Here is a 71,333-nt window from a genome sequence, read left to right as displayed (position 1 = left end):
CAGGTATGGGATACAACTAGGTTCGGGTCACCTACACCTAACCCGATCATTTATCCAGTGCCATTTAAGTCCCGTGTGATCTGTACACCTTCCAGGTAAGCATACATGAACAAGTCATGTATTGCCCCGCTTACCCTTGGCTCGGCTCTCCCGCGATGGCACTACCTGTCAATTCAGGTGCGGCTATCTAACTACATCTATTACTAGCTAATTGATGAGGGGCTGTTAGACAGCATTTGGGACACTAAACTTAGTTATACTATTACTACTAGTCAAGAGCTACAGTGCAAGTAAAACTAGATCAGCTGACACTGAACCCCATGCTGTGGTCCACAGCAGTGAAGTCACCAGTGTGCCCTGGTTGTGTAATGACGTTCACTCTATTAAACAAAACCTTCCTTAACATATTTAAATTGAGCTCTGACAGAAATGGTGGCCATCTTGAAAATGCTCACCATCTTGAATTTTTGTGTGGCACACACCTTTTTCCATGATAATGTTCCTTGAAGAATATTTGTACCAAATTTCATGATAGCATCACCATTTGAAAAAAAAAGATATAAGGATTCAAGAGAAATGGTGGCCATCTTAAAAAATGGTTGCCATCTTGAATTTGAGGGACAAGCACCGTTTTCCAAAAAAAACATTCTGAAGAGAGTATTTTCACAAAATGTTATGCCTACATCACTGTTTGAACGATTGACATAATGAGCATTTGACAGAAATAGCGGCCATCTAGAAAAAATGGCCGCCATGTTGAATTTTGGGTGGCCAACGCCTTTTTCCCAAAAAGTGACACTTAGAGAGTATCTGTGCCAAATTTCATGCTTGTATACCAATTTGAACGATTCTCTTGAAATATGCCATTAATCTGCTGCACTACTTCTGTTGAATGATGTTTTTGGCCTTTTTTTTAGTTTTTTTTGTTACCGGTGCATTTTCCTGAAAATAGAAATCACACAATAAAAAAGTATCCCAGAAAAATTAAACTATTAAACATAAATGCTTGTCTACAGTGCATTTAGTACATGTATGAAATATACAGGACTTTAGGCCTACATGTAACTGGATTTCTTGATCTCATTTAAATACTATCTAAAATCAGGTTGACATTTGAGGTAGAATGTGAATGAGATTTTATCCATTTACCAGGTCCAGAAATGAAGTCTCGCCAATATCTGTTGAGGACCTTTTTACTTTCTCTCTTCTACCCTTTCCTAACGCTTCCTCTGTTGCAAAGAGAGGTATACTGTCAAAGTCACAGCTATTTTCAAAAAAAAAATTTCTCAAGTCAATTAGGGCCTGACGCTCTCCTAAAAACAAACAAACAAAGACACATTCAGTGCAGTTTTGTTTATTCCATTGTTATAAATGTTTTTTTTTTTCATAAGTTTATACTTATATTTTAATTGTTGAGCTTCAATGATAGCATAATACATTTGTCTATTCATAAAAGATTGTAACGTTAACTGGTTGGAGTGAGATTTTAATGATTAATCAGTCTCACTTTATCACCATATAGGAGGATCTTTGTTGACATCTTTGTACGCATGCGCGAGTGGTTGTGTGGCAACAAAACAAACAGTATTGCGGGCAGTAAAGACGCGACGAGCATTTTCAAGAGAGTTAGCGGGCGAAATCCACAATATATAAGCACTTTAACATCTGAAGACCGGAGGAGGTTTGGAGAGAAGCTCAAAATTTGTATTGGTGACAAAATCGAAGTTATTCAAAGCCCATATGAGATCTGGGATGACAAAAAACGTTGGTCCGACTTGCCCGTGTCTTGGCCACCAATCTGCTGGGGAGACATTTATTCTTATTTAATAGAAACCCCTGGACCCTTCACTAATGAAAGATTAAAGGCTTTCAAAAGTCTGGAGGCCTATGATTATTTTGTTTTTTCGAAAAGTTGGGCCGATCTTTTCTGCCAAACAGAAAGCAGTGATCGTGCTAAAAGCAGAGGTTAGAACAGCCTTTTCTTTTTCTTTTAAGTTTTGCGATCCAGAATAGCCCATTTTGATGTGAGGAACATAGTCTGGGTGCTGTGGATCGAGGTTTGGGACACCTGAATCAGAACGCGAAAACATATGACTCGGTTGATTTGACTCAGTTTTATTATTTTTTTTATTCAATCTTCTATAAATACATAGTCACTAAGACTTAGGCCTACCATGAACAAAATGAGCCTCACAAACTCGATCAGTAACGTTAGCTGCAGGAATCCAGGCTTTCTTCGGAGCGTCCAGGTTCAATCGCCTAATTGCACGCAACCATTTCTTTCGTTTTTCGCGATCCTTTTCGGAGGGAATTCGAAAAAACGTTTTATCAGGCCCCCAACGAGCCGTACTCGACCACACAGCAAGAGTGAACCATCCTCTTCTCTAAATCCTCCTCCAAACGTGCAAAACAATCAAATTACAGGTATCTAGCGGTGTTTCCTGCCACACGATTCCCATGATGCAACGCGACAAACATAAACAATGACGTCACAAAAGATCCGCCTATTGAAATTAATATCTTTCTTTACAAAGCAATAAAATGGATCCCATAAATGGTCAGTTTACTTCTGGTAATTGTATTACTAAAACATGACAGTGAATGTATCACCTCTAAAAAACAACATTGTTTTGTCTTTCTATCAGACTTGAGTTCTGTGTTGATCAGTCCCAATAGCAAGGCTCTGTGCTCGTCATAGAGGTGCTCGTGCCTTAATTGCGCACCTGCGCGTGCGCTACAAATCAGTAACTTACGTAAGCAGCGTTTCCCCCTATTTTCTCAACTGTGTTTGAATAAAAGATAAATACAAGTATTTGTACAGCTCTCTAAATTAAATAACCAAAGATATGAGGGCATTAGACGTTATAGCCTACTCACCACTAAAAACTGAATGACTCGACAAGGCCAACGCTGCAGCTCGTCTGACGAAGTTTTCTTCCAGTAAACATAACGTTATGCTTCCTCTTCTTTGTTCCACTTGTGAATGGCCTCGGGGTGTAGTTTTGACATATTTTTGTGTTTTATTTGTGAAAGTTCACATATATGAACGGTGTTGTCTGTGAAAAAATCTACCAAAACGTATTTTATGTCAATCCTGAACTAACGAAGACGCTGACTGACAGTTCGCTCATCAAGGATCAGCTGCTCTCGAGTCGAGACTCGTTGTCAGGGCAACGATCGCGCGAAGAAGATCTAGTCACGCGCGTGCTAATTATCTATGAGGCTGAACTCCATATAAACGTACACAAACCATTTTCATCTTTTATGCATTGGCTATATCTTAATTTTTGTGTTGTGGCTGATTTATTGATTTTATTTGAAAAATTGAATTGTTAGCAAGTGTCCACAAAGTCACCAAGTCTCATGCCATTTAGATTAAGACAACTTTTATTAGTATTATTATTATTATTATTATTTAAGATAGCTTAAGGGTTAATGTTGCATAACAGTGGCTTTTTCTTGCTGTACAGTAGTACATGTACTGTAGTTTTACTGCTGTCGTAGGCTACTTCAATGTACTGCAGTTGTACTGTCATTATACTGCAAATCTATGGCTGTGCTTAATTATACTGCAGCTATACTGCTTTGTACTGCAGTTTTACTGCAGTTGTACTTCAATATACTGTAGTTGTTTTTTGTAAGGGTGTCTCTGGAAAATCTAAAACCCGATATGCATAGGCTATGTCTGACCCTGGACGACAAAACCAGTCACATGGGTCAATTTTTCTGAATAAATAAGCTTTCCATTGATGTATGGTTTGGACAATATTTGGCAGAGATATTTGAAAATCTGGAATCTGAGGGAGCAAAAAAATCTAAACATTGAGAAAATCGCCTTTAAAGTTCTACATTTATGTTCGCGATTGTGCTGCATTCACTCACTAAAATGTTTTACATATTAACAGTTGGAAATTTACAAAATATCTTCGTGGAACATGATCTTTACTTAATATCCTAATGATTGGCATTGGATTTTGGCATAAAAGATACAATACAATACAATACAATGTATTGTTGGCTATTGCCACAAATATACACATGCGACTTGTGACTGGTTTTGAGATTCAGGGTCACGTATGGGGAGGCTGCAGACCTGGGGTGCATTTCTTATTTGTGCATCCTCGTTTCAATTCCCTTCCTCGCGTCTCAGCTCCCCACCCCCTCTAGGATTCGAGGGAAGGCTGCAAGGAAAGAAAATGAGGACGGATGAATCGAATGAAAGCTTTTTTTATACTTTGGAATTTGGAACACTCGACGCGTCATCATCAGCAGCGCTCAAAGGATCTGCCCTTATGTTGTTGAAGTTTGGTTATTTAAGAAATTCATAATAAATAATAATAAAGCAAGATACCCTGTTGCTAAATTATAATAAAATTAAAATAAAATTAAAATAAAATTAAAATAAAATTAAAATTAAATTAAAATTAAATTAAAATTAAAATTAAAATTAAAATTAAAATTAAATTAAAATTAAAATTAAAATTAAAATTAAAATTAAATTAAATTTAAATTAAATTAAATTAAATTTAAATAATACAATTATTGTGACCGATGTGAAGGGAGAGAATTAATACGTGAATTAATACGTATTTTAGTCAATTAATACGTTTAGTCGATAAAACAATAGGTTACTGTTCGTAACCCCGGTTCTCTGAAACAATGAGTAGAGAGATCCACCTACGGGAAGGACATCCGCACCTGACCTCTGCAGAAGCATCCAATTGCACCAAGTCTGGCCAGACAGACAGAAGCGCATGTCCAATGCCCGGTAAGGGACCCGCCCCTTACCAAGTGTATAAAACACTAGCACGCGCTATCTTACCTCAGTGAGCATATTCGCTTCTCGTGCAGCAAGCGGGGCAAGCTTGGTGGATCTCTCCACTCGATGTTTCAGAGAACCGGGGTTACGAACAGTAACCTATTGTTCTCTTTCATCATCTCGTGTTCGAGATCCACCTATGGGAGATATGGACAGCTCCCCGATTGCCCAATACACTACAATGAGGCCCTTAAAGCCAGAGGAACCCACCACACAAAGTGAGGAAGACACATAGCAAAAAAAATACCCTGAGTACGGGGGGCCCCAAGAGATGAAAAGCTGGTCGCTTTTTCTAAACGAGCTGGTCCTGTCTAAGTACACCCGCAGGGCATGAACAGGACACAAAGCATTCAACCTCTGATTCTCTGTGGAGGAGAAAGGAGCTGGGTGAAACGCGGAAAGCTCAATCACCTCACACATGAATGCCGGGAAGCATTTTGGCATAAAGGCCGGTTTGGGCCTGAGAAAAACCTTATCTCCACTGAGAGAGAATTTAGTGCACGAGGGATGAACAGAAAGAGCATGGAGATCACTGACACGCTTGGCAGATGCCAAGGCCAGGAGCAGAGCTGTCTTGAAAGACAAATTCTTCAGGGAAATACTTCCCAGGTTCTCAAACGGCTGTTGAGACATTGCCTCTACCACCATGGAGAGGTCCCACTCAGGAACTACTCTCCTGGGGACTGGAAGAGAGCGGCGCGCGCCCTTCATAAATCTAAGAATAAGGCGAAATTGCTCTTGCTCACGTTCACTTTGAAGCCGAGTGCCTTGATGTGAGCGATTACACGAGCAGTGTTTTGCATGATGGTCTCTCTCGAATCGGCTATAATCAACCAATCGTCTATGTAAGTCAGGATTTTGAGCCCCGCTAATCTCAGCGGCGCTAACCCTACCTCCCCACACAGACAGAACACTCTTGGGATAAATGCTTATGTGGAAAAAAGCATCTTTCAGATCGATCGATGTGATCCAATCGTTCTGTTTTACTGCACGAGAGAGAACATTGTGGGTCAACATTCTGAAATTGTATTCCTTAAATGTTTGTTCAACACTCTGAGATCCAGAATAGGACAAAGTGAACTGTCCTTCTTTGGAATCAGGAAATAACGGGAGTAAAAACCCTGGTGACATTGATGCGGAGGCACCACTTGCACCGCCCCCTTCTCGAGAAGAGAAGAGATCTCGTTTTTCAGAATGTGAGCGGAGCTTTCTTCTGTGTGAGAAAAGATAACTCAGCTGAAACGTGGAGGTTTTCTGGCAAATTGAAGTCTGTAGCCCTTCATTATGGTGCGAATCACCCATTCTGGAGCCAACACAGATTGCCAGGCTGTCACGTGTGCCGTGAGAGAAGCCACCCTCACCGGAGAGTTGCCTAGGGCTGGCAATACAACCGGATCGTTCATTTGTGATACAATGGCGCCATCTAGTGGACAACTTAGGGGCGACATGTAGGATTTCTGACAAACAACAGCACTCGGCAGAGCTTTCGCTCTCAGTGTTTGATATTTTTGTTGTTGTTTTTTTTGTTTTTTTTTTAAACACACACAGGGGTTTGAACCTTTATTGAATGTGTGAGAGGTGGTTTGTGCAAACTGTGAAATGACCGTGGTTGAGCACTTTTCAACAGTGGTAGGGCACTTTTTGACAGTGAATTTCCCCCCAGTTCGAAAACTGGAAGTTTTTTATGGACCACACCTGAACTTGTGACATGTCCATGTTGAACTGAGATTGGGCACCCGAACGAGGGAAAAGGGGCCCTCGAGTTGAGAACTTCCTCTTCTTGGGTGAGAGGGGGAAAAACTCAAACTTGTGTCCAATGGGCTGGTCGCCCGAAAACCTGGACCGAGAGGCCCCTGGAGCTGAACATCAGGTAGGCCGCTTCCTCTTCCCGTCCGACGGGGTAGAGTTGGTGGGCTTTTTGGCTGCGGCTGCAGCGAAAGACATCTTACCCCAGAGCTTAGGAGGATGGCTGGGCTGCTGGCTAGGCTGCTGGCTGGGTGGCCTGCTGCGAGCCTTGGGTCTGGCTGTGTTATGGTACGGCCGCCCCGTGGCCGGGGCCGTGAGGGGGGCTGATGTGGAGTGGCCTTTCTAGGCAGGCACAGTTTAAACGCCTCATCCTCCTTCTTCTTATCATCGCACCGCTGTTGCATAAGGGCAACAAAAGGCCAAAAAGAGCCTGGCCTGGTTCCACTGGGGCTCCTGGTCGGGCAGACCAGAGAGATTGAGCCAGAGGGCGCGTTCACCCACAACAGACAGGGCCATAGAACGTCCGCCGGCCTGAACAGCCTGGCGGGCGTTGCGAAGGACCAGGTCGTGCACGGTAACGATCTCCTTCCACAGCGTCGGCGATGACACGCCTTTCTCCAAATGTGAACTCATGTCCTCCAAAAGCTCAGCCTGGTAGGCCGAGAGGAGGGAGGAAACATTTAGAGCCCGTACCGCATGAGCTGAGGCCTTGTACGAGGCCTGGAAAACAGATGCTGAGAAGCGGTCCATCTTATTAGGAAGGACTGGCTTAGGAGGGGCCAGTAACCCTCCCTGCGAGGGGTTAAGGTGTCTGGCAATCGAGGGCTCGATGGTGGGAGGGTCACCCATGCCACACGCTGCCATATCCTTAACCTCCAGACCCGCCAAACCGTGCTTGAGATCTAGCAGGTCTCTCCAATAGTGACGCGTGTGCTTAGCGCACGCGGGGAGGACAGGCATGAGCTGCTTCCTAGGACCGGGAGGGGGGTCTAGGAGTTTGCCGTCATACACATCCCTCTCTTGGTCCGCGGCATTTTGGAGGGCCGGCCATTCAATGCCGAGACGAGTGGCCGCTCGCTCACACACCTCGAGAAGGACCGCGTGCGGCAGTGTAGCCGAGCTGCTAACCGGGGGAGCTTGGGCGGACGGGATGGTTTCCTTGTCGTCTGAGCCATCAAGTATAGCGGGGTCCTCGTCCTCGCCTGAGCCGGGCGGCTCATAGTCGAGCGAGGAAATACCGGGAAGGATTTCGAGTAAGCCCTTGTTAGACTGGTCAGCCCAACTGAGAGCAGGCATGCTCTGGGAGGTCCCCGGAGCTGCAACGCTTTCACCTACTCCAACATCCGAGTCGTATTGTTCATCCGTGTTTTCGGGTGGATGCAACCTTAAGTCTACGTCGAAGAAGCTTCCTAGGCAGAGCGAGGCAATGGCTGCAGTTCTCAGGAAGTGAAAGCGCTTCTTCCGCATGCTTCAATCCCATGCATACCACGCAAAAAGGATGGGTATCCCTCACGGCAATGAGTGAACCGCAGGCGGCAGGGCATGCACGCGACTGCGAGTCTGACGCGTTAGCGGGACCGGAGAGCTTGTGATCCATGGGAGAGGTGAAAGCTAAGAAAACAGGCGGGCAGCCTGAGCAAATCCAGGTAGCGAGCGTGGGTGGCTTGCAACCAGAAATAAATCGCAACTAACCGTATAACCGCCTGACAATCACGCCTGGCGGAGGCTGATCGAAAATAGATATTTCCTCCTGTTGACTATGGTGAAGTCAGCGAAAACCAGAGCTGCGAAGCAAAGAGGTCGCGAGAAGCGAATAACAACTGAGGTAAGATAGCACGTGCTAGTGTTTTATACACTTGGTAAGGGGCGGGTCCCCTTTGGACACGTGCTTCTGTCTGTCTGGCCAGACTTGGTGCAATTGGACGCTTCTGCAGAGGTCAGGTGCGGATGCCCTTCCCGTAGGTGGATCTCGAACACGAGATGATGAAAGAGAACTCTGATGATGAAAGATAAAACTCTTCCGCAAAGGATACACCTTCTCGCTTATGGCTCCTCAGGAAGCCTCCTCACTCCTCGACTCCTCGCGGTGCAATCAGAGAATTGAGATGTCCTTCAAGATGGCTGAGCTCGATTGGTTTCTGGGTCATAGGATGGAGGACGCAGGAGCGAGGAGACGAGGAGGGATATTAAGGAGTTAATATTGTGCCATAATTAATCAAACAAATCCAGCATTTTGCAAACAAACTCGATCTACTTTGCAAAGGAAAACTCGACTCGCAAACAAACAGAAAGTAATGTGCAAGTACAAAGGTCAATTTGAGCGAAAATGCAGTGGAGTAACAAATATGTATTGTGTTTTACAAGTATAAATAAATGAGCCTAGATAATATTTCACAAATAAATACAACCCATCCTACAAATTGCATGTAACCTTTGAACAAATACCAAATCTAGTGCAAATGCCTATCTGTTATGATTGTGAGACACTTGGCTTTTTATGAGATCTCTCTCAGATCGATTTTCTCAGAAATGTGTCCAGACAGATTTTCTCACAAATGCAGTTGAGCAACTTCCTCTTCTAAAACAGTAGAAGGCGCTAAAATAGGGGATTAATTTAGCTTTAGCGCTAGTCTCCCGAGAGAAGCACTGATTTGAAACTTGCCTTTGCCTACAGCTGAGGAAAAGGACAGGTGAAACAGGTGTGTTTCTGTCTTACTTTATCTATAATTAACCTTTTTAAGGTTTTCTTTTGCAAAATGTTTATTACATATCTAGACAGAAATCCACATTAGCACTTAGTAGCACTTCACTCTCAGGATAGGGGAATCTATAAGCTGAAAGCTCTGCCATTAAATGTTGCTTTTTTACATTTTTGTAAAAACTTTACATTTACTGAACGAGTCTATTTCAGTTTCTTCTCAGAGCTTATTTAGAGATATCAGCCGAATGGCTTAGTGCAGGCGCTAATGGATCCAAGGATGTATCCCGTAAATTACCCCACTAATAATGCCCAGAATGGCACCACACTTCTACAGTAGTACAAATAGGTTCTGTACTCGAGGCATTGGAAAGTTTGTAAGTACATCAGGAGTTTATTTAAATAACACTTGCCTGATGGCAAAAAGACTGAGCGGCAACATCTGTTTTCAGCATGAATGCCGCAAAAAACACACAAAACACATCTAAAACGGAAAAGAACTTTGCGATTGACTGTACAACTAGATTTGACAGGAAATCTGAGGTATATTTTTTACAGACCACCGAAAGCTACAGAACAGAGAAGCAAATGGATCGCTGCAATTCATAGAAAATTGCGCATGTCGGGAGCTAGACCACCACCGGAAAAATGTCATGTTGTGTACAAAGCGTGCAACCCTGGTAATCCAGAGTTCTTGCGAGAGCACAAGTTGAATTTGCTCAGCGAGTTACTCTGGTGTCGAGTAATGATGCTCATTAAATATGCCCCTCGATCTGAGCTGCACCAATCACATCGGGTTATCTGATATAGGCGGGCCAGAGGCGAGCTAAACAGATGACAACAGCGCTGTGACGTCGAAGTCATTAGTAAACATTGCAAGATGGCTATGGATGAACACCAGTTGTTTGAAACGGCTTTGGCCACTACAATGAACGAGCTAGACTTGGATTTTTATCTAAAACAGGAACAGAAGACGCCGCTCGAATTGTTCCTTTGCAAGAAGGACGTTTTTGCTGTTTTGCCGACCGGATACGGTAAGAGTCTAATCTACCAGTTATCTTAAAGATTTTTTTCTGTCATTTTAGGTTGTTTTTTTTACGCTGATGTAAATTAAAGTGTTCGTTTTTTAAAATAAGTTTGGACTTTAGTTAGTTAGACAGCAAAATCTGCAGTGTTAAATTAACACTCCTCAGTGTACATATGTGTCCACACTACAGAGTGTTAAAATTAACACTGAAGCAGTGTTGAAGTTAGTGAGATAATTAAATGATTAATTAAGTGATGATTGAGCATTACTGAAGATACCTGATGTTAATCAGCAGAATCATTGAAGGAAAGAGAAACAACCAGAACAGAAAAAAGAGAAACACAAGAACTACTGACTTCGAGCCATTACACATTATTGCACTTATTATTTTACCAGTTTGACTTTATTTCTGTCATACATCTACACATACATCTACACACAAATCTAAAAATCTTATTTAGATTTAACAAAAGTTTAGATGGTAATGTTTTATGGAATGTTTCGTTTCATGTCACCATTATGATGATCAGTGTTTGCTTTAGTTGGGCTCTTGATCCTTTCCTTTTTAACATTAGTTTTTCTCTGGCTGCTGTAACTTTGTGTTTATAAAGCACATTTGTTGTGGCAAGAGAAACTATGAGCTGGGCTGTGTTTCCCGAAAGCATTGTGAGCCTAATTTGATCGTACAGACAATTTGTTGCAGTTGGTCTGTGATCAATTTAGGCTTAAGATACTTTTGGGAAACACAGCCCTGGTTAGGTTTCGGTGATGAAATTACCAGTGCCCTGATTCACTGATCTCACCCAGCATTATAAACGGATTATACAAATGCTTAAAGGAACACTCCACCGTTTTTTTAAATAGGGCTTATTCACCTTCTTTCCTACATTTAGATAGGTGGGCAAATGCACTTTTTGTCTCAGTGCATGCATTGTTTTAGTTTGACAGGGTCGGCGCTAGCTTAGCTTAGCATAATGAATGGAATCCTTTGTTGCCAGCTAGCATGTCCTGAGTAAAAGTGATATAAAAAATGTAAAAAACCCACCTAATTACTTCTTGTGGTCTGCATATTCACAACAAGTACAAATAGCGATGCAGATTAACACTAGACGATTTCCTATGCAGATATTGACTTGGGACTATATTAGGGGGAAGCACAGGTGAAGCACTGCTACTTGGGCGCAGAGATATCACGCCCAAGTAGCAGTGCTTCGCCTGTGCTTCCCCCTAATATAGTCCTTAATATATAAGTCAATATCTGCCTAGGAAATCGCCTAGTGTTAATCTGCATCACTATTTGTACTTGTTGGGAATACGCAGGCCACAAGAAGTAATTAGGTGGGTTTTTATTTATTTTTTTATATCACTTTTACTCAGGACATGCTAGCTGGCAACAAAGGATTCCATTCATTGTGCTAAGCTAAGCTAGCGCCGACCCTGTCAAACTAAAACAATGCATGCACTGAGACAAAAATGCATTTGCCCACCTATCTAAATGTAGGAAAGAAAGTGAATAAGCCCTATTTAAAAAAACGGTGGAGTGTTCCTTTAATTAATGTTTCACTACAGTAGCTACTTCCAACAATGTTTTAATAATCTGAAGTTTTAAAATCACACACAGATATCAAGAATCTACATATGAATCTCAACAATGGTGACAATCACACAAATGCTTCATGTTACAGTGCATGATGGGAGCCACCAATCAAACGCATCCCTGGCTCACATCATGCATTGCAGCATGAATAAATTATGCAGCTGAATTGTCCTGTAATTTTCATTGGTTTTTCCTGTTTGCTTTTATTTTTCTATTGTTTTGTTATGACTTTAGTAGCTTGTTTTGTGATGTTCAGAGTTGATCTGTTTGTCACTAGTTTGTTTATTGTCACCATTGTTGAGATTCATATGCTGATTCTTGATGTCTGTGTGTCTAAAATCAATAACTTCTGTGGCCAAAGTATTTTCAAAATTGTTCATATTGCTGTTTGATCTCAAACTGTAGAATCTTAGGACTACAATCACCAATACTAAAATAAGACATCAAGCATACAGTCAAAGGTTTAGACTTTAAATGACATCAGGGAATGAGGTCACTACATCCTGATAATGTCATAATCATCAAAACATATTGTGAGCAGGTCATGTTTTCTCTTGCAGTAACAAATGTGCTTTATAAACACAACATTGGAACAGTCATAGAAAAACGAACATTAAAAAATGAAAAGGGTCAAGAGCCCAACTAAACCAAACACTGACCACCATAATGGTGACTTGAAAAGAAAAATTCCATAAAACATTACAGTCTAAACTTCTGTTGAATCTCAAGTAGATGTATGACAGAAATAAAGTCAAACTGGTAATATTAAGTGCAATAATGTGTAATGGCTCGAAGTCAGTTGTAGTTCTTGAGTTTCTAATTTTTCTGTTCTTGTTTTTTCTCTTTCCTTCAAATGACTCTGCTTATTAACATCAGGTGTCACCACTAATGGCCAATCAGCACTTAATTAATCACTTAATTATCTCATTAACTTCAACACTGCTTCAGTGTTAATTTTAACACCCTGTAATGTGGATACATATGTACACTGAGGAGTGTTAATTTAACACTGGGGATTTTGCTGCGTAGGCTATTTGATGCTATAAAAACGGGAATGTGACGTCATGATTGACAGCTGTGTTAGACAAGTTCTCTAAACAAAGTAGTCAATTTTCGGGAGGAGATTGGAGCTTTAGCTTTAATTTCTACATGTCCATAATTGTTTATTTCACACTGACATAATGAGTTGTTCTGCAGTAGCCTAAACTGTACTTTTTAAATATTTTTATTGAACAATATGTCATGTACAAACAACATGGACACAAAAATGTATAATTACACAATGACAGTAGAATCAGGTGCAAAAGTGTCTTACAGAAAAAAAAAGAAAATTGCATTTTTACTTTTCATCATTTTAAGGGCATTTTTATAAGAAACTAACTCATTGTGAAATACACAAAACTTAGGTTTCACTTTCAGATATATAGATTTGTGTATATAAAATTTAACTAGAATAAGGATGTTATTTACCAAAAAAAAAAGGAGTTGAAAGATATCCTTGGATTAAATATATGAAAGAATTGGGGATAGCTTTAATCATATAATTAAATGTGTTCTGACTACAGGTTATATCATATTTGAGACAGAAACTGTCATGTGATATAATAAAACCCCCTCTGCTTCGACTAAATGAAACACCGACCAGATACCTTTCTCCATCCAGTCCTTTTTATACAGTGATTTTTTTCTTATTGTGATAAATCTATTATTCCATATTGGGGTTTTGTGTGGTGTAAAATGATGGTTGTATAAGAGCTTCCAGTACAAGAAGACTGATGAAACTGGGATAGTTTGATAGGGAGAAGCTGGGGTGTGAAATCACATCTAAGTAAAAATGATATCCCTTCCATATTAAAAAATTATATGAAACCAAAAGTTATTGTTATTAAGGAAGGATTTCAACCAGTTAATTTTAAGTGTTCCATTTATGAAATCAAAATCAAAGGCTGTAGACCTCCATCTTTGAAGTCTTTAGTCAACTCCTTTAATTTAATGAGCTTTCTTTCTCCAAATATAATCAAAATGAACCTGATTATTGTTTTTAATCACTCAATTTGGCATCGATAATGAGTATGCAGGGTAGATACATCTTGATAAACTATCCATTTTGGTTAAAAAAAAAATCTTCCCAATAAACTAATATCTCTCAATAACCATAAATTAAGTTTGGATTGGCAATTATCAACTACTTTCCAGTTTCCACAGATTCATATTTTCACATTCAATTATATCTTTAGAAAGATATAATAAAAAATATATAATTCCTAAATATTTCACTGTGGATTTTATAGGGATGTTATAGGCCTCGGTCAACTGGCATTGATGAATTGGCATTAACTCTCACTTTTTCAAATAAAATTTTAAGCCAGAAGCTGTAGAAAAAATGTGGATATTTTGTAGAATTTTGGGGACTTCCGAAAAATGCTTCATAAAGATGGTAGTATCGTCAGCTAACTGGCTGATGATAACTGGATGCCTGAACACCTCTAACGGAGCTATATTTGAGTTTTTAAGAAAGATAGAAAGCAGCTCTGTGGTTATTATAAAGAGAAATGGGGAAAAGGGGCAACCCTGTTTAACTCCACGTTTGATAGAGAATCAGGATGATGCACCTCCTGATAAAGAAATTGAACTATTTGAATTTTCATAAAGAGATTCTATAATATTTCTATATTTCTCTCCAAAAACCAAATAACCTTAAACAATTCAAAATAAATGGGTGTTTAATTGAATCAAATGCCTTAAAAAAAATCAAGAAATAAAATAAAACCCTCATCATCAATAAGATGTCTATAATCTAAAATATCCAGTACTAAACAAATATTATTATGGATAGATCTTCCTTTCATAAAACCTGTTTGGAGTTGCTTATAATTTTATGTAGGATTTTTTTCAATCTGCTAGCATAAACAATGGTTACAATTTTGTGATCGGTGTTTAATAGAGTAATGGGCCCAAAATTATCAAAAATGTTGGAGTCCTTATTAGGTTTAGGGATTAAAGTTATTACACCTTGTTTCATTGTAAGGGGGAATGTCATTTTATCTGTCACTTCTTTTAACGTGAGAGAGAAAGGATCTTTTAATAAACACAGAAGTGTTTATAGAAATTGGCTGTAAAACCATTGCTACCAGGAGATTTATTTACAGACAAACTGTCTACAGCTTTATCCAACTCATCAGAGGTAATATCAGCATCACATAACAGTACTCATCATCTATAAAGGGAATCAAATCTTTAATATGGTTGAAAAAGGATTTGGCGTCATCCGATGAAAAGATTGAGGAATATATTTTTTTATAGAAAGAGACAGCTTCCTTAGCAATCAAAGTTTGGTCTGTGGACTACATTGCCATTAATCAATAATGCTTTAATTTAAAGTCTTTCCTGCCTTCTTTTTTCTAGACTACATAAGCAGTGCTTTTCCCCCCTTCTTATGAAGGCTCATTCAGCTTTTTGAAGACAGATATCATCCAGTTTAGTTAGTAGAGTTTGTAACTTCTGTTTATCATCAGTAAGTGATTTTCTGTTATAATATTCGTTTATTTTCTTAATTATGGTAATTTCTGTTAATTTGTTGTTTCTATTGAGTGATTTTCCAAAATCAATAGAAAATGATCTCATTTTAAATTTAAGGAATTCCCACTTAGCAATATAAGACGTTAGAGAATCATCGTTCATAACCTTAGAGATTATATTTTTGATTCCATCATGAAATGCTTGGCATTTTAATAGATTCGAATAAAAATTCCAATACCCTTTATTATTGCCGTTAACACCAGAAGGATTTAAAACTATACTTAATAACAGAATGATCTGTGAGAGGCGCTGCTGACATACAACAGTCAGAAACAATATTTATCATAGAGGAGATTAACCAGAAATCTATTCTTGACTTTGCTTAATCGCCTAGCGTCAAGTGAAATACCTGAAAAACAAATATTCATAATACACAAATAAACATGCAACTGTAAGTCGATAGCCTGCAAAACCAGACCATTCTCAGTAGTAACTGAGTTATGGTCTGGCAAAGCTTCATTAATAACTCATTTCCAAAGGGGCGTCACCAACGGACGTCGCTCAAACGCCTCTGGGAGCAATTGGATAGACCTAAAACCAATCAGAGCGATCGTCATCGTGTAAAGCCCGCCCCAACGTTTCTGATTGGTGCCGCGATTTTGACGGATTAGAAATGGGCTTGAATGAGCTCATTGCCAGACTACTTGCAGAGCAAATCTAAATTTGCCGGAAGTTGTCTGGGTTTTCCCAGTCCTAGTCCAACAGACTATATAAAATGAAGAAGCCAGAAAAGGCAACAATAGGAAAAAACCTTGGAAAAAGACACAGTCCCTTAAATTCCTATACATTAACCCTTGTATGGTGTTCGGATCTGTAGGACCAGTTTTCATTTTTTATCAAGAGAAAAATGATATGATTAATTATTTTTTTCAAACTCAGACTCACTGGCCTTGACTCATTTTCTGTGAAGAATATCTGAACACATTTTCAATGACCACACACTGTACACCCCCACCTTTTGGCACACCCATTGCTCCAACCCACACTTGCTTAAACTTGCACTGAAACTTGAAGCTTTAAAGACAAGTTACTAAAATGTCACTTTAGGTCAAGCTTTTTTCCTTCTCTGGTCCCAGACACACCCATACAAAATCTACCATTGTATCACCTGTTTCTAAGAAAAATACCATTTTTTTGCGGACGACGTCGGCCTCCTGTCCCACAAACAGCAGCATGCACAGTCAAAGCTAACACGGCTAGCAGAGGAGGCAGAGAAGACCGGCCTGAAAATCAACATCAAGAAAACAGTGGTGATGCGGATGAACAACCGACTACATCAGCCACTGCAGCTACAGGGAGAAGACCTGGTGGAGACCGACCGCTTTGTGTATTTAGGAAGCGTGGTCAACATTGATGGCGGCGCAGATGATGATGTTAAGAGCCGGATTAGCAAAGCAAGGGTAGCGTTCAACACCCTGCGGCCCATCTGGAACTCCAAGGCATTATCCCAGCGCAACAAAGTCCGCATCTTTAACACCAACGTGAAAGCAGTCCTCCTCTATGGGTCCGAAACATGGCGGGTTACCAACACCATCACCAACAAGATACAGACATTTGTCAATAAGTGCTTGCGCCACATTCTCAACATCAGGTGGCCTGAGAAGATTTCCAATACAGACCTATGGAGCAGAACCAACCAGAACCCAGTCGGCAAGGACATCAAGAAAAGAAAATGGGGGTGGATAGGTCACACACTTCGCAAACCAATCGACAATGTCACAAGGCAAGCACTAGACTGGAACCCACAAGGAAAAAGGAAAGTGGGACGGCCCAAACAGACGTGGAGAAGGTCAGTCGAGAGCGAAGTGAAGGATGCCGGAGTGACATGGACTCAGCTGAAGAAAACAGCCCAGAACAGAGTGCGTTGGCATGGTGTTGTTGCAGCCCTATGCTCCATAAGGAGCTTACAGGAATAATAAAATAATAAATTGCTCCAACCCACACTTGCTTAAACTTGCACTGAAACTTGAAGCTTTAAAGACAAGTTACTAAAATGTCACTTTAGGTCAAGCTTTTTTCCTTCTCTGGTCCCAGACACACCCATACAAAATCTACCATTGTATCACCTGTTTCTAAGAAAAATACCATTTGTTTTTACTAAAAGTTGTGGTAACACAATGGCACAATCACATATACACTATGCAGGTTTTATTTAGGTACAAATAACTGAGGGCACATTACAGTGTGGCAATCATGTGTTTTTTTTTTTAAGTACAGAGAGCAGATGGAACATTTGTTCATTTCTTTACATAATGCGGCTGGCAGGCATGATGTGAAGCATAAAGGCCATAGGTAAACAAATCTGAGATATATGTTTAATTGGCTTAAGCATTAATTGATTGTGACATTTCTCATTTAGAAATCAACAATGTATTACATTAAAAATACACGATTTAAAACAGAATGTCCAAGAGTCCACTTGATCAGCATTACCTTGTCTAAGTCCACACCAGAGTACAGTTCTTAAGCATGATGGAATGCTTTTTTAATTGTATAGCAAACATTTTCATCAATGCAAAATATCAGATCAGATGTTTTGATGTTCATATTAACATCAATCAAAGCAGCTATTCATGTTCCCTTGTTTTAAAATGTCTTAAGCAAATTTGTATAGAACACAACATACATGAGAAAGGCTTGTCTGAAATGCACTATTTTCCAGACACATCTGGACCACATTCGAGAAAAATGTGCAAAACAAAGAAAGAAGAGTTAAGTGCCAGAAAACAACAATTTCATAAATAAGTTCTTTATATATCACAGCCAACTAAAAGCCTTAAATGACAGAGCCTTTAGTTCAATTACATATAACGAATTTGCATATTACAGTCTTAAAAGCAATAAAATAAACACTGCCAAAAATAGCAAAACAGTAATTTTATCTATGATTTACGGGTATCTTGGTCAGGAAGTAGGGTTGAGGGTTAAAAAATAAAATAAAATCACTGACCATAGCATCAACTGGCTGACACCCGTATTTTATTGTCCATGAATTTTTCCCCTCTGAGTGAAGTGGACTTGGATCTCTAAGCTGACTCCTGTTCTACATGCTAAAGTGCCAGATAAAGTGTCTTTGAAGAATGAGGCACCATACCATACCTCAGGAGCACACCACTCAAAGCCTTTTGCAGTTCTGCATTGAGAGGTTGCAGCTATTGATGCTGACCCTTCTCCTGCTCTGGCTATCTGCTACAGGGGACAGTGTTTGAGTCAGGCTGACTTGTGCATTGCTAAAGGATGCTATCCTCCCACTTCCGGCAATCTGCAAGTTGACGGTGGTGGCATAACTCGTTTTTAATGTTGTTTTGGACCCCTGATTAATAACACTATCTTCTGTTTTGCCCTCATCTGGGCAATGAATGGGAGTCTCTCTCTCATTGGGGCTGACTGGAGCGACATAGGGACAGATCAGGGTGCTCCGACATGTAGATTCTGCAACCTCTATGTCATCTTGCTCTGTCTCGGTGTAGGGCAAAGCGTCGGTTTCAGTATTGGGCTCTGTATTGTATTTAATCAACAGATCATGTACATCCGGCCAGACAATGTTTGTGAAATGTTTTCCATTATGACTGGTCCTTTCGGCTGTTAGTCTGACAGGTGAAAGAGGACCAGGGCTGATGGAAGATGGGCTACCACTGTATGAACCCCCACGAGGATTTATTAACCCCAATTCTGAACCCACTGACCATCGTCCACTTTCTGCCCAAGACCTGCGTTCCTGTCTTTTTGGACTTGGTGGTCTATCCCCTAGAGCAACAAAGGGCAAACTGTTTCCTCGTAGCCTCCTCTGGCTCTGAGAGATGGTTGCTGAACATGGAGACATCCCCATTGGGGTAGGAGAGATTATTCTGGTGCCTTTTGGTGTAGAGTTTGTTTCCGCTTTTGTTGGAGAACATGCATTTGTTAATGAGGGATTCCTTGGCTGTGGATTAGCAAAGCCCCATACACTTGTAGGAATGCCAATAGGGGGAGGAGAGGTGATTCTGGGACTCTCACAGGGAGATAGTGAACAAGCTGACGTTGATCTTGAGATGTCCAAAGATAGAGGGGTAAAAAAGCCACCTTGTCTGGGGGCTCTGGGATTCGGTGGCTTTGTTACCAGATGACTTGAATGGTTCGGGGCAGGTGGAGGGGAGCAGATTCGAGTAATTGGAGAAGGGCAAATAGAGGGGGACTGTACACGAGAGCTGGGCTCGGAGGACGGGAAGGGCCGAGCCACCCTATTGTGCAAGGTTGTTCGTTGAGGATCGTGGAAATGAGGGAGTCCACCCACATTTGAGTATGTTGCTTTTTTGTGGTTAGTGGCCAACCCATTATTACTCAAACTGTTGTTATTGTTGTTGTTGTTGTTGTTATTACCATTTAAACTAGTGTAAGGAGGCTGTTCAAGAGCAGCAGAGCTTGGGCTGTTAGCAGATGGAGTTGAATGGAGGCTAACTGGAGGTGCAGGGGATACTGACCGCTGACTACGAAAAGGAGGAGGGGTCTGAACTGTTGCTGGACTAGATCGAAGACTGTTTGATCTACATGGGGATGGAGAAGACCTTGGGGGTTGACCTTGGGGATTTCCTACCCCAGTGCTGGATGTACTTCTAAAACCTGACTCCACACTTAAGTCCAAGGTGATGGATTTAGGTGATGGTGACCTAAGTCTAACTGAAGATGTGGGCAGAGGAGAGGAGCTTACAGGTGGGGAAGCAGTCTGAAGATGTGCACCTCTCTTGGCCATGTTTTGAGAAATCGTCTGACTGATACAAGAGGCAGCAAGAGACTTTGCAAGAGCTGAGGCCGTTGAGGACGGTCTGGAGTTCTGGGCACCTCTAATTGGAGAGGGTGATCGCATTCGCAAGTTTGGGCTAAAGGCAGAGGGTGGTTTTGCATCTAATGGACGTCCAACACCAAAGGGAATGTTTAATGGCTTATCATTAACAGTATGGAATAAAGATTGTCTGTTATGAGAAAGGCCAAAATCAGAAGTATCCTGGATCTGTTCCTCAGTCCGCGATGAAGTATTTGGCACTCTGAAAAGCAAGATAAGACACAGTTTAAAATTAAATCAAATACTTTAGTGCTGTTATATAAACTACAACAGCATAACCTAAATTTCAACTGGGTAAACCCTATAACTACAGCTTGGTTTGTGATATGCTCAGCAGACTACCTTTGAGCGACTGAAGATGATGAATTCCAATTGGCAAAGGGACTCCTCTTTCCAGCAGTGGAGGGTAGATTAGAAGGTCTTTGGCTAGTAAACCTTGGAAGCTCATCAAACGAAGGTCCAGCTAAAGAGGGTGTAGAGGGTGGGCTAAAAGACTTTGAATTATTGCTCAGGTCTTCTTTGGATTTAACATCCAGAGGACTACACTTGCTGCATGTACCAAGCAGAGGCGGCAGTTGTGTAGGGATAGTTGTATCCTCCTGCAACTGGGCCAAAGGGTCTGACTGCTCTGACCCCTCGGAGATGATCAAAGTGTTTGAAACACAGTTTTTCAAGAAGGCTGCTAGATTTAATGGGGGACATGCACCTACTTCGTTAACAGAGGTCACTACAGGTGTTATTTTCTCCAAGCTAGTGGTTTCAGTATCATCTTGGACCTGCTTGGATTTTAAATGTCCTGTATGCATTTCATCTTGTTGATCATCAATGGTCAATATTCTTTCACAATACTGTACAATTGAGGCACTTTTCTCATCCACACTGTGAGTCTCTTCTTCTAAAATTTTAATGACTACTGGGTCAATAAAATGTTGACTACTTGGACCAGAATTGCTCACAAAAGCAGGGTTTTCCTCATGCAATATCTGACCTTCTTCAATCCCATTTATTGCAATGAATTTGTCCTCAACATTTGAATAGTTTTCCTGAATGGACTGTGATATGTTGTAAGCATGCTCATTTAAAGGAAATTCAGAGAGGTTGGATGGCATTTCTTGGACATGAATTCCAGAAGTTGAAAGTGACAAGGATTGAGCTCCTTCATGTTGTTTCGACTCACATTTTTCCAAGGAGCTTTCTCTATGGTCTGATATCACCGAGACCTGTGATTCCATAACAGTTGTTAATATTTCAACTGAAGTAGCAGAGGATTCAGCAGAAGAAAAAGACAATGAATCAGATCCAATTGTTGAGATCTCATCCGGAGGCCCAATGAGATTACAATCATTTTCTTGGTGATACATTGTAGACAGCTTCTCTCTTAAAATAATGTGACCAAAAGGCTCAGTAGATGTGGATACGGAAGATTCTTCTGCAACAAAACAATAGGCAACATTTTATTAAACATATTTAAAATAACATGTTTTTCAATCACACAAGATAATAATTAAACTATATTAAGAGCTCACCTGCGGGCTGACATTGTATTCTCATATCCCCCCGATGCAGCTGTACTTGCTGTGAAGTGCTCCCTTTTCCTTCCACTAACCATGCTCCTCTACTCACTCGTGTTTTCTTCTGATGTAGTGGTACCTTCATGCTGCTTGCCTTGGCAGTGTACATGCGTGCAAGCATTTGCACTTTATTAAGAATCTTTTCTGAGTTCTCTACCAAGCATTGGTTGACTGGTCCACCTTCAAAAAAACCTAAATCTGGTACCTCTGCCATTCCTTCGTAAAGGGTATGACTACATGTTACCACCTTGCCATGACGTGACCACCGGCCAACTTTAATCTGACTGGGAAGGCTATCCAGACTTCCATTAGAAGACATTCTAGCTCTGTTTCTTCTTCCATATTGAAGAGATGTATCCGCTGTCTCTGTTATCTGCAGATTAGAAGGGTCTGAAGTGTCTGGATGGCTTTGTGAACATTCATATTGCTTATGCTGTACTAGGGGTGTTGTGCAATTTATAGATGTCTTATTTTTCTCAGGAGCATCTGTGTGTTCAACACAGCTGTTTACTCTTGAGAGAGGGACTTTCAGATTGTTTTGAGACTCTTGGCCAATCCTTTCTTTCTCCTTCCACAGTTTCATACAGGGACTGAACTCTACAGAATGATCCTTTTGTTCTGCCGTCTTGCTGTCTAATTCTTCTTTTTGTTCTTGGATAACATCTGAATGTGAGAGAGCAGATTCCTGATGTTTGAAAGTCTGGTCAGACTCACTCGTCTGACCACACTGGTCAGCCTGGTCTGATATTGGAAGTAATGAAGATGCTGAGTCTGTTTCAACACAGTCTGAGTGGCCACTCTCAGACTCAACTAGACTGTCTTGGTGAACAGGAACATTGAATCGGGACACAGAATCCTTCACTAATCCTGCAGGAATATTAGAGAAGCTGTTCCTTCGTGCCATCTGACCCTCCTCGACACCTGCCTCTGCTGCCTCATAATAGCTGCGTATCTTCTCAATAATCTGCTTGTCACTTTTGGTCAGTTTTTGGTCAGGTTCTACTTTGGGGACAAGAGAGATGTCAGTTGTTTTCAATATAGTGGTAATGTGAGCACAAGCTGAACTGGCCTCACATGCCGTGTCATCAGTTTTGTCCAAATTATCAGATAGGTGAGGTTCTTCACTTTTACTAACAGAGTCCTCAGTATATTTTTCCCCTTTTTCACTTATGGCCTTCTCCATCTCTGGTTTGGATGATTCACTATGACTGGGCTCTGGTAATGTCAACTCTTCTGATTGATTCACTTCTTTGGGGGGGTGCAATGGTGATGATGCTCTCTTAAGCTCCTCTGGTGAAGCAACATTTGCTTCACAAAATGGATAACTGTTCTCATCTTTCTCTGACCCATCCACCAGTTCATTGTCTGCCTCTGATATTTTGGTATTATTTGTCTGATGTTTATTTTCATCCACCTCAGATATAAGTGGTTTGGATTCATCTGACTGCTGTGCCTCCAGTGGCTCGACTTCCAGGGACTCTGGAGTCAACTGGCACTATGGAAGAAAGTACACACAAAAAAAAAAAAAGTAAGTAAAAGGCCATTTTCTTATAACTAGAAGCTTACATTAACAAATTAACAGCATTACTGCTACAAAATCAGAGATTTCAATGTGAAAACCAGTAGTAGAGTTACTACAGCAATTACTATCTCTGAATATTGTTTGAGGTTTCAAAATGTTTTTGTGCAAATATGTACCACTTCAGACGTTAACTCCGCCATGCCTTGTCGAGCACGGCTCTGGTTAATGAACTGCATGATTTCCTCAGTAATAGACAGTGTTGGTGGTGGAGAAAGTGGGGTCATGTCATCCTCATCTTGACATAAAACCAGATCATCACGGCCAGATTCAACTTCAATGACAGAGGATGCCAGAGTGCTGGTACTGCCTGAAGAGCCCATGCTATCAGCCTGTGGGCACAACTCCCCTTCACTGCCAGTCTGGGAACCCATTAATAGACAAAAGTGTAGATATATATGCTATTAGATATATAACATTTTAAACAAACATGTTGTTACAAGGTTGCATTTTGTCGTAAAATTGATAGAATTAAGGCTTTGTATACAATATATAATGTTAAATGGAAGAAAATGAAATTCACACCTTTAAAGAACCTGGATTCCATAAGCAGTGAAGCCATGGAAGATCAGAAAAAGAAAAATAGAAACAAAAAATGATTTTGCTTTCTTTTTTTAAAAACATTTCCATTCTTAAAATCTTTCAAATTATGTTAACTTTTTCAAAAAGACTCATCATCACTGACCAAATAAAAATAATATAACACAACAAAATGAAATAACTTAAGTTTAAACTCACCACTTTGCTGGAATGCAGCTTCTATATCTTTGGCAGGGGCTTGATGCAAATAAAGATTATATTTTAGACTTTAAACTTTAGTTTTTGCCATAGTACAAAAGATCAATAATTGGTGACAGTATCAATATAACATGACGAAAAAAGAAAAAGAAAAAAAAATATTATGCAACTGTATTTATAAATAAAATTATTTTGAGAACATAATCATTTTAGGCCTCATTCAGAATATGAGAGTAGATTATATTCACCAGACTGTCTCCTCCCACGCTTGTATGGCAGGTTTCCCTCTAAGAGGAGTGGAAGGCATTTTCTGGCTTTCTCAGGGGTGTAGATGAACTCTGGTGGTTCTGTCAGAAGTTATGAAAGTAATTTTTATGAGTATATGAATCAGTGCGGTTTGGCATTTTAAGGTATTCTAATCTAATAAACACTATCTGCCAGACCTGATTGCCTTCTTCCTCTGTGGTAGTTATGAACATCATCCAGTCGTGGAGAAGGCATCGGCTTTCTTATTGGCTCCTGATCAAACTGTGGGGCTAAACAAAATGCAAAACATTAATAATCCACAGCATGTAAAACACTCAGTGCCACAAGCAATAGTTTACATGCAGTGAACACTTACACTGACAGAAGTTGTCACCAAGAACCTGTCTTGCCTGGAAAACATATTTAGATATTTAACACTATAGTGTCCTTCTGTGAACTATGTATAACTGAACCAGTCAGTTTTGACTGTACATTATCCCTTACATAGTGATTGATAGTTTGACATATAAACAACTCCTACACTACTTACTTTTTGGGGCAAGGATGCAGGATGGTTCTCCACTATCATCCTCTTAAGGTAATGTAGCCACAGCCGCTTCTCCTCCTGGTTTTTAGCCTACAGATAAAGTACGATTTTTTTAAAGTAAGGTTGTCAATGTACATTATAAAAAGTGTCCTTTTATATATTTTTATATATTTTTATATATTTTTATATACTTTACCTGAACAATGTGTTGCTGTTTTGGGATTGTTTGGTCAGACACCTTAAAACAGAGGGGATCCTTCATGTTTTCCACTAAGAGCAGATTACAGCACTTGAAAGATGAGAGGAAGAAATAGAACAACATTAGGTCTGCATATCCCAAATCCTGTAAATATAATACTATATTCCTACTGTAGATTTACGGTAGATTTGGAAAGAAAACTTAAATATGATGACTTACAAAGATGTGAGTACTGTATATGAAATGATCCAGCCTCTTCTTGGCAATGAGAAGCATTTTGTCAAAAAGAAAGAATGCTCTTTCCTTTTTCACACGCTGAACCCGGAAGGAACCTTCAAGAACCAGTTCCCCAAAACCGCTGAGATCAGGACCAGTCCAGTTCAGCAACAGGTTCTCAATCTCCTAGAATTATTATTGATTTTTTTTTTTTTTTACATTTGCAGTTGCAATATAATTAAATACATTAAACTCACACTTATAGATACAATACACTTATTGTAAAAAGTCATAGGGAGCATTTGATGTCTGGGATTACCTGAAGTCTGACTGCATGTTCCTGTTTCCTCTTCATGTCATTGATATACCAGGCAACTGCTGTCATTGTTATAATGGCTTCTTCTACCACCTCATACCCTGGATCACTTTTATCAAAGTGTTTGGATAGTTCCTACCACAAGGGGGTGACAACATATCAGCTGTACAGTCCGGCAGGAGTTATACATTTCTTTTTAAAGGGCCAGGGTTTGGTTGGCTGGCATGGACTCATTTTCCCTGCTGGTAGATGCCAGGATCAGAGCTAAAATAGACGGCACTACTGTCACTGCATTGTACTCCACTGACCTGCAGTAGAAGGTGGTATTTAAGAATCCTTTGCACCGGTTTCAGCAGGTAGGTCTCCAGAGGCAACGAGTGGCACAGGGTGGCCTGCCTTTCCTGGAAGAAGCGCACCAGGCTCTCATTCTTCATGCAGTCCCGCAGGACGGTTACTGAGCTGGACGGAAACAGGGAGGAAGATATTTAAGCAGGGTGGTCTACTGGGAGACTCATCAGTTTGGCAGCTTTGCCTGACAGCACTTCATCTTATAAGGACTGCAGTAATGCATTCAGCTGATGGGTCTGTAAACCTACAAATGTACTTACAAAAACACTCAGACTCTTCGCATACAGTCTTTTAAATGCTAAATTCAACTCAGAAGTACTTGTTTTGGTGAAACCTCCTGCTTCTTCCATTTTCACACAAAATTTGTTTTTTTCTCAGTATAACTTTGTTTCAACACTATTAGATGCATACGAGTACTGCCATGTCAAATATTTTTAATAAATATTCTCTCAAGAATCTGTATTAAGACAAATCAACGCTGCAGTGTTTACTGTCTATTAATATGCAACAACTAATTCTCTAAAGGTGGATCAGAATCAGCTCTAGCAGAACATCTGTTGCTGTTGTACCAGAAGCCCATGGGAATACTAAGAGAGGGGCTGCAAAGTATTTCCAAGTAGTCATCACCCAAGCATGTCTGCCTCTGATATGTCTAATTTTTCCACTAGACATATAGTTAACATTGACTAATTAAAACCACACGACATTCATTAAAAATATCTTACATGATTATACATCATTGTGGTTGACATCTACATCACATGAATCTAATTACGTTTACTGCAAAAATGCCACATACTTTTATAATTATGCACTGATGAGCTTTCAGCGTATTAAGGTTTTTAACAATTTAATCAATTTAAAATATTGATTTGAAATATATTTAAAATATAATTGAAATATAATTTAAAATATAATTTAAAAATTCACTTGCCGTGTGCAATCATGTGCACATACTGTTACATTGTTTGGGGTTGGTAAGATGTTTAATGTTGTTGAAAGACTATATTCATATATATTTTTCAAATATATTAGAAAATGTAATTTAATTCCTATGATAGCAAAGTTGTCTTTTTAGCATCATTACTCCAGCCCTCAGTGTCACACGATTCTTCGGAAATATTTTTTGCACAGGAAAATATTTTATATTTAAAAAAATGTTGAATAAAGTTGACTTTTGAACGGCACTGTGTACATGATATCAGAGAAATATAAATATTCTTCACTTACTTGGGGTAATTCATGCAGTAAATGGTGTAAATGTCAAAAGCTTCACTCTAAAAAAAAAAAAAAAGAAGAAGAAGAATTGATTTCAAAGACTGATTGATCTTTATTCTTTATTCTACCAACAAAAATACACTTCAAATTCTGGACATCACTTGCTGTTCAAAATATGCAGAGTGTGGTGTTATGAAACCAGACAAAAATATAACAGACAGAAGAAAAAATGACAAAATCTAGACTGGTATTCACTTGGCAGTATGGGAGATTTTTCCACTAAATGTTTGTGTACCAAAAACAGAAGCAGTGCCAGAACAACCCAATCAAGTGAACCCCGTCATCTGGCAATGGCCACTATAACCAGATATGGGCAGCTCAGCTTCAGTTACAGTCACTGAACTACATCTGTACAAGCATGTAAACACATCAAATATTTGCTCTATTTGGGGCCTGATATCTAGTCTAGAAGCATTGCTTTGATTTGGATTTGGAAGTTTTGGCTTTTTTGATGCTACTGAGACTATGGGGGGAAAAACCTGAGTCTGAGCCTCTGCTGCATTAGAGAAGGTTAAATTGAGCTAAACCTCAAAATAACCCACCGGTAATTGCTTAATCAAATGTACTCTGTGCTTCCTAGGCCAGTGCTAATTTATCCGAACAGTGGCCTCTTCAGCAGGAGGTAAACATTGGGTCTTGGTGCTTGAGACACTGCCTCTGGCAACTGAAAGGTAAAGAATGATTTCCTTTTCTAAACCAAGAAACAAATCATTGCATAAATAAGAATGAGCACATTCAACCCCTCTACCACTCCAAACAATGATGTCCTTGTCTGGTTCCCATCCCAGTCTGGTCTGCTCATTGTTGTGTCATTGTGGTGTGGAGACAAGAGCACCAAAATTGTCTGCAAATGCACTTAGCTGACGTGTGCATGTGTTAAAAGTTCAACACAGTTGCTGGTATGTTTAGGTTTCACAGAGTCCATCTGTTTTTCTGGCCCAGACATTTCTTTGTGCTTCTGCCATACTGCCAATTGAAGGCCCCAACATAACACATTAACAAAACTGGATTTCCCTTAGACAACAGTCCTAGAATGACGTGCATTAAAACACAAACTCCTTGTCTTGAGATATATGTATTGTATGCCTTCTAATAAGGTGTTAAACAGGAAGAAATGTATTTTTTATTTGTCATGTGCTTACCCTCTCCACAAAGCATTCTGCTATGGCTGCCGCATGGGGGCTTCGTTCCAGATCTTCCAAAAGCTCACTATGAAAAAAAGATTCAATTCAGTTTTTCGTGCATGACAAAAGTATTTCTGCTCATATATTCTCACAAAAGCATTTGCAAGCTGAAAAATCTATTGAGTGTCATATAAAAACCAGTTTTCTGACATGAGTCTATTTGTATGTTTAAATGTTGCTATTCCTTTTCTGAGGAAACATCTGGTACTGGACACTCTTGACTGGAACAGGCTCAAACTTCGGCCTGCATTTCTAAACAGCATTTATTTCTTTTTTATCATTTAATAAACTCTTGTCTAAATGCACACAGATGGGAAGCTTTTCATTTTGGCTCGATTTCCTCCAAACGTGTTCCAATATCCCCACAGTCAAACTTGAAAACCTTTCTACACTATAAAGAATAAAGGTTCCAAAAGGGGGTTTTCACAGCAATGCCATTTCAGGTTCCCCAGAGAACCTTTCGGTAAAAAGTTCTTAAAATAATGTTTTTTTCTTAGCACAAAGAATGTTTAAATAATCTGAATAAACTTTTTTTTCTCTATAAATAACTTTTTGTGCAATGGAAAGGTTCCATGGATGTTAAAGGTTCTTCATGGAACCATAGATGGCAAAAAATAACCTTTATTATGAGAGTGTACACAGATTTTCTACATTCTGCTGGTGGGGAAAAGATAATTTTAGGAAGTAAATCAATTAAAAAAACATATATTTTGCATTTTATAGGCTGGTAACAGTGTCTGGAAAGGAAGCTTGGTTTAGTAAATAAAGTCAAGTAAATAAAGGAAGCTTGGTTTAGTAAAACCATCTCTATTGTGACTCAAACACTAAAAGGAAAGAAATGGATTTTCCCTCAAGTGTTATGGAGTTGATATGAACTCTTGTGGTCGGTGGGACTTTTTCGACTGAGGATGAGTGGTTGTACATTCTCTGACTATGTTCTGAAGGGTTAAACGAAAGCTGTGTGAAGGCTCGCACGCTGTATTTCATTCAGTCCATTAGCAAAACTCCAATATTCATTCCCACAAGGCCCCCAAACCGCCAGGCCGGTCAGTCTCGAGGGATCCCTCCTTGCATGTCGTGAAAGAAAACAACGTGACGCTCTCTAAACACTATGGACTTTCCTTCATGTGGCTGAGGGGAAAAGTTCGGAAGGAAACCGCAGAACTCCAGCCTTCATCATCCTCTCTTCCCCTCTGAAGACGAAACTCATTTAGTGGCTGACCTTTGTGGTGGGGGGACTTCATTGTGGTTATAAAGGAAATTGAATAAGTTTATGCATGATTTCTTAGATTGTCCAAAGAGCTTGATGTTCTAGGTGCCTGTAGGGATGGGATGTTCTTGACCGATGACTTGAATGTCTTGAAAAGGTGTGTCATAATAACAACACATAGTTCTGTCATTTGTAATTGTAAAGCAATAAAGATATTACTGTCGATTCAAAGCCACAAGTATCTGCTTTCTGGTCTGAACTGTAGTAGATAAGTTGGATTCAATTAAATCTTGGCAAATCTTGTGAGGTTTTGGCCCTTTCACTCAAATCCCAGGAAAGTGTTGGCGGACCAAAGGTTTGAGACTTGAAATATGTGTGTTACATTCATACTTAATACTTTCCCAGGTTCTTCTTTGCCAGATACAGTACATACAAAGAGATATTTGAGTGTTTAGGATCATAATGAGGTATAATGAGAAATTTAATACATTAAGACACTTCTTTGAACGTGTCAGGATTGGCTACCAAACCATGTAGCAAAATCATACAACAGACTACAATGAAGAACAGCAAAAAAAAAAAAAAAGTTTTATTTTCAGGAGTTATGACCAGAGACAGGGAGTTACCTGAAAGAAAGCCTTTTTTTTTTAACGTAATTCCCTTTGTCCCATTCAGTCTTCACATCACCCTTCCCCTTTTTTTATGATCTCTTCTCAACCCATAAGTTGTTGTCTTCTCTCGATTCATTCTCTCCTCCTAGTCTTATTCCTTTCTTTTGTCTTACTCCCACCATTCATCTATTAACATGGTGTGTATAACTCAAACAGAAGTTCGCTGCATTACAGTTCCTTTTATCTAGCTCGTATTTCCCACAGCAGTCAAGCCTTTATTTTTGCTGGAGACGCAGCATCCTATGGAGGGGGAAATTCACACAGTCATTCTTCTTTTTTATACATTATACAAATCCTCAGGACAAATCTACACCCGTTATTTCTCCCGAATGTGATCAAAGCAGACAGTGAGACAGTGAGGAGACAAGAGAGCAGTGAAATGAATGCTTTGGGAAAAACCAGATTTGTCTTTATTAAGAAAAGTACACTCCTAATTCTCAGTGTTAAGGTTGAATCCAAAATGAAGTCAAAGCATGGTACAGTGGCAGACCGTGACCTCATGCAAGCACACACAGGAGGTAAAGGTTGCAATCTCACTTAATGGAGGGATGAGTCTGGGCAGTTAAGTGTCTCTCAATGGATCTGTCCCAAATTATACTTGATGTGTACCTTTTTATAAGCAAGTCCCAGTAGTTTTATTAAAAGTAAAAAAAAAAAAAAAAAAAAATGGTTATATGAAGATCGCATAGAATAATTATTAATATTTCCATTATAAATATTATTTATATTAATAAAGTATTATGGACATTATTTGTATAATTTTTCAAGAATTATGACTGTCCTACAATTGTAATGTAATTTTTCCCTTAAGTTGGTGTGCTTAAGGAGACAAACATGAAGAGCTTGATGCAAAAAGTGTAAAAACACTTTGGAGTCAGTGAGATTTTATTGATGTTTCTGAAAGAAATCTCTTATGTTATCACAGACTGCATTTATTTGATCAAACATTCCATAAACCAGTAATATTGTAAAGTATTATTACAATTTAAAATAATTGTTTTCGGTTCTTTCTTTCTCAGACACCATTCTAATATGCTGATTTGGTCCTCAAAAACATTTATTATTATTATTAATGTTAAAAAACAGTTGTACTGCTTAATATTTCTGTGTAAATTGTGACACTTTTTTCAGGAATCTTTGATGAATATTGAAATATACCTAATTTGAAATATACCTCTTTTGTCACATTATAAAGGCATCCTTGCTGAATAAAAGTATCAGAAAAATTATCTTACTGAGCCCAAAATTTTGAATGGTAGTATATTTGACCCTGATGTTTTTTTACACCCATTTAAGGGCACCAGAATGAGTATAGAAGGACCTAGAAAGATGTGATTACAAGTGCTAAAATAACCCTAACAATATGAACTGATGAGACAAGTTTTAAAAGAACTATTGCAAAACACGGGAATGAGTCAGCAGTGGAATGTTTTCATCACTGCAAAATAGAGAGGAGATTCCCAAGCCAGCAAAAACAGCCTGTTCTGTTGCAGTCGCTGCACAAGACAAATGCAGCATTCCAGTGCAAAGGCACAATTTACAATGCTTCACTATAACTGGACAGATGTCTGTGGGAACAAAATAAGTCCTGTCTGCTGTCCCAGGATGCACTGCTCGCTTGGCTGCACCCTTACTTTCTGACAGGTCATGTGTGGCTCGTTCACCACAGGGGCTGGAGCTCTACCTCGGAGCCTGGCTGCTTTGGCTAAGAGGAAAAGGACATCTGTATGTGTCCTAAAGTTCTGACCGGTGCCAAAAAAGTAGACTCAACAGAATCAAGTCTGAATACAGGGGCTACATTCCACAGCGATGAGCAGAGGGCTTTTAAGAGTAAGAAAAGGCCAAGAGTGTTTAAACTAAGACAGGAGGGAAAAACAAGGTCAATCAGTCATTTTATTTAGGCTTAACAACTAGAGAGTTACGCATGAGAGCTGATTTAAAAGAATTGTTCACTTAAAAAATGAAAATTCTGTAATTTACGCACAGTCGTTGTCGTTCCAAACCCGCATGCTGTTATTCTTTCTCTGAGCACAATCACTGAATAATTTCCAACTCCCTGTTTTCCATAAACACAAAGCTTTACGGGATGAACAGACCAAATTTCAGTCATTATTCACTCTCATATGATTTTAGACCTGCAAATTTCATTTAAATTAATGTTTTGATTTGTGAGTGACCTAAATTTCAGTCAATTATCATGTAATTATAGCGTATGGTTTCAGCCTAATTGGAATATACTCCATACACTACTGTTCAAAGTTTAGTATGACTATTATTATGATTTATTTTTTTTTTACAAAGAAATTAAAGGAGTAGTTCACTTTGAAATGAAAATTACCCCATGATTTACTCACCCTCAAGCCATCCTAAATGTGTATATGACTTTCTTCTTTCAGACGAATACATTCGGAATTTTAATAAATGTCCTGGCTCTTCCAATAATTTATAATGGCAGTGAATTGCAACCAACAGATTGAAGCTCAAAAAAGTGCATCCATCCATCCATCCATCCATCATAAATTAACGTCCAAATGGTGGGTTAATAAATGTCCAAACGTCCAAATGGCTTCCTTCTGACGCAAAGCAATGAGTTTGTGTAAGAAAAATATTCATATTTAAAACTTTATAAAGTAAAATAACTAGCTTCCAGCCAAACGAACATACGGATCTGACTTTAAGTGTAAAGCGCAACTTATGCGAGCAATGCAACGTACTGCTGATATTTACTCTACGCTACACTACTTCAGAAGTCATAAGTTATAAGACGTCACCTAGGATGGCTTGAGGGTGAGTGGCATGGGCTAATTTTCATTTTAAAGTGAACTACTTTTATTCAGCAAGGATCCATTAAATTGATCAAAAATGACAGTAAATATATTTATAATGTTACAAAAGATTTATATTCCAAATTAATGCTGCTCTTTTGAACTTTCTACTTATCAAAGATAAAACATTTAAAGTATCACTGTTTCCACAAAAATATTAAGCACCACAACAGTTTTCAACATTGTAATAATAAGAAATGATTCTTGAGATCCAAATCTGCATATTACATTAATTTCTGATGGATCATGTTACACAATTGCATTACATTTTTTAATTTGTCATAATATTTCACAATATTACTGTTTCTACAGTATTTTTGATCAAATAAATGCAGCCTTGGTGAACATAAGACTTTAAAAATATTAAAATATAACAAAGCTGCTATAATTAATAAAGTAAACCTAAATTGGTAAATTAGGCTCCCAAGTAAATTGGGATCTAGAGTTCAGAGATTCAGGTCAAATGATTGTGAAAAAATGATTATGTTAAAACATAACCAACACCATCAGATCACCTTTTCTCATTGTTCATCTGGCTGTTATAACTCAGGTACAGCAGCCAAACAAAATCTAAAGTCAATGATTTAAGGTCAAGAGCCCAACTAAAACAAACACTGATCACCATAATGGTGAGTTAAAATTACGTTTTTCTCCTTCAGTGATTCTGCTTGTTAACATCAGGTGTCTTCAATGTTGGCAATAAAAAAAATTGTTGAAAAATTTTTTTGTTGTAAATTTGACTCATTTTAAATGGTTAACTTTTAAGGAATTAATTTGATTAATTATTACTCAATTCTAATTTGTTAATGTAATTAATAATATTGCTTGTAATCTGTTGCCACAATTTTATTGATTAGATATAGCATATTCATTTTTACAGTGTATGACACAAGTTTTATTTATGGGTAAACTTTCCCCTTAAGAATGGTTTTCTTAAAAAACGAATAACTCATTCTGCTCATTACATGCCAATATAATCTCAAGCAGAGGCCAAAAGCAGCTGTGATGGGAACAAATGCTCTGCCATTTTATTACAGGAAGTTTTATTAAATGAGGTCGTGAGGACACCCAAGAGTTTTTAAGATTTTCTGTTGTCAACAGCCAAGCTGATTTCCCACAAGAACTGGCAGTAAGGCGGCGGGCGCCATGTTCAATTTCAACACTGCCTAATGTCATTAGGGGGTGATGTGGAGTGGAGTGGACCAAGAAAGAAAATTATGTAAAAACGGTGTTTGAGTGGCAAGTAGCAGCGACCCACCAATTAAAAACCTCTGGGCTCAACCATGCGTACGAGTCTGAAATAAACACAGAGTGTCATTTGCAATAAACAGTGTGAAGCAGACACATAACAAGACTGACTAAATTGTTCGGTGGACCATGCATGAACTCGCAATGTAATAAACCATATGCTGCACGTCTTTTAAAAAGAGCTTAAGTTATGATGAAGGCTGAGAAAACGTCTCATGAAGAGCATTCCAGATCGACTTCAGCAGTCCAGGGACAGTCTGCTGGAGTGTATCAGAAATGGCGAACACTCGCTCTTGGCAGACATCTGCACATTGTCCCTCACGGTGGGACAGAGCAGGACACAGGCCAGTCATTTTGTCGGAAAAAAATTCAGCAGACACCACTACCACCCAGACAGACATCTTGACCACCAGAGCTTTAAAAGGAAGAAGACACCAACCTGTTAAACTCATAGATGTCCTCAATGTTGCAGAAGAGGGTGCTGACCTCATCTGGTTTGAGAGGCAAGTCTCCACAGTCAATAATGCAGCCTAGATAGTCCTGAGAGAGAGAGAAACCAAGAAAGATTGAGTTTGATGACCTCATAGAAATCATACGAGGCATTTTCACACTTTTTTGTTTGATTCACAAAACTCCTGTGAGACCTGTGAAATTAGTAAAATACCTCTATTTCATCACTTTTTCCACTGTAAACAACACTGAGCTGATTCATAATTCATAGACTACAAAGATACTATAAATGGGTCCTTCGCAGCAGGACATGACTCTCACCCCTGAATGATCTCTCGACACCAAAAATCGCTGTAACGTAATTACCGTGGACGTCACACTTGAGCCCCTCAGTGATCTTCAGTGTAAACATACAAAGCGGTACTGAAAAGCAAAGCATGCAACTAATATAGTGGTTATAAGGAGCCCCTCTAACAATATTTATCTTTTCTCTCTCTGCTCTTTCAACTTTGACCTTGAAGAAAGTCATAAGCTAGTCTCATGAGAAAACTGTCTCATCATCATGCCACGTAAAATTCTGGCTGGTTTAGGCCGCCTGCTGAGGAAAAGAGAAGCATGGGGTCACCAAACGTTGGTTTGGAGTGGTTGGTTAACACTGCTTTAGTCAAGCAGTTTCACTGGGTTAAAGTTTAAGGAAGTCACAGTGAAAAACTTACAACTCGCAGCTCAAATAATGAACATTTTAGAATGAATCGAAGTCCTTTTATAAAATTATGTTTAGTATTTCCGCTTTTAAAACCTCCAAAAAGTGCCTCATCATAACATATTTTTTTTGTATTAGAAAAAAAGAGATTTATATTTGTATAACCCAGAATGTTTCTTTAAAAAATCGACAGCACAGCTTAATAATTAACTATCATTTCTACTAAACCAACAACCTTGTGGTAGTGAGGTTTCTGGCTTGAAGTGGTTTTCCAGCACTATAATCATCATAATGAGGCTGTTATGAAGATACAGTACATTCTTGCCTTAATGAGGAAAATGCATTTTGTATTAAATTAGAAAGTTAATCATATTTTACAACCTCTTCTGTGTCCAACACAGGCCAAAAACCAAAACAGATCTGATGCCAATGGTCTCAGGAGTGGTTTCTGGCTGTTAAACTGGCAGAGTTAAACAGCGCTATCTATCAACATTGTATCAGTTAGTTTATCAGTGCTTGGCCTCATTAACCCTTAATTAGCAAGCCTTGGGACAAAAACCAACAAACCATCATAGACAAACAAATTCCACCAGACTGCAACGGACTATAGTGCGGGAAAGTGCCAAGAATGGCCCCTACAATCTCCCGAGAGAAACTACAGACTCTGGAGCCAAGAAAAGAAGGCTACCAGGCAAAACAAACTAAAAAAAGATTTTAACTGAAAGTTACAGCAAATAGCTACAAATAAACATACATTTTGAGTATAGTGAGACAGTAGACTGACTTTATAAGGGGCTCTCTTTGTCACCCTCCCGCTTTCCCTGTGCCTCTGCATTCCTGGACTGTAAAACATGGGGTCTTTTTTCCTCTTCTGTTTGTTTCCAGAGCCACAAGGTGTCTGGGAAAGCAAACATGCTGAGGTGGGGGCAACATAAGCCAGAAAATAAGGGACTGGTGCATTCAGCACCTTTACAAGGCAGGGGGAACATGGACACTGTAATTACCCTGATTTACACACAGCAATAGGCTGGAGTGAATTCCCCTGAACGAATGGAGCTCATGAGCGTGAACTGGAGCGCTAGATGAAGAGATGAGTGATGACACAGCTACTCGGGGAAGAGTGAAAATCCAGGAGGTGAGGGGAAATCTGAGGATTACATTGTGAGTTATGAAAGGAGAGTGTGTGAGACAAGCGGGACCAGCCACAGACAAAGGGACCATAAGTTATGTGCACATTTTCTTGGCAGATGTCGTCTTACTGAAATGACTTACTAGAGCGTACGTGAAGTGTGTTATGACAGCCAGTCTAGCAAAAAGAAAAACATAAATGTTCACATAATGTTCACATAAGAGATATGGACCAGAAGGAGAAACAGAGAAGAGAAGAGAAGAGAAGAGAAGAGAAGAGAAGAGAAGAGAAGAGAAGAGAAGAGAAGAGAAGAGAAGAGAAGAGAAGAGAAGAGAAGAGAAGAGAAGAGACAGACAGACAGACAGACAGACAGACAGACAGACAGATAGACAGATAGACAGATAGATAGATAGATAGATAGATAGATAGATAGATAGATAGATACCGGTAGATAGATAGATAGATAGATAGATAGATAGATAGATAGATAGATAGATAGATAGATAGATAGATAGATAGATAGATAGATAGATAGATAGATAGATAGATAGATAGATAGATAGATAGATAGATACCGGTAGATACACTGTTAGACTTTTCTGTAATTTCTACAGTTATTTACTTTAAATCCCCCAGTATTATACTGCTATTTCTCTTTACAGTAAATAACTGTGATTCCAATTGCATCATGGGAATTTTCTGTGACGTCTAACACCACATACAGAGACTTACTGTATTTTTTAAATTTGCTGTATACTACTGTATTTGACGTAACTGCCTCTCTGGCTGGCACCATTCCACCGTGCTTTTTATTTCCTAATTTTTGCCTTACACCACGTGTCTACAACGCTATAATAGCCAGAGGCTGTCTATATTGGACACATTGAAGCGACCGGACCTTTAAATGCAAACCTGTTTATCCCTTGTAAGAACTAGTGCGAGCGCTTGGACTCGTATCGGACTACGTCTGAAATATAACGGCCGCGGCGCATCACTACACTGTCTGGGATTTGTCGTGTCGCGTCAGACAGACATCCAGTGTAGGTAATGGGGTCTGTCTTTTGTTGGATCGCGACGTTCGTGTCTGGCCCGGGGAAGAGACGGAATTCACTTCACCGAGAGAGAGATCAGCAAGCAAGGTAAAAAAAAAAAAAAAAAAAACAAATTCTGTGTATGTTGACAGGATTGTGCCCAGTTTAACGTATGTTATAACGTTAACGTTAGCCTAACGTTACTCGTCGTCAACATGGCGGTAACGAACTTTACCATGGTAAACTGAGCTAACTTTTCATTTTACACACTTTGTTAGATTATTGAATTGTCGAGTTAAAATATGCCAACGAGCAACGCGTTTACATTAACAATAAATGTGAATAAACTAATGTGAAATTCTGTTTATATCCTAATGTTGGCCTACTGATGAGAACCTTTATAGTTTTAGCATTAGTTTGCAAACTAGGCTATACCATATTATAGTTTTTTTTTTTTTTAATGGAATTTAATATTTACTTCCATTTTTGTGTTTAAAGGCAACTGCAACAAAGCGCCAATTCGCGCCAGTGACTTAGCAAGATTCCAGAGGTAGGCCAGCCCATTTGTGACATATTTTGAGATAAGTTTGCTGAAATGATTAGCATACACTATGTGAAAATTGCTTTTGAGCCACTGGTGCAGACTAGGTAGCTAACAATATCTTATAAAATCGGCTAACTTTATATCAAATAAGTGACCTTTGCATTATGTCTAACTTTATTACACAGCAAATGAACCAATCAGAAGATGGACCATTGTCTTTGTTCAGTCTCACCAGATTAAATGTATCCAGGTAAGCACTGCAGTAAAACTCTCACTAATTCATTCAGACCAAATCTAGCATTCTAAACAACTTAAGTTTATATTTTTGCATTATTTTTATATTTTATTAGCCAGCGACTCTACCATTGCAGTTCCACCTGACTAGGAAGGTCCTAATATCAGCGCACAGGTGGGTTAACTACTGTAGGAAGGAGAACGATCATCACACAGTGATTTCTTGCATGTATCTTACTGTGTATTTGTCTCAAACAGGTACTCCTTCACTGCAGACAAGCTGAAATGGGCTAAAATCATCTATTTCAGTCGTTCAACTTCTTTCTATGCATCTCAGCATTTTTGGACAGAATTTAGGATTTGTAAGTATTAAAATTTAATCTGGCATAATTTAATTTAGTTCTTTTGTATGCTATTTATTGACAAAAGCTGTTTACAAATATATATTCTTAAGTTTTTGTGAAAATAATAATAAAAATTAACAAAAAAGGAGGTTAAAAATAATGTGACACTAATATTCTCTCTCTCTCTCTCTCTCATATAGTTTTGGAACCGGGATCTCCTCTGAAGGACTGAGTACATTTGTGTTTGTGGGCACGCATGCAGACCAGGGAACACTCTGATGTTGTCAATCAAGTTCTGAACAGGAACCAATCTTTGGAGAAGTTCATTTATTCACAAAGGTGGACAAAAACATTGTGTTGGCTTTTTAAAGATTATTTTGATGATGACTTTTACTCCTATGCTGTAGAAAAGATGGAGTAGACAGTCAGACATTGATAATAATAATAAATGTTTCTTGAGCATCAAAGAGACTTCTTTCAAAAACATTACGCCACTTAAATACTTCTTTTGGCCACCAGTGTACATGAATCCAACACATTTTTGGAAATAAGTGAAATTATTTTTAAGGTGGGGTTATGTGTCTTGTATTGTGAAAAGAACTGTGTTTTGTCCTGCAATTTCCTTTTTGAATGCTTAATGTATTTATATTCTGCAGTTTTATGAATGTAATGGTTGATATTTCATTATAATACTTGTATAAGCTAAACAACCAATGACTCTACATTCATTTAGTCAAATGCTAATGTTTTGTTTATGATTTTATGTATGTTTTCAAAAATGTTTGCAGTGAAGGACAGCACATAATGTGTTAATTTAACACGTTTACACATCTTTGTGCTAACCTCTCTGACATATTTACTTTGTTAAAATCATTAACACAATGAATGAGTTAAAATTAACACAAAAAATGTTGTCTCTAAACTTACCCATTAATGTGTAAAAATTTCACACATCATTTCCAGCATTGGCATGTTTATTTTGTGATATATATGAAATGTTTTAAATAAAAAAATGGTATTTTGTGATAACTTTGTCTAATTGGTTTGTATGAAAGTAGTACTTATGTAGGATAAAAATAAAATTAATCATATATCAAAATTATCAAATCTAATTTATATTTAGTACAAATAAAAATAATTACAGTAGTGTACTGATTAGCTTAGTTTTTACAGTAATGCACTGTACTGATTAGCTTCGTTTTTACAGTAATGCACTGTATTACACAAAACTGAAATACAGTTTGGTACTGTAACTCTTAATTACAGTAACTTACTGGCAACAGTGTTGCCAGTAAGTTACTGTAAAAAACCCTTGAAAAGTCTAACAGTGTAGATACCGGTAGATAGATAGATAGATGGATAGATAGATGGGGGAAATGGACAGACAGAGATGAAAATAAAAGAACAGAAAAGAAAAAGGAGAGACAGACAGACATAAACAAAAGAAAAGAAAAGAAAAGAAAAGAAGGGACAGTATAGACAGACAGATAGAACAACTGACAAAGGGAGAAAGAAAGAAAGAAAGAAAGAAAGAAAGAAAGAAAGAAAGAAAGAAAGAAAGAAAGAAAGAAAGAAAGAAAGAAAGAAAGAAAGAAAGAAAGAAAGAAATATGTTATCTCTGAGAGGAAGTTTGGAAAGGTGGCAAACAATAAAGAGAGAGAGAGAGAGAGAGAGAGAGAGAGAGATAGATTGTAACAGAAGTTAAACACACTCTCAGAGTCTTTGTCTGAGAAACTAGGTCAGTTTGGAGTTTGGAACAGGAGTCGGTCCCTCTCTCGTGAGCAGCCCCTCTCCATCTCTGCTTGTGCCCCAGAATGGGGGCTACAGCCAAACCCCCCTCGTCCCCCAATTTCCTGTCCTATTTGGCTGAAATTCAGCTAAAACAAAAAGGGAGAATCTCTCAGTCTTGCTCCCCTAAACGCTCCCCACATCAGCACACACTGGAGCTGAACCCAGTGCACCTGAATGTCACCAAACGACACTTCACAAACTAATAATATAACCCACACAAACAACAGGCAAAACACTAAGACACAGCAAAGCCGTGCACTCTGAGCTCGTTTCCAGCTAGCTTGACATCATTCTTTGTTACGCTTTCTATCAAAACCAGACGGCTCTTACTAATAGAAGCAGAGCCTGGCTAAGTATGTCTCCAATCAGACATCATACACGCATATCCCAGAGTCAGCACTATGTCCCCGAAACCATCCACCACTCAGCCTCCATTTTGAGACCACAGATTGATAAAACAGCAGCATTCCTCGGCATGATCTGCGTCTTTCAGCAACCAATTTCTGGCTATTTGATCTGAAGGCATCTTTTCATAAAGCAGCATAAGCTTGCATGCCTTCTCTTTTTATTGGCTTATGAAAAGCTCGACTTCAAATAAACCATCAGCAAAAGGGAAAAGGAGATACATTTCAGGCATTCCCCTACCTCCAGCCTATGTACCCATGATCCTCTGCAATCAATCAGTCACAGATACAAAGGATAACAGACACATACTATACAGAATATACGCGCACACCTGTTGATTGCCGGCACTGGAAACATTTCCATGAGTTCAAAGGCCGTGTCGAGTAGACCACAAACACAATGACCTGTGACTCATGACAGACCAATTTCAACACTCTCTAAGCTCAAAGGAAAAATCAGCACAAATTAAACTAAACTCACTTACCCCAGTTTTACAAACAAGGCTTAAGCCTAGTGCCAGATTAAAATGTATGTTTGAGCTGCTTTAACTTTATCCAAAGTTGCTGTTTGGATTTAAATTGGCAAATACTATAATTAGATCATTATTGCAGTGATTATTATGTTTCTAGCATGTTATATGTTTGGCAACAGTTCTTCTAACCCTAATTGATGGAGTGTGTATCTTTTAATTTCTTAAACAAACATGTAGGAAGACAGATCATGGCCATATTCCAGGATGACAAAGCCAAGGTTCATCAGGCTCAAACTGAAAAGAATGGTTGGGAGGAAGCATGAAGAATAATTATTTCATCAAAAGGGGCATCAATGTTTGGTCAAGATCTTGTATGATATGCAGAGATGCCAATTCATACGTGAAAATGATTCTTCATGCTCCCTCCTGAAGAATGATTCTTCATGCTCCCAATCTCAGAGTCACATGATCCTTCAGAAATACTTCTAAAATGCTTATTTGCTGCTCAAGAAATATTTCTTACTATCAGTGATGCAAACAGTTGTGCTGCTTAACATTTTTGTGGAAACACGGATTTCAGGACTTTTAACAGCAAAGAACAGCATTTACTTTATACAGAAATCTTATGTAACATTATAAAATGTATTATGTTATTTTTGATCAAATTGAATGTCCTTGCTGAATAAAAGTATTGCAATAAATCTAACTGTGATAAATGTGAGGAAAGCTTATGCAAATGCACAACGACTACCAATGGGAGAGGTCAAATCACTGCCAGCGTAAACGGGGCATAACATATTGGTGCTTATCCATGACCCCTGCTGAAGGTCACAGTGGAGGCCTGTTCTTCCAGCAACCTGTGCATGGAAATATGATGAATGTGTTGAGAAGCGCCCACAAAGAGTCTCTTATATTTACAGCACACTCTGATTTGTGTGTGCATGCGTTTGAAATGCTGAGCAACAGCCTCCTTATTGTCCCGGATCAGGGCTGTGCATGCGGAAAGCAGCGCAGAGATGCGTTTGAACTGACAGTATGGATTTATTGTTGCTTTCATCCAGTGCCATGACCTCCTTTGCTCCACCTGAATGCGTGATGAATGGCACAACAGAATCTCACAATGATCACATTTTAAATCGCCGTTGGCACAGGGAAAGGGCTCGGCTTTCTCTGCTGTCTGTTATATGAGTCCTGGATTACATACAGGGTGGGCGGCGGGTGAAGAGATGTGACGGTTGAAATGCTGATCTGGATGAGCTTCCATGACTGAGCAATCCTAGAGCTCAAAAGAATGTACCACCACCTGGGTGGGTTCGGACCAGCAAAAATAATAGTATTCAGTGGGTCTTTTTCAAAGTCACCCTATATGTGTTTAACATTTATATTTTATAATAACATTTAGACATTTAAAATAGGGGTTCTTGCCCATGTAAACCATCACCATGCTAGGGCAAAGTAATTGGTTCTGAGTGGTTTCTTTCTAGACCATTGCTAGGTGCTCGCAGGAAGTGTTTTGAATGGTTTCTAGACCGTTGCTACATACTTGCTAAGTTGTTCTGTGTGGTTTCTAGGGTGTTGCTAGATGCTCTCTAGGGTGTTGGGTGGTTTCTAGGCCGTTGATAGATGCTCACTAGGTTGTTCCGGGGTGGTTTGGGTGTTGCTTGATATTTACTAGGTTGTTCTGTGTGGTTTCTAGAGTGTTGCTAGATGCTCTCTAGGTTGTTCTGTGTGGTTTCTAGGGTGTTGCTAGATGCTCACTAGGTTGGTCCGGGGTGGTTTCTAGGCCATTGCCAGCTGTTTGCAGGGGGTGTTTTGATGGTTTCTAGACTGTTTGATAGATATTTACTAGGTTGTTCTGGATGGTTTCTAGGGTTTTGCTAGATGCATGCTAGGTTGTTCTGTGTGGTTTCTAGGGTGTTGCTAGATGCTCGCTAGGTTGTTCTGTGTGGTTTCTAGGGTGTTGCTAGGTGCTCTCTAGGGTGTTGGGTGGTTTCTAGGCCGTTGATAGATGCTACTAGGTTGTTCCGGGGTGGTTTGGGTGTTGCTTGATATTTACTAGGTTGTTCTGTGGGGTTTCTAGGGTGTTGCTAGATGCTCGCTAGGTTGTTCTATGTGGTTTCTAGGGTGTTGCTAGGTGCTCTCTAGGGTGTTGGGTGGTTTCTAGGCCGTTGATAGATGCTCACTAGGTTGTTCCGGGGTGGTTTGGGTGTTGCTTGATATTTACTAGGTTGTTCTGTGGGGTTTCTAGGGTGTTGCTAGATGCTCACTAGGTTGTTCTGTGTTGTTTCTAGGGTGTTGCTAAATGCTCACTAGGTTGGTCCGGGGTGGTTTCTAGGCCGTTGCAAGCTGTTAGCAGGGGGTGTTTTGGATGGTTTCTAGACCGTTTGATAGATATTTACTAGGTTGTTCTGGATGGTTTCTAGGGTGTTGCTAGATGCTTGCTAGGTTGTTCTGTGTGGTTTCTAGGGTGTTGCTAGATGCTCGCTAGGTTGTTCTGTGTGGTTTCTAGGGTGTTGCTAGGTGCTCTCTAGGGTGTTGGGTGGTTTCTAGGCCGTTGATAGATGCTCACTAGGTTGTTCCGGGGTGGTTTGGGTGTTGCTTGATATTTACTAGGTTGTTCTGTGTGGTTTCTAGGGTGTTGCTAGATGCTCACTAGGTTGTTCTGTGTGGTTTCTAGGGTGTTGCTATTGCTAAATGCTCACTAGGTTGGTCCGGGGTGGTTTCTAGGCCGTTGCAAGCTGTTTGCAGGGGGTGTTTTGGATGGTTTCTAGACCGTTTGATAGATATTTACTAGGTTGTTCTGGATGGTTTCTAGGGTGTTTCTAGATGCTCGCTAGGTTGTTCTGTGTGGTTTCTAGGGTGTTGATAGATGCTCACTAGGTTGGTCCGGGGTGGTTTCTAGGCCATTGCCAGATGTTTGCAGGGGGTGTTTTGATGGTTTCTAGACTGTTTTATAGATATTTACTAGGTTGTTCTGGGTGGTTTCTAGTGTGTTGCTAGGTGTACTGAGTGTTATTAGTGGGTTGCTATGCAGTTTCTAGTTATCTCAGTGGTGACTTAACAGGCCAAGTCAAAAGAGCACACCTCACCTCAAGATATTTTGAAAAATGTAAATGGGTCGAAAACAGCATTGGACTTTCATTGTATGGACACATTTTTTTTTCAAGAGTGTCTTCTTTTGTGTTCCAAATGTATACAGGTTTAGAACAGGATGATGAGTAAATAAAGACAAACATTTAGGGGTATACTAGCCTTTTAAAAGGTTATAAAACACATTATTTCAATATTGTTTTAACATTAGCTCAACATTATTCCTCAAGTTTATTTGGTTGCAAATTCCATTTTATGCATATATGTTCTTACAATATGAAACATGGTACATAGAGTGTCTGATCCTTACCTCCACAATGCTCTTGAGGTCCCTCACGTAGGCCTGCTCGGTCTCCACTATCTCCAGCGCCACCCTCTCCAGGCGAGTGAGCTTGTGCAGTGGTGTTGTGGAAGCGGGGAGGGGGCTGGCTCCCGTCAGCAGGGAGAGAGGGGTGAGGTCCAGGCTGATGTCTGAGCCGTTTCGTTGTGGCCCAGGGTAGACCGGCATGGCTCCGTAGGGGAGCGATGAGGAGGAAGACGACGAGTGTCCATCTTGCAGCGAGGCAGATGAGGCAGAGGAGCTGAGACTGGCACCGCGGTCACTGTCGGAGCACACCGTGTTAACAGAGGTGCAGCTCCCACGGGACGCACCGCCTGAGGAGGCCATGCGGCTCACAATCCCACTCAGCGAGGACACAGAGGAGGGGCGCTTGGCAGCTGCAGCAGAGAGAGACAGAAACAAGTTGGTGTGAGAATACTAGTGATCACTGCCAAAAACAGCATTTTTGGTGATTAAAAGTAAAACAATATATACAATATTATGTTGCCAAGACAGTTATGTAGAGCAAATGGAGACTTTGGCTTAAATATCCTACTTCTTGAAGACCCCAGATCTCAAAACTCTATTAAAAATTGCCAGGATACCAAAGTCTGTGTCCATGAATCAGAGATTTTAATCTAAACTCATTATAATTTCTCATCAACCAGTTCCCATTCCAATTATCTTTTCTCTGGTCTAGTTTTCTCTGGTTTTCTGAGTTTGTTTCTTTTTTGTGTTTTCTTTTTTGAAAATCAAATGTCATTAATATAAAATAATATAATATAATATAATATAATATAATATAATATAATATAATATAATATAACAAAGTTTGATCATTTAATGCTTTTCAAAATAAGGAAAGAAAATGAACAAAATGAACACAAAATAAGTTTACATTTACATTTAACATATAAACAATATGCATTATTAAATAAAGTACTATACAAACCAAGAGTAAAGTACAATGACAAACTATAAGTGCTTACAATGTGTTTCCTGCCAATATTTTTCTGCCTGCCTCAAAGGTGTGACTGTGCAAAACTACATCACAATGGTTTGCAGCAAACCCGCAGAGGCTGTCAATCTAACGGTGCTATGCACGCCCTGTATAGGCAGGAAACAAAAATCACAACTTCCTGAATTTGCTGAACGATTAAACCTGCGAACACAGAAGTCATTCAATCAGCCGTGCCCTAAAACGACCAGAACATCTAAATCAAAACAGTGACGTTCTGCCTGAAGAGCCGTATCAAAAACTGAACACAACAGTCTGGTCGTCAAGGCAGGAGAACACAGGCCGGTACAGAGCGCTGTAAGGATTGGCATTGTTTAAAGGCTGAATGCTGGGCTGTGCTCATCACAATGGTGGCCCAGTTACAGAGCACAAGCCGGCAGAGACTAACAATCCTCCATTTCCTCTGACCTAGCAGGCAGGGCGACGCAGTCAACTGTTACTCTCTGCACTCCCTTCCTTGCCAAGTCTGCCTATCATCCATCAAGTATTCCATCTGACCATTAGCTGGAACTGCTTGCTGCCTTTTCTCCCGTTCCCTGCGTTCATAGAAGGTTTGAAAGCACTTCTGTAATATTGATTGCCTGAATTTGATTTAAACGCACTCATAAAGTACATGAAGGCATGTGTTTATCTTTTGCTGGCCCCAATCCAAGATCAGCACCACTATGGCGGCAGTCGCACATGAAAAAATGTGAAAATGAGGAAAAAACGTGGAGGGATGGATTGTAAAATCCTCTACAGCCAGACATACATCACCGCTACGGCCATCTTTTGCTTTTCGTTTGATGCCTATCTCAAGATCAGCTGTACTGGATACAAAAGCATTCAGGAGCACGTTCAAAGCACGGCATAAATTCAGCCAGACAGATGCATGAAGTGTGACAACGTAAACCCAGTGCATCCTCTGGAACAAAAGCAAACAGACAGGGTACTCCATCACTACTTGGGCGTGAAGTCAGAAACTTTCATGTGGCATGGAAGAACCAAAGGCAGGGGACTATTTTACCCTAAACATGATCCCTATGGATTTTGTAATCCCCAACATTAAGTTTAAAAAGCCTCTAAGCGCACAGCACGAATTAAGAGTGGATAAATCGGTTGGGATTTCCAACAAAACCTGACCATCTCTAGATAAGACTGATGAACATGTGCATGAGCCAACACACATATACTGTTCTTCATAATTATATGATTCCTAATGGAAAATGCAATGACTCGATTAATTGTGCAGCTGTTTTGGAAATCTGAAATAATACATTAGAGCTCATTTCCTCGTAATATTTTCATAATGACATAGATCTACTTAGAAATAATGTAAAAAACACCTTAATTTTGGTCTTTGTGTCCATAATTGCGATAAATTATTAGTTAGTGATACGTACTTATTATGAGTTCCAGTAATTGTGGTATTTTCTTCATAAATTTCATGCGCACTGTTTTTTTAGTCACTCAAAGTTCAATAAAGAGACTAACAAGGCTCATCTAACTCCTATCAGAGAATCAGGCCTGTTATGTAGATCATGGAAGTCTGTGAAGATCATTTGGCCAAATGAGTGAAAGCCAAGAGCAAGAAATCACATACCTGAGCCGCAAGGCACGGCAACATCAGCTGGAATGACCACCAGTGCGGTTAGCTGAGAATTATGTCTTCTCACTGTAGTTTAGTTAGTCCGCATAACTAATTCAAAGCAACTGGCTAGCACTGTCTTCCAAATGACATCAGGTATCCAAATGATTTCTGAAACTGAATCTTATTCCAGCAGAGACTAAACGGACCTCAACATTCGTAACGCAGACAGGAACCATGCACCATATCTAACGTGCATGAAATCTGAGTGTTCACATGTGCACACTTCTCTCTCATAGTGAGATTTCCTGTCTAGGAGTGTATTAGCGTGCAGGCCGCAAAACCACGTTATTTTCAGAGTTGTCAAACTCTTCAGTCCTTGCCGGAAAATACTGAGTAGCACTTATGTGTTAAAGAAACAAGACGACAACATATGAGAAACCTCTGAATTAGGTTTGAATTTGGGTGAATCTCACATATCCAGGTAACATTTCACCCCAAAATAAAGCACAAAAAAAAACAAAGCAAAAAATAATCATAATTGTGATTCATTGTCACAACGCAAAAAAATCTTGAAGGTCTTATGAATTTTTCATATAATTTTATTTTATTTATCTATCCATTTATTTGTTTATTTATTTATTATTTAGTACTGAAATAAATGTATGGAGGGTGATGACCACCACCCATATCACTCTTCTCTTTCAAAGGAAACCTCACGATTGATGACATCACAAGGGTCCCTCCTTATATAGCAGGAGTGACCCTTGTGATGTATAAACATATATAAATTTGGGGTAATTTTTTTCAAAGAAATGAACACTCATTAAAAGTCATTAAAAACATTTATAATGTTACAAACTATTTCTATTTCGAATAAATGTTTTCTTTTGAAATTCTATTCATCAAAGATTCCTGAAAAAATGTATCTGTTAAATTAACTGTTTTCAATATATAATAGTAAGAATAATATTATAATAATTTATTATAATAAGAAGAAATGTTTCTACAGCAGCAAATCAGCATATTCAAATGATTTCTGAAGGATCATGTGACTGAAGACTGGAGTAATGATGCTGAAAATCCAGCTTTACCATCACAGGAATAAATTACATTTTAAAATACATTAGAGTAGAAAAAACTTATTTTAACTTTTAATAATATTTAAAATATGATTGTTTTTAATGTATTGTTGAACAAATAAATGCAGCCATGCCAAACTATCGAATGTTAGTGTGTTTGTGCGTATATATATTTATATATATGCTTTCCATTCCTGACTAGCACAAGTTAGTTCTCTAATAACATCCTCCTCCTCCAGATAATGACATCATTTTTAACGGGAACAGAACAGAAAACAGTATCAAAACTTGCCTGAGCTTGACCACAGCATATTACTGAAAGTCTGCTATGCCTATTTATAGGAATACATCCTTAAATTACGACACAGACATTTAAAAGAATGTCAAATTTTTTTATTTTTTTTAAACATTCAAGATAGAGCTGAACTCAAGGAGTGAGTGTTTGCTGTATCAACGTATCTGGGTGCTCATCTGTCTGTTGAGATACTTCCTGTGTGCCGTGCCAGTCTGCACCTCTCGGCCCCATTAGAGGAAGTGGTGAAACCAAATATAAGCAGTTCCCTGCAAAGGTGCTCAGAGCTCAACAACACCTCATCACATGACAGCTGAGGTCACGACGATATGATTTGGGTCAAATGTCAAAGATGTTTGTATTCATGATCTTTTTATTATTTTGAGGCTGATTACATGTGATTTTAAATGCATATATTTTTGACTGTATATTAACAGTGATATATTGCTCTTTTGGGATGTCATGTATAGTATATTGACAGCAATTCTATCTGACACAAAAAAATTCTTTCCAAACATAAATGTACCCCTTGGTCTCTATTGCATGATCAGAATTATTTCAATCACGAATTGTTTAGAGAGCCCAATCCAAAGAGGAGTGACCAACCCTAAACAATTGTGATTGTCAGCACATTTCCAACCGACTTGTTCAGTTTGTTTGAATTGATAATGTAAGCAACCATTCTTTGTGAAGTAGGAAAGGCTGAGGTCCAAAAATATCAAGAGGGAGACCACCCTGTCTAATTCTGAACCTGATAACTTAGCATTTCATTCCTAACAGACACTCTTATCTATGGCATGCTTGATGGCTTATCTCCATTGAAAATTGTGCAATATCTCGGAAAATATATCTTTCGTCATTTTCCCAGGCTCTCATTTGTGGTTTTGAACTCAACCACAACATAGAAGTTAACAAAAGCAACTTCAAATTCAGACCGTGAATGAGCAGTTCCTGTCAGTAGCTTTTGATTGGGATATTACATAATCATGTTCAGATTTTCAAACACTGATATTATTTGATTGACATCTAACCTTGGTTGGTGTTTTTTTTCTGGCTGTCGCGGCCCGCCCCCTCAGGCATGGTGTGATTCTATCACAGGAAGTAGAAACCTGCAAAACAAATGCAAACTGTTAAAAACAAAACACTTTCAGTTGATCTATAAGCAATGTTATGTGACAAATGTAGTGAAAAATATGGGCAGAAAAAATTTAAAAAATAAAAATAATGACAGTAAATATATATATTTCACATATACCGTAGATGTTCTTTTCTGGAATAACAGAATCAGCATATTTATAGCATGAACAAAAACACAACACAACACAACACAATACAACACATAATAAAATAAAATAAAATAAAATAAAATAAAATAAAATAAAATAAAATAAAATAAAATAAAATAAAATAAAATAAAATAAAATAAAATAAAATAAAATAAAATAATGTTAACCCCAACTCTCTCTCTGTCCTAGCGTGTATCCCATATTTGTATAGGGTCCGCTTGTTTGCATGCTTTTCGCCACTTGGCTCGGTCCAGGGCATCATCAGTGGTGATATTTACTGCGCGCATATCCTCCGCCAGACGATCGAGCCACCGCTTCTTCGGCCGGCCACGCGGTCGTCGCCCGGGTGGTGATAGATTATACGCCGTTTTCACCACTGTCTCATCGGCACTTCTGATGACATGGCCATACCAGCGGAGTCGGGCTTCACGCATCTTATGGACTATGGGCACCACGCCCATGCGCCTTCGGACATCTTCGTTCATGACGCGGTCGAATCGCGTGAGGCCGAGGGACCAGCGGAGCATCTTCATCTCCATAACATGGAGGGACTGCTCATGTTTGGTGGTGGCTGGCCAACACTCGGAACCGTACAACGCGACCGGGCGTACAACGGTTTTATAAATCTTGCCCTTGAGTGATATGGGCATTCGGCGATCACAGAGAATGCCTGTGACTTGTCTCCATTTGAGCCATGCTGTGTTGACTCGGGCTCGGGCGTCAGGAAGAGAGTCACCATCGCTCCGGATTAGAGAACCAAGATATTTAAATTCGGTGACTTTGTTTAATGGCTGCCCTCCAACTCTGATTGTCCCGTCGCTCTGGGTTCCGCACTCCATATACTCTGTCTTTTTGATGTTAAGGCGCAGTCCGTGCGCATCTAACCTCTCATTCCAGCCTTGCACTTGACGTTCAAGCCCACAACGAGTTTTGTCAGCTTGGAAGATATCGTCGGCGAATAAAAGTGACCAGGGCTGAGACACCTGAATATCCCCCGTGGCAGTATCCATGCAAAGGATAAAAAGAAGCGGGGAGAGGGCGGATCCCTGGTGCACGCCAACGGTGGTCGGAAATGTTTTGGACAGGCCTGCAGGGCATCGGACGGCGCTGGTGGTGTTGGTATAGAGAAGCTGGATCCATCGTACGTACTCTTCAGGGGCACCGTGAGAGCGGAGGGAATGCCAGATAAGATCCCGGGGCACACGGTCAAATGCCTTCTCGAGGTCGAGAAAGGCCATGTGTACTTGCTGGTTCTTCTCCCGGTGCCTCTCTAGCAGCAGCCTAACGAAGTGGATCGCATCAGTAGTGCCGCTTCCTCTAACAAATCCGCACTGATTTAGACTGATGGAAACGATCTTCCGGAGGCGGGTGTCAATTACACGCTCAAATATCTTCATGGCATGGCAGAGCAGGCGAATTGGGCGGTAGGTATTGCATTCGCTGACGTCGCCTTTGCCTTTCCAGATCGGGACCGTTACGCTGGTGGCCCATGTTGAGGGAATGGTACCCTCATCAATGATCTTATTAAACAGTCGGACAAGAACTTCAGTGCCTCGGTGTCCGAGTAACTTCCACGCCTCAGCGGGAATGTTATCGGGTCCCGGGGCCTTTCCTTTCTTCATCTTTTTCACTGCAAACTCGACCTCTGCAAGGCTGATCTGCGGTACCGGCCCGAGAATGGGGGCGCTGCTTGTGATCAGTGGATGCGGGAATTCCATGTTGCAAATCGAGTCAAAATACTCTTTCCAGCGTTGCAAAATGGCGGGTGGATCACGAAGGACTTGATGGTTGGAGTCTTTGATATTCATTACTTGACCAATATCCAGTGTCGAGCAATGGCGAGCATTTGCGAGTTTGTAGATTCGGTTGGCTCCTTCAGGCATGTCGAGCTGTGCATAAAGCTCGGCGTGGTGTCGGGCCTTTGCGGTAGCCACCACCTTCTTCGCTATCGACTTCTGTCGTCTATGTTAACCCCAACTAATTAAATTAAATTAAAATAGCTCAGATTAAACTAACACATCACAGAAGAAGGTTTGTTTGTAAAATAAAAAAAATAAAAAAAAAATAAAAAATAAAAAATCTCTACTACACACTACACAGTCAGCTCCAACATAAGTCAGAACATTATTACCATCCAACAAATGTACTGTATACTCCCATTAGTTTAGACTGAGAAAAACTACTGCAAACTGACTCTCTTTATCAGTTCTAAAGTGCCTTCCGCTTCTTTCATAAGAAGAGGAAGACAATGAAAAAAAATATATAGAGGAAAAAAATACCAAAGGTCTGAGCCAAAGCAATTAAAGAGCTGAAACGCGATAGATGCTATGAGTAGGTGGTGGGGGGTGGGTAGCTCGCAGCCTTCTCTCTCTCTCTCTCTCTTAAAAAAGAAGAGAAAATTAAACATATGTAATGGTTGGCACAGACACAAAAATCTCTCTTTCCCAAATGTTGAGCATGTGTCCTGTCAGCGCAATTGGTGCTGGAACTTCAGGAAAAGGAAACAATAGGGACAGACAGGGCTCCTCTATGATGTGTTAATGTTTATCATATCCCGACAAGCCGTCTCCCACGTCACCTGCCCCGGCCTTCACTCCACAGGCTCCCTGCTGCCCGTCACTCAGAGGACAACACAAGCAGGAGAGCTCAACATCTGAGGGATAAGCTTTTAGCTATCCAGCCACCCTTCATAACTCAGAAAATGACAGAAATAGTTCACAGCATAGGGTAGAATTTCTACTTTCTCGATTTGCTCTGATGTCTTGCAATAAAATTGACACAGGTATTTTCCTTCAACTTGATTTATGATTTTCAATAAGGAGTTTTCTATTATTTAAACATAAAAAAAGAAAAAAAGGGGGAAAAAATGCATATCACCCAAATGAAAATTTCCCTAAAATAAAACAGAAAAAGAATATTATAAAGACAATCTTTTCCTTTTTTTCTAAATAGTTAAAAAAAATTGTTCTAAATAGTTTTACTAAATAGTAATATATATATATTTAAAATAAAACAATTAGGCTGCCTGTCAGGCAACGTCGGGCCATTTTTGAGTGTCGGCTGAAGTCATTTTTCGGTGTGTTCCGCACCGTTGGCTCTAGTCGGACGCCGTCTGGGTTTTTTTTTTGCGCCGATGTAGAATCAGTGTCGGGCAAGGGGGTAATCTTTCAGCCGAAACTGAAGCTTCCCGGGGCCGCCATTGATTAGCAGACCATCACCTGCTGTTAGCATACCATTGACTCTCATTAATTTTGGCATCACTTTGACAGCGAATAACTTTACATCTGAGGCGTTTAAAGACTCTATTTGTCCATTATTTCTTTCTAAAGAAACACGACAATGTATAAAAGGCTCCATTACCTTGTAGATTACGTTATGGCCCCGTAGAAGCAGTTTTTGTAAAAATAGGCTAACGATTGCGTCATAACCACGCAGCTCTCTGTCGCACAGTAGAGAAATTACCGTATGGACAGGAGGAGAAGCTCGCGCGCAATCGGGGGGACGTGGAGGCAAAGTGACAAAATAATTAATCAGAATACTTAGCAAAAGTTGCTCCTGCTCCTAGCTCATGGACACCTCCTACTCACGCTCTCCGTCTCTGCAAGTTTCGGAAGGGAATGATTCAGATTTCTCTTGGCACAGCTACTAGAAGACAGACGGGTTGCTCACGTCACATCTACGTCGTCAAGCTCAGTTTGAGTCTGCGCAGTACGCTCAGCCATCAGGAAGTGAGTGCTTCTAATTGACTTCACTTTTCTCCGTTGAACCCAATGGGGTCGCTGTGTCCATTTCTTTTACTGTCTATGGTGTCGGGCCGTTGGTGAGAGAGAGGACTCTGATTGGTTGTTCAGCTTTGTGAATGAGTCAGTGCATGAGAATAATAGCAAAACACAGCAGCAAGAAGTCAAAACTGTACAGGTAATTTTAATTCTAATTTTAGTTCTAATTTTACGTCATCTTACCTGCGAGTCTTCCTTGGCGAGTACTTAAAGGAACCGTATGTAAGATTGTGGCCAAAACTGGTACTGCAATTACTTTCAAATTACTGTAGATCTGTGTATCCCCTCCCCCTCCCCCCTGACTCGAGGTTGCCAGATAGGCTGCAGGATCCAGCAGGAACGTAGGCTGCTACGTAGCTGTGGTAACTAGAGCAGAGCTGGCAACCCCGATGCCGAAACACTACTGACTTCGTGATTGGTAGATAGGTGGAGGGTGGAGCATCAGGCCAAAACACAACATGACAACATCAACATCAGTTGAGGGCTGCAACTTCACTTTTTAAATGACAATATCCTGGCCGGACTACTGTTGTCAGTGATATAAGTAATTGAAATGAACATGATTTCTTAATGTCTAGTGACATATCAGGGCCATTTTATGATTAATTGAAATACATTTCTTACATACAGCTCCTTTAAATATTAACACGAGCGGCGTGGAATAAAGAAAGTGATCATCAGGATTGATATTCAAAACGGTATAAGCTAAGCACGCCCTGCTTTATTTTCGGTTTGTGTATCTGCAGCATCGGTTTCCCTTTTTGAATGACGAATATAAACCAAAAATCGAAAACGCCATTTTCGGGCCGCCGAAATTTTGGTGCATCACTATTCGGCATCCCCCCCTCCTCCCCTCCCCCCCTCCTCCCCTCCTCCCCTCCTCCCCCTCCTCCCCTCCTCCCCTCCTCCCCTCCTGTCAGAACAGACATGCAACCTGTTTTTTTTATCACAATCCAACAATTGACAAACCCTGATCTGAAGTTTTGGATCAAATACCCGAGAGGGACAGAGTCGGTCTGGGCGTGATACAGACTAGCTCCTGTTATTTAGGCAGCTCTGTTTGTCTCCATACTTCTGCTGCATTGAAACACTCAAAGCCAAGCGTAATGATCTGTTTTGGATGTCTACTAACCAGACCAAATTAAAAATTACCCTGGCACTTTTCCATGCACTGTCCTTCAGAGTGTTTCTCACCGCAGTCCCCCGGGTCCTTTAGAGCCCATTTCCAGCTCTGCCTCATTAAAGGCATCTCACTTCCTGTAACTGCAAGCATGAAGGTTGTAGAACACTACAAGCCTTTGCGGTTAAAACCCCATGTATGTTTTTGGCTCCAGAGCTTGTTTGCTGAGAAATTCCCAAATTCCAGAAATGGATTGTGGTAAAAATTAACTCGCTTCACGACAACAGTTTCTAATAGCGAATAAATGTTACCGTCAGGGGGGGAGGTGGGCGGCGGTGACAACAAGTATTTTTGAGGCCGAGTGGATGCGAGCCAACATCTGGTTAGCCAGCGCAGAGGTTAGAATGAGGTTAGCGAGACTCCACTCTCCCTAATGCAGAGCAGCCAGTCTCCATACGTCTTCCAAACACCCTGACGTGCTCCTCATGCAAAATTGCAACTTTGTCATATTGAAAAATGTTGAGCGGGAGGCTTTTTTCCACCCTGTAATTTTCATTACAGTTGCATCTCTCATGGCATCATTCCAGGTGCATCCGTACGCTCTGCACTTTGACAGCCATAGAGACAAAACTACCCCGCTGACAGAGTCCTATTACACTGGACAGCTGTGTGCGTGTTCTTGCCTGCACATGTGTGTGAGTGTTTTGGGGAGTTTTCTTTTGCGTCTCTAAAAGGTAGTAGAGCTGGATGACAATTATATGTTAGTGGGAATGAGTTCACTGTTTTTTGTATTGTAATATAAAATAGTCAGTCACTGACAAACAGCAGAGCCCTTAAAGGGACAGTTCACCCAAAAATGAAAATTCTGTCATTAATTACTCACCCTCATGTCGTTCCAAACCCGTAAGACTTTCGTTCATCTACAAATGAAGATATTTTTGATGAAATCTGAGAGGTTTCTGTATTCTCCATTGACAGATACGCAACTACAACTTTGACGCTTCAAAAAGTTCATAAAGAGATCTTAAAACTAATCTATATGATTTGAGCGGTTTAGTCCAAAGTTTTCTGAAGAGACTCGATCGCTTTATTTGATGAACAAATTGAATTTAGTCTTTCTTAAAGCTCTCACAAACGTATTAATTTTCTTCATAGATATTTTGCAACGAAAAAGACAAAGCAGAAGCAAAGCTTCTGGTTTTAACTAAGAAAAAAGTTTTAAAACTATTGCTTTGACACTGAACTGTAAAGAATTATCAACAGATGAATTCATATTGCTAACAGAGCTCACTACTGTAAACACGCTAACACCCAATGCAACGTCCTTCTATCTTAAACTGTCTGACACACAAGAAGTGCATGTTTGTGTGGAGAGAGGTGAAGATGTGTTTTGATGTTCAACAGCTGATCTGTTCACAAAGTGAGGTCAATGCTGATGCACCCAAACACATAAATAAACAGGAGCGTGACTATTGTAGCCCATGTGAGGGGGGTCAGTTCTGGCCCTGAAGCTCTATTGTCTTAAACTGAGAGTTTTGAAGGTTATTGTTTGTTTTTCAGCTGACCTTCACATTTCCCCGTGGAGCCGGACCACAGCTCTGCCATCCACCTCTCCACTCCCCCTCCGACATGTCTGCCCAACTCCATCACCATATTTTTTTAGTCTTTTCCTTGTTCAGTTAGACAACAAAGGCTTCCCAAACACAATGGATAATGCTCAGTTGGGGTAGTGACCCATACTTACACAAATGCTGGTGAGGAAATGCAGTGGGCATGAAAGCAATGTGGCAGTGAGGAGGGAGGGACAGTAATGCAGGCCAAACTGTATGTGGTCCTCAATCACGTGAGGTTGAGAGGAGTTTGAGGAGCCTTTTGTTTCAAGTCTTTGTTCAATGTTGTACCATCTTGTACAATAATAAATGGGGGTTGTAAAATATGGTAATAACAAAACTGTTTCTAAGAACAAATAATTGGCTCAAGGTGAAATAACAATTAGAACTGAAGACATGGACATGTCACTTCTGCTTTTAGAAAATCACACCCAATTTTTGGGGATAAATTATTTCATATTTCAAGAGTTTAATTTTGCTTGACAAATTATAATTATATAATGTGTCCCCCTCAGTTTTTTAATGTTCAACATATTTCATGGACAAATTTTGTCGTTTTTGGAATTTGGCCTACATTTTGAAATGACCCATCAGTACAGAGTGTAACAGCTGTGCATCAGTAATGCAGTCCATGTGAGATCAACTGGCCAGAAAGACCAGAGCGTTCCCTGACATTCACACTATGAAACAAGGCCAGTGACCTCACAATGACCAATAGAAAGCAGTTTATATAGTTCAAAAGAGCCATTTTCATGGCTCTTCAGAAATGTGTCATGATTGCACAGAAAGGCAATCATTCCCCAGAGAAAATACAGTGTGGGGAAAGAGTTTTGGCCGAGAGGGCTGAAACATCCAAGTTCCTGAGGCTCAATAAAAGTGTCATCGGGTGTAGTGAAGAGTGGGGCTATAAAAAAAAAGGCCTGTAGCCTTGAGCTCTTGCCTGGTCCACCAGGGAAATCCCCTTTGTTTCAGTACATGCAACTAATTATAGAAGGAAAGCTGCTCTACAAATGGTGTCTATAAAATAATAAGTGTCTGCCCATAAAGCTCAAGGTAACAAACTAGCATGCAGCCTAATCAATTTATCAGCGATGGGAAAAGGGGGGCTAATGGACCTTTTAGTAGCCAGGAAAAGGAAACGCTATGTCATGCATAGTGTATGTCATGCATAGCTTGGGAAGTTAAACAGTTATATATTACAAGCAGGAATGTCTCTAGTAGACAAAGATAAGAGATAAAAAAAGACAACTGGATAAATGATCCAGGCAAGGCTAAGTGTAGACAGAAGGTATGATGCAGAAATGTTGTGAACTTTGCTCTGGATGAAAGAACAGTGGGTGCAGATAGAAACCTGGGGTGATCAAGAGTCATAGAGAAGCGCAGGAGGGTGGGACCGATTACTCATGGAAGACGCTGTCAAGTCAGGCAGAGAGACACTGCGGATTTGAGTCACCAGACAGAGGACTGCATTCACAGCTGTGAGTTTTTACACACCTGCACTTTGAAACCCTCACAAACACACCCGTTCCATCCCCACTGCAAACACAAGACTCCTTGAGAGAAACAGAGTCAGAAAACTCCACCGTCAACAACTTTGTCCCCTCCCATACCCAGCTCTTTTCTCCTCCACCAGTGTCAGAAATGCCTCTGTTTAAGTCAGCCATGTTTTCACTACTACCTCCATTAGAACCTCTACATGGACATCTGCTGGGCAGATGCTCTTATCTGGGAATATCTTAGAACATTTGCATTTGAGATGAAAATGAAACATCAAAATTAAATGCATTTTCTAATAGAACATCTAATGCAAATACAACGCTTAAAAGGGTCAGTTCACCCAAAAATTAAAATTTATGTCATTATTTACTTACCCTCATGTCGTTCCAAACCTGTAAGACTTTCGTTCATCTTCCAATTTGGTCTAAACCACTCAATTCATATGGATTAGTTTTAAGATCTCTTTATTAACTTTGTCTTTGAAGCATCAAAATTGTATAGCGTATAGCTGTCAATGTAGAATACAGAAAGCTCTCAGATTTCATCAAAAATATCTTCATTTGTGCTCCGAAGATTACATAAAGTATTACGGGTTTGGACATGAAGGTAAGTAAATGATGACTGAATGTTAATTTTTGGTGAACTAACTCTTTAAGCCCAAAGTATACTTTGCGTATACTTACAACAGTATTCTTCGTTTGATAGCGTGCAAGAACACAATAAGCAATCATCACATGCACACTAGAAAGCTTCATCTTTGTCTACTGTCTGCACTATTTCTCTCCTAAATTTATGAGCGCTAAAAATTTTGTTGTGCCCATTTAAATTTAGTTGCGGTATCTTGTTTACATGAGCATCCATGGTTGTTGTAGTCTTGAGTAGTTTGCTGTCGTTGTTCCGATTCCTCCATTTCTTTTCCGACTGTGAAACAATGGAGCAGGTCATTTAATTGCACTAATAAGTGCAAAAATATTTAATGTGCATGTGCATGCTGAGCGTAAAAAGTATGTACAGTTAAAAAAAAATCTGACTGAGCACATACACTATGTGTATACTATGCTGATGACAAAATAGACTTCTGGCATTAAAGTTCAGCCATTGCAACAAACATTCTGACACTATGAAAGATGATACACAGAATTCGAGCTGCGCTTTGCACCTCAGTCACGTATTGTACCGCATCACTCCATGTGGGACATGGAGCATGAAGCTGGGAAGCTCATCAGCCCAAATTCTTGTAGCTGGGGTGCACTGGGAGGAAATGGGGATTTGGTGTATTTCCTCCTACCTCTTAGGAGGAGAGGGTTTGTCTCCTAAATTCATGGTAAACTAAGCAGCGGGCCGGCATTAGCAAGGACAGTTTTCCAAGTGAATAAGTGGATGGTGAAAAGGGGATGTTGGCTTTCAAAGCAAACAGAGCTTTGCATGTTAACCTTCACATTCAAAGGTCCAAACATCCAGAGGGAGGGTTTGGCTGACTTCCTGTCACTCAGTTCAGATTCCATGACCAATCCCAAAGCCTATTCTTCTCCTTGATATGATTAAAATGACCAAACAATACCCCTTTCCCCCCAAAGACCCAAATGGGCGATATTTAAGATATTTTTTTGCCCTGAGAAGTGCTGCAATTTTCAAAATAACATAATAAGCTGGAAAAACCCTGAAGTGTCATTTGCGGAGAGTTAGAGTTTTCAGAGCTCAAATCCATGTGTGTTGACATTTTCAAGAAAGTTAGACCTTAAGGTCTGTCAGTGATCTGTTTTTACCAAGTATACACGTCTACGTGTTTGAAAGGAAAATAAACGTGATCCCATGGCTCTACTGAAAGATGAAATGACAGATAAACTGTGTGGTGTGTGTTTAGATCATAAAGCACAACAGCATGAACTTGCTAAACAGCAGCATATAATGTAATTCAGAATAGCTGGGATGCATTAAATAAGTTTTTGTCCCATCAATCACATGATTTCACTGATCCAAGATGAAGTTGAGTTTCTTTTTTAATAGCAAATGACATATTTGGGGCTTAGCTCAGGCAATATTTGCACATACAGATTCCCACTTGTAAAGACTGACATCTTTTCAATGAGTTGTATTCCCGGCTGAACTAACGAGTGAGTAAATTGAGACCAGACGGGATTCGTTGGGAAGTTTTATTTGTCCACCCCGAATAGTCAGCATTCCAGCTGCTAAAGAAAATAGTGTTTGTTGAGCAAGAGAGGGGGGCTGTAAGAGTGGTTGAGAAAGTTTGGACTTTATAAATGTCTTACAAAAGACCTGATGCTGAAACCAATCCCATGTTGAAGGGTTTTCCAGTGCTGCCTGTGAGCTAAGGCTGAGGTAATACACATGTTACAGAATGAGTCTATACCCTGCTGGAAAGAACCCCGATCTTAAAGCAGCCTAAGGTTTTTAGCTGGTCTGTTGTGATGGTTTTAAAGAGGTTTTGTGAACACACCAGGCTGGAAAACCAGCTTAAAACAGCAACAAGGTGTACAGAACCCTGCTGAAAATAAACACCTTAATCAAGCCTAAACTGGCTTGCTGGTTTAAACTGGTCCAGACTTGGTCTCACAAATAAGGTGTTTTAATTTGGTTTCACTGGTCTCCCATTCTGACCAGCTAAAAGTTCATACAATCCATTTAAAAACCAGACAACAGACCAGCTTAGTTTTTTTCCCCATGCAGGCTGCAATGAGATGAAATCATAATAAGGAACTGAATGGTAAAAAATTACTCTGGAGCAAGTAAATAGATGTTGATACAAATTATACATATTAATTAGGCCTACTATAAAAAAAATAAAAAAATTATGTTTACAGGTAGGCTACTGTTTTAGAGGTCCAAGACATGATGAGGATGATGATGATGATGATGATGATGATGATGATGATGATAGACCCCCACAACACTTCTTGACTTGCACTCATATTGTGTGATTTATTAAGCTCTGTTGTTTATTAAACTGTATGTGCCAGTTCTTAGACTCAAAAAAAAAAAGACGTTCTAAAAAAAAAAAAAAACGTAATGCTGTGCAACTTATCAGTAGGCCTACTGGTTTTCTACGTGGTACGTAGATATAACTTATATTTTCCTTATCTTTGATCGTGAGAAAATTGACTAGTCTTAAACAGTTGACAAGCTATAACATACCTTTACAGGTGTGCTGTTCGGAGACATCAAAAGTAACGCAGCCAATGTACGTACTCCGTTTCCAATCCTAATATCCCACTTTGAAGAAAAGAGTCAACAGTTTTCCCAGCTCGTGAGCATGAGTATTCCTGCTTGCTTTGACTAAACAATGCGTCTCGAAGCTTGGCTGCCTGTGGTGTAATGCCCTAAGCAACGCTGGATGCTCCAGTGTTCAGTTTCCAACTTTCTTGAGAGTCTCTCCGCTGAGTATGAGCTGTCATCATCCTCACTGGATACTGTTCGCGCGAACACAGTCCCATATATGAGTAACAGTCACGCGTCACTCGAATGGACGTTACGCGCGTGCGAAAGCTGAAAGAAACGCTACCGTTCAAAACTTAAAATTAAGTGTGGAACATCTTCGTTTTGGTTTCTTTGTCTTCGTTGATCACTCACACTACATGTAGACTGCGTAAATAATGCATTAATTACACAAAAAATGCTCATAAATTGTTTGTGGAGAACTGAGAAAGACTGAAGTGAGTTTGGAGGCTGCATGTGCCTTGAGAGTAAGTGAGCGCGAGTGTGAGAGAGGAGTAGAAGTGCCCCCCGTGTGGACACGGACTCCTTGAACTTCCTGTCAGCGTTAACTCCTTTACTGCTGCTGTCCTCATACATCATTTTGCTTCAGGGAATATAATCAGTCACACCAAAAGAGTACAATTACGACGGATGAGTGCAGAGTTCAACAAAGCCCCGTTATGTTACGAGGGCGTCTCTGTTAGCAGCGGCAGTTTATCAAATTTGTAGAGCTATTAAAAACGCGTTAAATTAGCCGGAGAGGTAATGATCTGTTTTTAAGTCACAGTGCCAACATCCTGAGGTCAAATAACCTATTAAGATTGAATTTACGTTATGTTTCCGTTTTCATAGACTTCATTTAGCCTACTGAGAGACTGGGGCTAGTTGTCACACCTTTTACTCCAATATTTAACTCATAGTGTGTGTGTGACAATTTGCCCCAGTAAAAATGTCACTCATTTGAAAACAGTTCAACCTTTCAGTTAAAATTTGCCCCTGATTAGTTGACCCAGTCTGAATGTATGTCAGTGTGGTTTCTCATAAAATTACGAAGAGTATAAACCTAACACTTAGCCTACGTTAAATGATTTTGGACTATAAAAATGTTTTTTGGGTCTAAGACCCCAAATAAAGCATGAAGATTGACCTGACTTTTATAGCAAAATATCACCAAACTAACTTCCAGCAAACTGAAATGACTCTATCACGTCATGTGTTCCGCTTGAATAATAAAGATATGTTACATTTACAGTATAGCGTGAGGAATAGTCAGACATGTCAGTGCAAGTAATGTCTTAAATCATCATCATAACGGTTTGTCATGCGCCTCTGAGATCACCTCACCCTTTAATCAAGCAAATGTTTTGGAAGAATCTAGAGTGAGAATAAAAAAATGTTTGAGAAAAAAAATTGGGCTTGTAAAGACTGTTTAAACCTGTTTCTCCAAAATATCCAAAGCATGTTTTTTTTTAAGAAATCCCTTTTTAAACAATCTAACATTAGATGGAATGCTCAATTAATGTTCTACAATGTTATCAGCTGTAAAACAAATGATTAGACAATGAAAAAGTCCATGCATCTCATTAAGAATTAAGTTAAATTGATAAGATAACCACAAAGACACATACTGACTCATTTGAATTCGTAAGGGAGGTAAACTGCACAAATTATTTACGAGAGTAAAGAATCAAAGGAGTGGATGGAGATCCAAGACATTCCAAGATCACATTTTACTTCTAGACAAACAAACAGGCTGTTGGATCTGAAGCGCTTCGAGGTGAGTGACCTTCCACACGGGGAATTCGTTTATTTTGCACAGATAAGGAGAAATGCATGGTTTCAATGAGGCTTTTGCCTAAATGTTAGGAATTCTGGTCCTCAGTTGTATAGTTTAATTGTCTCCGTGTAAACAGGCTGAGCAATAATAGAAGAATGTCATTGTTGAGATGTAGTGAAATCCCTGCCAGTCGTACAGACAGAAACACCATTACTGTTCCATCCAACCATCCAGTCCACTACTACTTCATCTCAAAACAGGACATTGTGTATTCCATTCATATGCAAATATGAATGGAATAAATAAAAAAATTTTGCTTAATTGTAATAAAAAGTATACATGGTCTGTATTACATTCAGAAGGGCTCTTGAATCCAAAAGTTCAATTGCATAAAATCTTGTTTTTCATTCAATCTCATCTGGGTTTTTTGTAATTCACCATGTCCAGTTTTGCCGTTTTACTTGTCATAATTGTTTACATTTAGCTGAAAGGCCTTTAAATATGCTATGATACAGATATGTTGGGAAATATGACTGTATCTTCTTATCCTAGAAAACAATTATGCACTGTAAAAAATTATAGTTGGTTTAACTTAAAAAAAGTAAGTTACCTGGTTGCCTTAAAAATTTAAGTTCATTGAAATTAAACAATTGAGTCAATGCAATGAAGGAGATTGGTTTAGAAACTCAAAATATAATGTTATCTGAACCACATTAATTAACTAAGTTGATTTGACAAAAGATAAAAAAGTTGTGATTACAAATAATGAAAAAAATTTGTTGACTAATCACTGTCTTGCACGTGTTCATGGGAAACAGCCAGAAAATCGCCACGCAGTCAATGACGGCAAATTGGCAGGGATCACAGTCACCTTTAAGCATGAGTCAATTGGAGACCGGTGGGGTCGCCACAAAGAAAGCCGCAGGCTTGCACAAATGATCCATGATTCAAATATACACAGTGGGAGGGTGAACGGGAGTGCATGTGCTTTCAGAGCAGCAGAGAGGCCTGTCGGTGGACAGGTATTAGAGTATACTCACTACAAAAAACTAGACTACACCACTGGTTCTATGCAGACCATTTCCATGGATGTTAAATTCATCAACATCCATGGATTCTGTACAGTTGAAAAGGTACTTTAGATTATTAAAATGTTATACACACACACCAAGAAAAATTATTTGGGGAATCTAAACTTCTATGGCATTGCTCCATTTTTTCATTACTCACCCTCATGTTGTTTCAAACTTGTATGACTTTCTTCTGTGGAACACAAAGAAGATATTTTGAACAATGTCTGTAATCAAATATTGGTGACATTGAGACATTTCTCTGAATATCTTTTTTCTTTCTGAAGAAAAAAAAAGTCATGCAGGTTATAAGAACAACATGAGGGAGGGTAAATGATGACAAAATATTTCTTGTTTTTGGGTGAACTATTTGTTCTAGTCTCCCATATTTTACATTATTTCTTAAACGTTAGTGGTTCCAATAAAGTCCAATGACAAATGTTGCCTCAGGCCATCAGGGAACTCTATTCTAAAACAGGAAACTGAAAACCAAAGGTGTTTTTGAGAGAAACATGAAAACCCGTTGGCAAATAATCAGCAGACATACTAAAGGAATTCTGCCTTTCAGCAGTAGTCAGTGGCTGAATGCCAAACAGTAGTTTTATTATGTAGCCCCCCCAATCCCCGCTCTGAAGATGGCCTAAACAGTGATGCTCTACCTGGGGTTGTTAGATATATTTCACAGGCCTCCAACAATGGAGATATTAAATGCCAGGAAGCTTTCCAAAGGTGTTCCCATCTGTCTCTTCTACATTCTTGGATGGAAAAAACACAGACTTAAATTCAAGAGACAATCACCATCAACAGAAAAAAACAGGTTGGATGATGAAAGCACAGGGAGTTGCTATCTAATGATCCAGCATGTCAGTGTGCAAGATCCAGGCGTAAAGGGGAGAAAAAGCTCACCACAGCTGAAAGCATTTTACTAGAGAAAGCCCATAGATTAGGCTACGCTCCCATCCAAAGCCACACACATCCCAATGACCTAGATATAAAAAACAGATATTGGGCCTAGTTCCTCTACCCGCAGTACCACTGGCATGGAGAGGAGCTGGAGTGGGGGAGTTTGAGGAGAAAACGCAGGCTCGTGTTTCTCTAATTTCAGGAGCCTGGTCACTGGCTCTGACCTGGAGCTGTTGATCAGCCTGAGACGCCATTAAACCACAATGACTGGCAACAGTCAGTTAGCGCCTTCAGGAGGTTACCACCACACCACACCTCAGCATGCGAATTTAACGATCAAATGTTGACTAATCACTGTCTTGCACGTGTTCATGGGAAACAGCCAGAAAATCGCCACGCAGTCAATGACGGCAAATTGGCAGGGATCACAGTCACCTTTAAGCATGAGTCAATTGGAGACCGGTGGGGTCGCCACAAAGAAAGCCGCAGGCTTGCACAAATGATCCATGATTCAAATATACACAGTGGGAGGGTGAACGGGAGTGCATGTGCTTTCAGAGCAGCAGAGAGGCCTGTCGGTGGAGGCCAATTACAGGCCTCTCTAGGTTGAAACATGAGGTTTAAAGCATTAGAAAATGTATGTAATTTGTTTCACTCATGTTTGTCATTTGCAGAACAGCGGAGCGACAACACAGCTGTAACAGAACATGTTTTATCAGGGGCATTATGGAAGGTATGTTGTGCAGATCTGAAGACATCTTCATGAATCGCTTTCTAATCATATGGAAGCCATTTGCCTAAGAGTAAAACAAAAACAAAGAAGCTTAAAATAAGATACATTTTCTAAATTAAACTTCTTTTGTGAAATATAAAAATCACAATTATGAGAGATGATGTTGCAAAGGTGGGATATACAGATAAAAGTCGCAACTGAAAAAAATAGATAGTTTCAAGGAATAAACTCATAACTGTGAGATAGAAAGATGAAATTGTGAAAGATGAAAAAGTAACGAGATATCAAGTTGCAAATTATGAAATATTAAGAAACAATTGTGAGAAATAATGTAATAATTATTAGACATAAAGTCGCAATAGTGAAATTTAGAGCCACAAGTGAAAAAAAATATTCACAACTGTGAGAGTTAAAATTGTTAAAATTGTCGCAACAGTGAGAAATAGTTGCAATTTTAAGATGTAGTTATGAATTATGAAATATAAACTCACAATTGTGACATATTAAGTTTCTCAGAGATAGGGCTTCTATATGATCATTGCTGTCAATTCTTGTTTAATTTCAATTTCTTAAATATCCCTTTTTTCTGATATTTGCTGAGATGACTCGACTTTCAAACATTTCAAATCAACTTGTTTAGTTTAGTTTAGTTTAGTTTAGTTTAGTTTAGTTTAGTTTAGTTTAGTTCCACAATTTCACACATTGCATTTGTTGCTACATCAGAAGCAGTTGTTGGGGTTATAGCATATTACAAAAGTAACAACAACTTTTTCAGCTGCCAAGGACTACAACACATTACCCACACAAAATATGGTAATATATCAGTCATCACAATTCAAGTAACTCGAGTTACAAACAAATAAGTTGGATACTGGTGTTCAAGATCTGCAGGAGCTTATAGCCAACGTCAAAACACGAGAGAATGGGGAAAAGGAAATCTTTGACTGCACCCCGGCTCGGTGGCATCACTACCATTTCAGTCCATATCATGCCAAAGGTGTTAAGCAATTGAAAGTAGTTACTCAGTTACTCAGCTATATTTTCGAAGCAGTATAAATTATGCAGTACAAAACACATTACATTTCAAAGCTGCAGCTACTACTATAGTACACACCACAGTTCAAAGTAACCTGCCCAATAACTGATCAGGAAAAACAATTGTGTTCTATTGTGAAAAAACTTGAATCTCATCATATTGTTTCCACAACAGACAAATCAACTTAGAATCTGAGTTGAAGATAAGCAGACCAGTCTTATCCAGGATTATAGCTTTAAGAAAGACTATACTGTCAAATGTGATCAGATGTGATAGTTCATGTTCAAATACATTTGACTGCTAAAAGATTACTTTGTTTTCATGAACTACATGAGCAAACTGAGGATTATGTCATTTGATTGTCTAGGCGGAGACAGAAGGGAAATAAAAAACCAAAGACTTATTTTTGTACATGTATGATTGTCCATATACCTCCAGAAGAAAGCCAATCTGAAGCATAAAACAGCACTCCTCATTTAGTTCACTTGTATAACTATCACCTTCAAAACAAGATATAATTTGCTTTGTGGTGTCCGCCAAGAGAAAACACATAATTTTATTGTTTCTGAGGTGACAGGTCAACAGAAACGGCGTGACGGTCAGCTGAACTGCAAACCATTGAACCCAAGACTATTGCTTTCAGTCACCAAATGACCCACAGGAAATGGCTGGAGCCTTTTGTGAAAGTAAACAGAGGGCCTACATCCTGTCTCTGTCCATCTCTAAACTGGACGTGACGGCTCAGCGTGAGAGTAATGTACTGTCTGTGGCTCCGGTTTTGATCGCTATACCACAAGTCTCTGTGAAATGCAGGCGATGGCTTCACACCTGTTACTGAGGCAAATGGGAACAGGGAGGTGCTGCATGGCTTGCGATCTGTTCCCGCAGCTGGTGGCAGTAACATTGTTTGAGTCCCTTCATTTTCCTTCCTTGTAAATAAATGCCTCAAATGTTTCAACATTTAAAGGCAAAACACATAATTCTTCCTACCCCTGAACGTTATTAAAACCATTTCCGCTGTAGAAATATTCTGGGTTCAGTACAAGATAAAGGAATAGCCTAGTTCACCCAAAAATACAAATTCTGTCATCCTTTACTCACCCTCAAGTTGTTCCAAACCTGTATGAATTTCGTTCTTCTGCTGAAAACAAAAGAAGATATTTTGAAGAATGGCATAGCCAAAGAGTTGATGAGCCCCATTGATTTCCATAGTATTTTTTCCCCATACCATGGAAGTCAATGTGGCTCATCAACTGTTTGGTTACCCATATTCTTCAAAATATCTTCTTTTGTGTTTAGCAGAAGAAAAAAATTCATACAGGTTTGGAACAACTGAGGGGTGAGTAAATGATGACAGATTTGTTATTTTTGGCTGAACTATCCCGTCAAACTCAATTGGTAGCTTACCAACTGATCTCATGACAGACTGTCCCTTTTTTTTTTTTTTTTTTTGACTTTAAGAGATACACAATTCTAGTTTAAAGGAGTACCAAGATATAATATCGCTTGTAACTTCTGGAGAGAAATAGCACAGACACTGGACAAGGACAAAACTTTCTTGTGTGCATCAGACACCACACCCTGCAAAAACTAATTTCTGGGAAAAGGCCATTTTTACATTTTACGATTTTTAAGGAAGTACATTAATTCTTCTGTCAAAATGTATGTATTATCTGAGCTTGTAATACTGATGTTTTAATCTTTTTTTTTTACAGTCGTTTTAGGGTTTTAAGCAGTCATGGCAACAAAGTTGTAAAAGTGGATATTATTTTACACAAAAAAGGTTGTAATCTATGTTTTCACACTAAAATCATATTGTTAAAGGTGCTCTAAGCGATGTCACACGTTTTTTAGGCTGAAACATTTTTTGTCACATCAAGCAAACATCTCCTCACTATCCACTAGCTGCCTGTCCCCTGAACACACTGTAAAAAAACGTGGTCTCTGTAGACACCACAGGCTCCACAAACGGCAAGAAAAACAAACTGGCCCAGCCTGGACCACGAAACTTAACAAACAGTGTTCCAGCCAATAACCGACAAGAATGATTTGGGGGTGGGGGGTGGGGGTTGGGGGGTTAGTGTGCGTGCACATGAAGGGGGGTGTGGGGAGTGGAGGAGAAAGAAGCATGAAGAGGGAAGTAAGCAAGAGGAGTGATGTCCTAACAACGACTAACGTTAAAATTGTATATTCTTGAGAATTTTGATATGGCCGACACACAACCAAAGAGACGACGTTCCAATGAACAAATAACAAAGAAGAGGGAAAAGGAGAAGGAACGCGCAAAGTCCCGAATTTACATCGGAAAAGCGTTCAAAAGGTGGCGAGAACTCCACTGGCTTCCAATCCGACATTCAGGTGGCTCTGTTTTTGCTGGACAGGTGGGTAAATCCAGTTTGTTTTTTCTAAATGGTTCATGACTGTTTCAGGAAGCACGGAAGGGAGGGGGAGGGGATGGGATGAGGAGGAGGGAGGGTCGAGCTAGCCTCCGTTTTGTTTGACAATAAGTGACATTACCCAACATCGCTTAAGAGCACCTTTAACTTCTTTTGGCTATAAACTTTCTTTTGGAGTATTTTAACATTTTACAGAAAGTTTGCTAAAACTAAAAAAACTAAAAATGTAGTCCAATTTTCAAAAGGATACAACAGGCATCTTTGGTGGGCTCTAATATTTCACATCTCCTATTTGTCCACCCATAATCCCGAAAGCTCTCTTTTGTAAAGGCAGCTGTGGGGAAGTCTAACAGTCAGTGACCACCCAGAGATCCACAAGACCTGCGCCAGTTATCTTCTGTGCTGTTCAATACAGATCTCCACCCTCAAAAAGTTCATCCATGAGACATTTATTCAGCACACTCCTTACCAGACTTGACTCAAGTAGCTATTTTTGTTGTCTGATAGGCTGCCCACCAAAAAGCCTGATCCTTCATAAATTAGGTGACTCTATATCCAAAATATTCTGAGAGACTGAATTCTCTGTGAATGATGTCATATCCTCTCACAAGTAATGAAACGGTACAGGAAGACTCTGTGGGAGAATATCTGGCTATTTTGATTGTTTGGCTGGAAACAGTTTTGTTTATTAGGTCACCATAATACCGGAATGCAATGTGAAAGAAAGAGTTTCTTACCAGTACATCATCTTTTTAGACTTCTTTTGGCACCAGATCTCGAATGCAAACACTTCAAACACAATCAGATGCCACATATTTTAAATTCACTCTCGCTTTAGTTTCTCTCTCCCAACCTCACACTATGAGCAGTTGAAAGTGAAAGTTTATTTTGTTTCTTTCACATTAGTTTCAGATCATGTTAGCCACCGCCATTTTGGAAACAACGTCAGATGGCGCTTCTCATTGAAATCTTCCCAATTCTAAAAAAAATCATAATTTGATGCATTGTAAAGCAAGGCCATTGTCATGAGAAATCGAGTCCCCCCCAGGAATTGGGTCTCCTTTAGGACCTAGGTAATGCCTGATCAAAAATTATGGTGATTTCTTGATTAATTAATACCTATTTAACTATTGTATGATGTTTATTACAATAAGTGCACAAACAACATGCTTGGAATAAATTAACTGTCATACTAAGTAAACACAAACATCATTAATTTGAGACATGTAATTGGGAACCATATTGAAAGCCAAAAACATACCTAATATAATAAACACAGCAGGCTAATCTGGTAAATGTATGCTATGCTAGTACATAAGCTAGCTAAAAATTGTGAGAATGAGAAATGCTTGATTTCACAACCTATGTAATTTAAAAGACATTAATGGTCATTATAACATTTTAAACGTCATAAAGCATTACTGTCAGCTTTGAACATTTTTATGGTAAAACAGTTGTCAAATATTAAATGTTTAGGTACTTGCATCTCACCATGCACTCTTTTAGTTCTAAAACAAGAGCGCATTGGAATTCGTTCTTGTCTTCTGTGAACAGTAAGCTCCGCCTCCTTTGATTTGATTGGCCATCTCAATCATGTTGACATTGATGAGCGCTGTTAGACCGCTGAGGTGGAACTAATCTTTTTGAAACTTGCTGTCGTCCTTACAACCATAGATATCATATATAAAGGCTAGATGTCTCGTGCGCGCTGCCGGCCAATGGAGGTCGACGTCCGCACGTGGCGGCCATCTTATCACAGGGCGCTCGCTCACTCGTTTAATGGTGCATGTATTTTTAAATAACCATAACTTGCTCAATTTTCTACCGATTTTCAAACGGTTTGGTTTGTTATAAACGTCAGAGTTTATTTGTTATAACATACATGTTCAAGCATTCGGAATTATAGCCACGTTAATAACGTTTGTAAGAAACCAAACCGTTTGTAAATCCGTCAAGATTTCAGCGAGATAAGAGGATTTGT

General features: G+C 39.5%; 2 protein-coding genes and 2 long non-coding RNA genes across 11 annotated transcripts; 1 reads left to right on the top strand and 3 right to left on the bottom strand.

The window, feature by feature from the left end:
- Positions 1-17,599: 17,599 nt before the first annotated feature.
- LOC309505398 (uncharacterized protein) lies at positions 17,600-23,948 on the bottom strand. Its single transcript, XM_082178755.1, has 4 exons — positions 23,555-23,948; positions 21,812-23,351; positions 20,628-21,714; positions 17,600-20,487 (listed from the first exon to the last, which is right to left on the bottom strand). The coding sequence occupies exons 1-4, from the start codon at positions 23,807-23,809 to the stop codon at positions 18,582-18,584; spliced, it is 4,788 nt and encodes a 1,595-aa protein (XP_082034881.1). The 5' UTR covers positions 23,810-23,948; the 3' UTR covers positions 17,600-18,581.
- On the bottom strand, positions 23,658-70,142 carry plekhg2 (pleckstrin homology domain containing, family G (with RhoGef domain) member 2). Of its 6 annotated transcripts, none has more exons than XR_014208423.1 (16): positions 70,090-70,142; positions 49,964-50,041; positions 44,965-45,371; positions 34,901-35,001; positions 28,466-28,532; positions 27,276-27,322; positions 26,006-26,156; positions 25,701-25,832; positions 25,385-25,567; positions 25,163-25,255; positions 24,970-25,056; positions 24,796-24,829; positions 24,617-24,709; positions 24,422-24,520; positions 23,961-24,212; positions 23,658-23,797 (listed from the first exon to the last, which is right to left on the bottom strand). XR_014208423.1 is itself a non-coding variant. In XM_082178759.1 (14 exons), the coding sequence occupies exons 2-14, from the start codon at positions 50,010-50,012 to the stop codon at positions 24,390-24,392; spliced, it is 1,575 nt and encodes a 524-aa protein (XP_082034885.1). In that variant the 5' UTR covers positions 50,013-50,041; positions 61,378-62,083; the 3' UTR covers positions 24,221-24,389. The 6 variants fall into 6 exon arrangements, 1 of the variants encoding a protein (XP_082034885.1); XR_014208424.1 differs by lacking the exon at positions 70,090-70,142 and adding an exon at positions 61,378-62,085; XR_014208425.1 differs by lacking the exons at positions 49,964-50,041; positions 70,090-70,142 and adding an exon at positions 47,574-49,936.
- On the top strand, positions 37,330-39,859 carry LOC309505622. 3 transcript variants are annotated; one of them, XR_014208521.1, is made up of 4 exons: positions 37,330-37,882; positions 38,273-38,324; positions 38,504-38,914; positions 39,097-39,859. It is a non-coding gene; the product is annotated as an uncharacterized lncRNA (long non-coding RNA). The 3 variants fall into 3 exon arrangements; XR_014208522.1 differs by lacking the exon at positions 37,330-37,882 and having other exon boundaries at positions 37,917-38,324; positions 38,504-38,727; positions 38,811-38,914; XR_014208523.1 differs by lacking the exon at positions 37,330-37,882 and having other exon boundaries at positions 37,917-38,324.
- LOC309505467 lies at positions 52,275-54,133 on the bottom strand. The gene is made up of 2 exons (XR_014208450.1): positions 52,778-54,133; positions 52,275-52,590 (listed from the first exon to the last, which is right to left on the bottom strand). It is a non-coding gene; the product is annotated as an uncharacterized lncRNA (long non-coding RNA).
- Positions 70,143-71,333: the final 1,191 nt, after the last annotated feature.

The sequence above is a fragment of the Leuciscus leuciscus genome, assembly GCF_965113295.1.
Source record: "Leuciscus leuciscus genome assembly, chromosome: 9".
In the NCBI taxonomy this organism is placed as follows: domain Eukaryota; kingdom Metazoa; phylum Chordata; class Actinopteri; order Cypriniformes; family Leuciscidae; genus Leuciscus; species Leuciscus leuciscus.
The sequence above is the reverse complement of the archived record's forward strand: the minus strand, read 5'-3'. Positions and strand labels throughout refer to the sequence as shown.

What these genes read in the sequence shown, in the direction of transcription:
- LOC309505398 (XM_082178755.1), bottom strand. Translation starts at nt 23,809, where the DNA reads ATGGGTTCCCAGACTGGCAGTGAAGGGGAGTTGTGCCCACAGGCTGAT. An exon ending in AATACAATGTCAGCCCGCAG is followed by an intron (nt 21,715 to 21,811) that starts GTGAGCTCTTAA and finishes GTTTTGTTGCAG; the next exon opens with AAGAATCTTCCGTATCCACA. An exon ending in TCATCTTCAGTCGCTCAAAG is followed by an intron (nt 20,488 to 20,627) that starts GTAGTCTGCTGA and finishes CTTGCTTTTCAG; the next exon opens with AGTGCCAAATACTTCATCGC.
- plekhg2 (XM_082178759.1), bottom strand. Translation starts at nt 50,012, where the DNA reads ATGCCTGAGGGGGCGGGCCGCGACAGCCAGAAAAAAAACACCAACCAA. An exon ending in CAGAATGCTTTGTGGAGAGG is followed by an intron (nt 27,323 to 28,465) that starts GTAAGCACATGA and finishes TTTTTTTTTTAG; the next exon opens with AGTGAAGCTTTTGACATTTA. An exon ending in AATACCACCTTCTACTGCAG is followed by an intron (nt 25,833 to 26,005) that starts GTCAGTGGAGTA and finishes CCCTTGTGGTAG; the next exon opens with GAACTATCCAAACACTTTGA.